The sequence below is a fragment of the Lygodium microphyllum genome, chromosome 5 (genome assembly GCF_053477565.2).
Source record: "Lygodium microphyllum isolate KBCC chromosome 5, Lygodium_microphyllum_v1.1.10, whole genome shotgun sequence".
NCBI lineage: Eukaryota > Viridiplantae > Streptophyta > Polypodiopsida > Schizaeales > Lygodiaceae > Lygodium > Lygodium microphyllum.
In genome coordinates, this window is record NC_141139.1 from 106,828,521 (window position 1) to 106,900,609 (window position 72,089).

At 40.1% G+C, this 72,089-nt stretch overlaps 1 protein-coding gene and 2 pseudogenes across 3 annotated transcripts; 2 read left to right on the forward strand and 1 right to left on the reverse strand.

Moving 5' to 3' along the window:
• Positions 1 to 12,556: 12,556 nt before the first annotated feature.
• FIO1 (methyltransferase) lies at positions 12,557 to 50,364 on the forward strand. 3 transcript variants are annotated; one of them, XR_015690922.1, is made up of 9 exons: positions 12,557 to 12,964; positions 13,400 to 13,605; positions 46,922 to 47,489; positions 47,565 to 47,769; positions 48,518 to 48,622; positions 48,731 to 48,814; positions 48,892 to 48,961; positions 49,156 to 49,451; positions 49,567 to 50,363. XR_015690922.1 is itself a non-coding variant. In XM_087678282.1 (8 exons), the coding sequence occupies exons 1-8, from the start codon at positions 12,696 to 12,698 to the stop codon at positions 49,233 to 49,235; spliced, it is 1,587 nt and encodes a 528-aa protein (XP_087534408.1). In that variant the 5' UTR covers positions 12,557 to 12,695; the 3' UTR covers positions 49,236 to 50,363. The 3 variants fall into 3 exon arrangements, 2 of the variants coding, with proteins under 2 accessions (XP_087534408.1, XP_087534409.1); XM_087678282.1 differs by having other exon boundaries at positions 49,156 to 50,363; XM_087678283.1 differs by lacking the exon at positions 12,557 to 12,964 and adding an exon at positions 13,119 to 13,275 and having other exon boundaries at positions 49,156 to 50,364.
• On the forward strand, positions 15,972 to 24,567 carry LOC148036256 (uncharacterized; annotated as a pseudogene).
• On the reverse strand, positions 32,518 to 34,624 carry LOC148036257 (uncharacterized; annotated as a pseudogene).
• Positions 50,365 to 72,089: the final 21,725 nt, after the last annotated feature.

Consider the following 72,089-nt stretch of genomic DNA (forward strand, 5'->3'; position numbering starts at 1 on the left):
TACATGTGTATATATGTTTATGTGTGTTTTTATAGTATATGTATATTTGTGAGTGCTTTCAGAATATGCATAAATTACATGCATATATTCAACCATTAAAATATCATTTCATTAAGAAAATCTATCACACAAGGAATACTAGGTTGCTTCGTGACATATTCGCACTATTGCACATGAAATTGCCATGAAGTAGCACTATGAGGGAAGTGAAGCAACACACATCAATTTCACTTCCCTTGCTTCTTCCTCTCCCAATTCTTCAAGACTAGAACCTTCGAAATTCTTCTCCATTTTCTCTCTCCCACTCTCTTGTGTGTTTAAAGAGAGAGAGAGAGCCATCTCTCTAGCTTCTGTGTAGGAAGATTTGAATAGATATGATGTGATGAGAGAGAGAGAGAGAGAGAGGGAGAGATGGAGATGGAGCCAATCTTTGACCGCCAAGGGCCTATTCCATGCCTCTCATGCTTCTCTCACGTCACAATGCTCACCCTCTTACCCCGCTACTATGCCACTTGTGTTCTCTCCCTATGCCACTACCTGCGATTACAAACCACAAAGACAGATAGAGAGAGAGAGAGAGAGAGAGAGAGAGAATCTCTCTCTCTCTCTAGCTATAGGAGCTCAAGTGTAGGTGGAGGTGTTAAAGCTCAAGCGAAGTGGAGCTATCAAAGCTTACATAAGAGCATAGCAATGGAAGGAGATGAGGATGAAGGGAGGGACTCGAGAGATGGGAAGCATAGTAGGAATAAAGAGAGTGTGTGGATAGCAAAATAGAGCTTAGGCTCCCAAGAGAGACAGGGGAAGGAGAGAGAGAGTTTTCTTCTTACCTCTTGAAATAACAACTCCTTCAAAGTTGAGATCTTTATGAAATTTTTGTCTTGCCAATTTAGCTTTAAGAAGATGGGAGATTCTTTAGGTTTAGGAAAGCTTTTGGTGCTTCAAAAAAAAGAGGTTTGGTAAACATTTTGTTAATGTATAGAATAGATGAATATGGTCTTGTGGAAAGGCCTACAACAACAAACATTGATTTGTCTTTCACGCCATTGCTTGTATCGAGAATCGACACTACCAAGTTGATAATTGTGTCCTATCCAAAGAGCTCATTCATCAAGTCAAATATATCTTTGTCAAAATTAGTAACTAAACTTGTCTTTCTTTATTCACTCTACCACATGATCATGGTCTAATAGCTATCCTTATCACAAGGCATGTTCCATTCCCAGTCAGTAATCTCTCTATAGCATAAGGACAAGTGCTTGAATTTTTTGTATGCCTGCTTTTCATCAACCACAAGAACATTTTTTGCACATATTGCTATAACATCAATCCATAGATCATGTGTCACCTTAATCCTTTGGTACAAGTCCCCCAACATTTGTTTCTCATCATATCATTTCTTGCAATGCATTAAAGTCACCATGCTACACACATCCCAATGGAAGTGCCCCCACTTCCCTTCTTTTCCTAATTTTTAGTAGCATTATCTACTTTTTTCATGTCCTTTCAAGTTGGGTTTCTTCCTCCACACTGCTAGAAGGGGGAAATGAATGATGCAGAGTGCCATCATTGGATGGGATGGGTTGAGATGGATCTAGCGATGAAGGGTGAGGAGTGTGAACATAAGATGAGATGGTTTGGGATAGATCATTGGTCAATGAGCAATAATTCCCTTGCTCTAGATACATAGGTGTGTGAATAATCAATGCCTGCATGTCAAAGGTAATGCTCAAATCTAAGGATGGAAATTGAGAGCTCATCAAACCAGCAAGGTATGGTGGAAGTCCTACTATGGAATATGATGAATGAACTTGACTCTATCATAGAACACCTCATCCTCTTGTGAATCAATGTAAGGTCCACATCTGTGTGAGGAAGAGGGGTGTTGGAAGTGTTGAAGATACTATCCTTATAGGTAGTTCTAGATAGAAGAATAAGTACCTATGCAAGGTAGTTCTAGATAGTGGATAATGATTGATAAGAAATAGTACATATGCAAGGTATTTCTAGATAAATTTTGACAGAAAACAAAGCACCAATGCACATAAACAAAGTGCCTATGTAACATTAATCTCTATATTGATTGTAGTACTTAACTTGAATCAATACATTATCTTCTTAAGTTTGTCCAATCATTTCTATTGCACATTCTTTGATTCCACTATAGTCTACTTCATTGTAGCTCATTCAATCAACCTTCCATAATGCCTTCTTATCATCTACTTTCGAGCTAAGTCATTTAATGTATTAGGCACCTCATTTTTAAAATTTTACCATGGTATCAAATCTTTGTCACCTTAAGTCTTCTTTTTAGAATTATTACTCTCTTTGTTTCACTCAAAACCAATAAGAGACCAACGGCATTCTTCCTAAATCTTTGTTAGACATTATTCTTAGCATATTTCCTCCACATCCCTTCAAAAAGTATTATCCTTAAGATTCCTTGTCATCTAAAAATTTTCCAAGTGCTATCTCCTTGCTAGATGATGCAACCAAGTTGGATAAAGATAATTACAACATATGGAAATTCAAGATACACACTCTACTAATATGATTGGGATAGAAGATTAATCGAGACTTTATCAATATCAATGTAAGTGATAGCACAGTTGGCTACATTCAGAATGCAACAAGCACATAAGAGCCATGGGATATCTTAGCAAAGATGTTGAAGAGTGAGAGTACCATTAAAGTAACACATTTGAAGTCTAAGCTAAATGAAACAACTAAAATAGTCAAATGAAAGTGTACATGATTACTTGCTGAAGATTAAAGACATTGAAGTGAGCTAACTGCATTGGGTAAGATCATTAAAGAGGAAGAGATCTCACAGCTTATTCTAAAGGTATGGAAGAAGAGTACAAGTGCTTTTTCACTTCCATTGCTATAAAGGAAAATTTTCCTTCACTTGAAGACCTCAAAGCCCTTCTTATTCAAGGAGAAGAAAGGTTCAAGGAGACAAACCTACTTGCAACAAAAAAGATTCATCCCTGGCAATGAGAAGAGGAGGAAAAGTAGCCACAAAAGGAAGATATAGAAGAGGAAGAGGAACCCACTTCAACAACAACTCAAGATTTTAGAACCAAGTCAACACACATCTATTATCAACTACCTACAAATAGGACAAGGCAACTATATGCAACCAAGAGGAAAAGGATATCCACCAAGAAGAAAAGGCTAATGCAACTATTGTGGCTACGAATGCCATTGGAAAAGAGATTGTAGAAAGAAGTTTGCTAATCAACAACAAGGAAGAAGATCCCTACTTCAAAATGAACCACCCACCAATGGAAGAGTTTCATATAACAACTACATGGCATCACCTCATATCAGCCCCACAATGATCATGAGCAAGTAGTCATATCCACTTGCACGAGTCACTAAAATCAACAACTTCAAGATGAATTGTACATGGACTTTGGAGCATCTAATCACATGACTTGTCACTCAAAATTGTTTAGTTTAGTTCAACCCCTCAATACAACACAAACAATTAGCGTAGGAGATAATTCACAATATTCTATTAAAGGACAAGGCACTATTCCCATTCAAATGTCCTCATGTAAAGTAAAAGACTTGTCTAATGTTCACTTAGTTCCTAGTTCAATTGGTCAGATTATTGAGCAAGGACATGAAGGTAGATTCAATCCAAATCGATGTTTTGTACAAGTGTTTAAAGAGTATGGAAAACTTGTTGCACAAGGAGAGAAGATTAGAAGGCTATTCAAAATGGGGACATTTACCCCTCATCAAGCAAACTACTCCATCAAGACTGTCGCTAGCTCAATGACATTATGGCATAGAAGATTGGGACACATGAACAACAAAAGCCTCATGCATTTAAAGAGAGAGAAGCTAGTTGAAGGGTTGCTCATACTCCGGTTCAATGAAGGCAACCATACATGTTTTGTGTGCTACTTTGGGAAGCAATAAAGAGCAAGGGTCAAGAAAAGTAACTATAGAGCAATAGACATATGAGGGCTAGCCCAAACAATATCTTTAAGAGGCTGTAAGTAGTGTACCACTTTCGTTGATGATTTATCAAGATAGATATAAATTTATCCCATCAAGTTAAAATATGAAGCATTTTCTTAATTTCAAGAGTTCAAAGCAATGTTAGAGAAGGAATGCAATGGATATATCAAGGTTTTAAGATCAAATGGAGGAGGGGAGTTCATCTCAAATGAATTTGAAAATTTTTGTTAGAAATATGACATAAGGCAACACACCTCTTACCAAAATGGGGTTGTAGAGAGAAAGAATAGAACCAATGTTGAGAGCATGTGATAGGCCTATATTAGATTATGATAATCTTCTAAATGCTTACTTGAATGAGGCTATAAATACTTTTTTGTATCTTGTGAAGAATAAAAGTTCTAAAAGCACTTATTAATCTCACTCTAGAAGAGGCATATTCAAGTAGAAAACCAAATGTATCTCATCTTAGAGTGTTTGCTTGCATTGCATACATACATATTGATGATGAATTGAGAAGAAAACTGGATTATAAATCTCAAAGATGCATTTTTACGCATTGCTTAGTTCAATCCAAAGGTTACAAACTATTTGGTCCTAGCTCTATTTTTATTTTTTTCTTGAGATATATTGCTTTGGATGAAGTTGATAGGCGATATTCAATCCCACCTAGTTTCTATTACAAGATAAATCACATGGCACCCATATTTCCAAAAATACAATCTCTACTTTAGCTCGTGAAAATGTTGATGTCTGGTCAAATGAAGAACCATAGAATACATTTAAAAATTCAGCATAACCATCCCTCAAAAGATTTACAAGAGTCTCTTGTGCTCTAAATAGACTTATCTACACTGCCAATCTCGGTACTACACATGTAGCATTTATGTCAAAATTCTCCTCCATCATTGAACCTTAATCATACAATGAAACATTTATAAAGGAAGAATGGAGTTCAGCCATGGATAAAGAATACAAAGCTCTTGACAATGATACATGGAAACTTGCTGATCTACCAGAGGATAAGAAGCCTAATGGGTGTAATTAGCAAGGTTATGTGCTAAAGGGTTTTCTCAAATATATGGTGAAGATTATGATGAAACCTTTTCTCTAGTCGTAAAAATGACGTGTTAGACTTGTTTTTACTTTTACTGGTTAATATGGATGGCCCATACACCAAATGGATGTAAAAAATACTTTCTTGAATGGAGATTTGTAGAACAAAATGCAACAACCATTGTGATAATTAGATGCCAACTATCCACACAAGATATGTAGGCTAAAATGGTCTCTAAATGGGTTGAAGCAAACTCCTAGATCTTGGTACACTAAGATAAACACCTTTTTGTAAAAACAAAATGTTGAATCATAATCTCCACATAAAGTAGAAAGCCAAGTAGATACTCAAATATGCCAAAGACACTTCAGATTTTGGATTGCATTATGACTCTACTTCAACCTTGAAGTTAGGAAATAAGTATCTATGCCAAGTATTTTTAGATAATTTTTTATAAAAAAACAAGTACATATGCTTAGGAACAAAGTATATATGTAACGAGAACAAAGTATGTATACTGATACTTTTACATAGAATAGGTACTTCTGGATCAAAAAGATTGACTTACACCTAGAGATAAAATCATCATAGGATTATGTGGAACTAAATATATTCCATCTTAGATTTACCACTTTACATTTGTATGGTCAAGAACTCTAATATTCTAGGCTTAACTTTTCTCAACAACTCGACTATCTACTTTTGCTACATTTTAGGTTGTAGGATATACCTAACGTCCAAGGAAAATCTAGAATAGTACACTAGTGAATCAAGTTAATGTCTTATAAGAAGTTGTTTTCCTACTCATAATCTACATCATCACCACTCAGATTGACTAGATATTTCATCTAATACAAAATACACATCTATTGATTTGCAGATTTTAAAACAACAAAGTAGTTTGAGACATCCACTATGATATAAAGAGTGTCTCAAAAACTATATGTATGGGGATTGAATGAGGGGTTATATGAGTATTGTATGAGAGTGGGAAGGGTAATAAGACCAATTTCATCTTTGTATTTATTATAGTACTTACCTTGAATCAATACATTATCTTCTTCAATATGTCCACTCATTTCTACTACACATTCTTTGCTTCCACTCTAGTCTACTTGATTGTGAGCTCATTTCAATCAAATCTTTGTGTTATCTTCTTATTATCTACTTTCAAGTGGGTCGATTTAAGTATTGGGCACCTCAATTTCAAAATTTTATAAGGGATCTCTTGCAATAGCATTGGCCCTAAAAGAAGGAGGACTAAAAAGTGCAAATGGAATCCTATGGAATATTTTGTTTCTTGCCAAGGCATTAAATGTAGAAAATGGCTTTGATCTATTAACTAAAAGGCAACACTCATGCGTAGTGCAAGTTCTTCATGTTTTTCAAAGGTGCTATTGAACATGAGAGCATGAGAAAAGGCTTTCATAACAATTTCGTAAGCACAAATTGTTTCAATGTTTATAAGAAAACATGTGAATGCTCTTTACAGTAAATAACTTGTTGCAAACAATGAATGGACAATGCATTCAAATAAATGAGTGTGATCCATTAAATAAGGTTGCAATCATTTCCTTTAAACCCAAAATAGGGGAGGATGAAATGTGAAAGATTTAAATAAACGTATGTATGCCTAAGACTTTAAACTTAATATTGAAAGAAGGATTTTAACCTAATCCTAACCCCATTATGGAAAGAGAGATGTTCTAGTTTATGATCCATGTCATTATGTTGCCCCAATAGCAAGGTGGAGAAGAATGACAAGATAACAATCAAGTCACATTGAAGCACCTATACTTTATTTTAGCTAGTTCACCATAAAGTACCACTAAAGTCACTTACACATCTCAAGATAACTTTCAATACAAATGGAAATAAGTAACGGACCACCCAAATATTACTAATAAAAGAAAGTATTATCACTAATTTTTAGATACATGAAGGTGGTTGCTACCAAAATCACAGCCACCATGAGTCTTGATAACAAGTAACTAATATCAACATAAAAAGACTTGGTAGAAGTATTACATACATAAAAAATTCAATTATCAAATAGAGCCACTTCAAAGTTACTAACATACATGTAATAACACAAAAGTAACCTTGGAAGTTAGCCAAATCACTAATATCTACTCTTATATATGGGTCATGTATAAGAATGAAAAGCAATTAAAGAGAAGCTAGCAACACAACTTTATGAAGAGTTGAAATACATATATCTACAACATAAGAGAATAGCTTTAGTATCACTCACATTATTTTAAGAATTTTGACCAATCCCATATTAGTGAGTAAGCTAGAAAGAAAAAAAGGGGTCCTAAATCTCAGCTTACAGCATAAGCATGATAATGGAGACAAAGGCCAAGATAATCATCTCGAGCAAACCAATCTAATCAAAGCAACATTCATTCTCATAGCTCATTAGATGGAAGATTTTCAATGTGATCATGAACCAAATGGAGAATTCAAAATACTGAAAGGTAATGCATAGCAATTTCTTAGAGGCCATTTCTTAGCCCTGATTTTTTAAAGTAATATCTAACTATTAGAGAAATTTTTAGTCCCCCTTTCTTAATAGTCATTGTTGGGGTTAAAGGCACTTGTGATTACCTTGCCTTGCATTTACTTCACATACTATGACTTCACACCTCTACACTACAGGTGGTAGGCACCCATCACCATCACTTTATTCTTTATTCTTTCAGTGGCTATTGAATAAGGTCACACATTGTAACTATTGGAGCCCCCACATATGATGTCTCTCTCTCTTGATCTCTTCCTCCATCCGACATAGCTCTTACTTTGCTCTTGCTTCCTCTTATGTGCTTTCACTTGTGCTCTATCTTTCATATGGTATTTGAACCAACCATTCAAGGAGCTTCCTCATTCTTTGCTTCAGCTTGGATTCAAAGCTTTAGCTCAAGGTTTCATGGTAGCCATTATTTCTTCCTCCCAAGATATCCATCAAGTCTTCCCTTCTATTAGCTTGTTCAAACTTGCTCCCAACTTGTTGAGGAGCTTCCCAAGGCTTAGCTAAGCCTTGTTAGGTGCTTATTGAGTTGAGCTGCAACCATTCTATCCATTTTGAGGGGATAAAGAGTATGTTGTAGAAGTCGTGGTGGACAACTATGATAGCTTGATAGCACTTTTATAATTTGACCATAACTTTTGCATACGATATTGGATTTATGAGTTATATAGCTAGAAACAAAGTCTATGATGAGTACTATAGTCTGAATACTCATAGAGCTGATTTTGTGCAAGTTTTAGTTCTATGTTTTACATAGAACAAAATGGATTTAGTTTTGAAAGCAAAAAGTAAATTCCATAATGCATGTTTGATGCTTCTTGGATGCTATTTTGGTGCCCGGATAGAATGGTTATGCTTGGGATGCTACTTGGATTGTTTAGAGCTTCATTAGGTCAGTTTTGCAAAAGGTTTATTATTGTCATAATAGTTTGGATAGCAAGCATACAATAGTGATCTTCATGCACTTTAAGTGTGACAATCTTTGGTATTGATGGTCTATGCTTAGTCATTGCTAGTTGCATTCTTTATATTTTGGTTGCTACTCAAATATCCCTAGTAGTGGGAGCTTTCTTTCTTAGCTATGTGTCCATAGTTGGATTAACATGTAGTGCTATCTTTATTTTAGTGTTGCTATAGTTATAGTTTTTAGAATTCTTTATGAGAGCAGATACTTGGATTTGGACTGGCTGTTATGTGCAATTAGTAGATACCTCTCTATTACGATTATCCCTCTTGTTTTGCCCTTGCTTTGGCTAAGTTTTGGGGCTATTTTGCAATCATTTACAGTAGCATGTACACTTGAGTTTTGCATTGGTTTTGTCCTTATTGCTGATTCTTTGAATGATAGTGCTATTTTCAATATTGAAAAGCTTGATGGGACTAATTTCACCTATTGGAAGGCATCAATATGACATGTACTAGTTCAAAAGAAGCAAGTTTGGCCTTTGAATAACAAGAGTGTAAAGCACGAAGGCATTGATCAAGATACTCAAGATGAGTTGGATGAGCTTTGTAAATCCAGTCTTATGTTATTATTGTCAAAACATGTTTATTTCAATGTGGTGGCACCTGAGGATAATGGTTGGTAGTTATGGGAAAAGATATGTGATCTTTATGAACAAAGTCCTACTTTACAGATATATTGGTTGAAACAGCTCATGGACCTTTGTATGAAGGAAGAGACTAGTGTGTCCATGCATTTGAACAAGTTTCATTTTATTTTCAACCAATTGACTTTGCAAGGCATTGATCTCTTTCCCTTGTTCTTGCTTGTGATACTTCTTGAGTCATGGGATGTGTGCTAATATAACTAAGGATGGTTTGAAACTTTAGGTTGTTGAGGGTGCCTTACTTGCAAAGGAGATAAACATAAGAAGTATGGATATATCCCATGCTTCTTATGGATTGATTGTTCGGGGCAAACATGATGGTAAGAGTGGTAATGACTGTCATGATAGAGACTCACAAAGGCCTCAATCTCGTGGGCAGTCTCACAATAAGTCCCAGGGTTGTAAGGCCTGTCTTACATGTCATTACTATGAGAAGCAAGGTCATATTTAGCCACAATGTCATAAGATGCACAATGATAAGCACAAAGAGAAAGGGATACATGATAAGTACATCTTGCTAGCTTCTTCTCTTGATGCTAGTCAATTGACTGATGCCTCGTCCACTTTTTCTTAGTGTTGGCTGCTTGATTTAGGGGCTTCTTGCCATGTTACCCCACATAGGGATTGGTTTCATTCCATCAAAACATGATAGGTTCTATTAAATTGAGAAATGACTTGGCATTGGATATCATTGGCATTGGGGATGTACGGCTATAATTTGCTTCAAGCAGAACTTTTGTTTTGCATTATGTATGCCATGTTTTGACTTTGACCAAAAGCCTTCTATCTATTGGACATCCTGGGATGTAGGCTATTATGTATCTTTTGGTGATTTCTCATGGAAGATTACTGTGGAAATCTTTTTTTTGCTTGAGGTGCCAAGGTTGATAGCCTCTATCCTTTATTTCTATGTGGATAGCCTCTATCCTTCATGGAAGATTACTGTGGAAATCTTTTCTTTGCTTGAGGTGCCAAGGTTGATAGCCTCTATCCTTTATTTTTATGTGGATTCTTGGACAATTTGTTGGTTGGGGAGTTGACATACCACACATATCTTTATGGTATCATCACCTTGGACACAAAGGAAATGAAAATGCTTACTCTTTTGTAGTATCTTCCGTCTCCTGATGATAAATATTTTGATTATTGTGATCATTGTCTTTATGGTAGGTAGACACACAATTCTCATAAGAAGTCTGGCATTACATGCATGGGTGAGTCTCTGGCTCTTGTTCATTCTCGTGTATATGGTCCTATGCCTTTCCAGTTATCACTAGGAGGTGTGAAGTATTTTGTGACTTTCATTGATGATTATTTGCATGAGGTCTAGTCACATCTTATTAATAAGTAGAAATCAGAAGTCTTATCAACCTTTGAGCATTGATTTGCTCTTGTTAAGAATGAGTCTAGGTAGAGGCTGAAATGCCTAAGGTCTTATAATGGGGCGAAATATGTTTCCAAGGCATTTGAGCAATTTCGTGATAAGAGGGGTATTAAGTGTTAGTTGGCTGCTTCCTACACCAAGCCTTAGAATGGTGTTGCAAAACGCATGAATGGGACGATTTAGAATAAAGTCAGTAGTATACTTAGTTAGGTAGGTTTATCATAGCATTTTTGGGCTAAGGCAGTTACTAGTACCATACATTTGATAAGGAGATCCCCATCCACTACTATTGGATGTCAAGTTGCAAATGAGGTAGGGTTTGAAAAAACTTCCTTATATACATATTAGAGTCTTTAGATATGAGCCTTTTTGCCATGTTTCCAAGGACAAACACAATAAGCTAGATTCTAAATCAGTGAAATGAATCTTTCTTGGTTATGGGAATATAGATGAGATGGGATATCACCTATGGGATTTGTAGGTCCAGAAGGTCATCCGTAGCCATGATGTTGTTTTCCATAAGGAGAAGACGCATAAGCAACCTGAGCAAATAGTTGAGATACATAGGGTGATCTTTCCTGAGGAGCCTCTTATTACTATATAGCCAGCTAGACATTCTACAGCTAATGCTCTAGTGAGCCATGATCATGATGTTAGATAAGATGTACATGTCCCACAACCTATTTTGCAGCAATCTACTAGAGATAGACATCAGCCTGTGGTTTGCACCCTACACGAAGTATATTATGATGAAAGATTTTGGTGAGCCTCTTACTTATGAGGAGGCCATGCATAGAGGTGATAGTCACTCTTAGGAGAGGGCCATGTAGTTAAAGCATGACTCATTGTAAAAAAATCATACATGGGATTTGGTTCCTTTGCCCAATGGAAAACATGCATTGCCTTGCAAGTGGGTTTACAAGTTGGGTTGTTGCCATTTGCTTACAACAATGATTTAATCCTAGCTCATCATAATTCTCATTTGTGTTTTAGAATTTAGTGCAAGGGACTAGGGAGCTAGCACAACATCTAGGATTAGAGCTCTTGTTCCCTCCTCCCTTTAGAATAGACTATAGTGTTGTTTGAGCTACATAGAAAATAAACTATTTGGTTGCAAGAAGTGCTATATAGAATTAAAGAGGGTTGGCCTACCTGCCCTTGCATGAATAGCCATGCTCTTTTCAACTACTTGGCTAAGTCACATGATAAATCACTCCTAGCTGCAAGAGGAAGGTTTGATTTTAGAGAGCCTGATGCTTGGTGGGGTTGACATGGATCATGGAGTCTTGGAGGAAAGAGGATCCAAGAGGTGGGTTTAGGACATGGAAGAAACACCTTAAGAAGGCATGGAGGGCAACCCTATCACTCAAAATTAATGTATTGCTTTGGTTGATAGTAGCCAACAAGTTGGTGATTAGGGAGATGATTGTTAAGTTCCAACAGATATCCCCTCTATGTGTTTTTTTACAAGAGAAAGGATGAGATAGTTAAGCATGTCTTATAGGAACGTCAGCAAACTTGGGCTTTGTGGAAAAAACTCAAGGTAGTCATGAAATGGATAAATCTGCATCATGTAGTAGGGTGGAAGCAGATGGTGGAAATAGTTCTTACTTGGAGATTGTGGCAACTTAAACGAAGTCTTCGAGAAGGTGTGGAATGTCTTTAGAGGGATCGCTATGTTGAGTCTATGGTGTCTCAAGAACAATATTGCTTTTGGCAGTCATAAAATGATGCATGTATCCCTATTCCGCCTTTGTAATTAGCATTTTTGTGAATGTTACCTGTATGTCAAAGAAGATGTCTACCATTGATGATGCTCTGCTAAGCCCTTTAAAGGGCTGAAATTTTAAAGTCCCCACCATATTTGATATGGGAAAATGTAAATATTTCACCTTCTTATATATCATTACGCTGGCACTAAGAAAAAAAGGTTAGGGGAAAAGACAAAAGGGTGCAAAAAAATTGCACGGGAGGTGACACTCGGTTAATCCCATATGTATTCTTTTAGAAAGTGGGTTTTTCGTCGAGAATAGCAGCCTTCGAGAGTTACGCTAACCGCAGTATCGTGCGACCACGACCACCTCGTGCGACCCAGCTCTTCAGACTAAAGCGTACGGCTTGTCAGAATACACAGAGACAGGTATGGTCTTCATGGCTCCTCATGGCGAACCGAGATCCATGGCTATTGAAAGGGCTTCGTCGAAGAAGAGAAAAAGAGACAGGGCTATGCACCCGCAGAACAAGTACGCCGAGAGACCTCCGGATTTCGCTCTCCTGGCGTCAACTTATCCCAGCTTTAAAGACTACGTGTCGTACACACAGAACGGGAAAGCAAGGATCGATTGGACCGACTTCAACGCCACTCGAGAACTGACTAGAGTTCTTCTGAAGCACGACTATGGCATAGACTGGTAATGCTTCACTGCCATTGCACCTACGTAAGCTCTTCTACACTTAAATTCAACGTATAAAGAGATTCGATGCGTGTAACAGGAAGAGATTAACGTTAAGCTGTTGTTTTCTTATCTGCCTCGCTCTTGGTTTCTTCTTCTTTTGCAAGAGAGGAAAATGATCATGTCTGTTTGCATGAGATGCTGCTTGGCATAAGTTTGGTACTGATTGACATGCCATGGCATCTCTTATACCTTTGTTTGGAGAAGAGAAGAGCTTATTAACAAGATATCTTGCTCTCTCGCCTTTTATATTCTCTTGAAGTTTTCATGTAAGAGGTCTTGCTCTTTCCTCATACTTAGTTTGAGATTCTCTGTAGAAATAAGATGTGTTCATATAAATATGCTGCTGTAAGTACCTGTCATACAGCTGAAGCCCTTGTTTATTTTTTGCAGGTGGATACCAGATGGACATCTCTGCCCAACTGTTCCCAATAGAGCTAATTACATTCACTGGATAGAAGATCTTCTGATGGACTTTCCGGCTTCTTGGCATAGCACAAATGATGACGTTATTTGGGGACTTGATATTGGAACAGGGGCGAGTTGTATATATCCTCTTCTTGGTGCTGCCTTACATGGTTGGAACTTTATTGGCACAGGTCAGCATGCCTTTGCGACTATTCACAAATATCATGTTTGAATATTTAACATTTCAGTTTGAGAGGAGTCCGTGTATAAGAAAACCAGCAAGTTTGCTAGATTGTGCACCATATATCTATTTAGATATCTTGGTGTTAGCACCATCAAGTACTATTATCTGAGCTTGCTAAGTATATATCAAAGTAATAGTCTACAAGAGGCAACTATGGGCCATCCTTCAAGAAATGCTAAGAACCTTGACAGTTAAAATTGGAGAACAAACAATCTAGTGTCATGTATATTCCGAGAGAATCGTGTGCCTTATGAAATGTGAATACACAAATTTGTACATAAAATTCTTTGCATTATGTTTTATCAGAAAAGAAAGTTGCAAATTTCTCTCCGAGTAAAATCTTGTGTTGTATTGATTGTGGAAAAAAATTTTGACAATATTTTGTAATATGTATTGTGATCAAATGAGATAGACCGATGACAAGAAAATGATAGTCTTGTGTACCCTAGTGCAAGTTAGATTTTTGACTTGTTAGATGTAAGCAACTTTGCAAGTACTTTGATATCCAGTTTGCGTTCAATTTTTTGATGTGAGATGGACTGAGTGGTTGCAAATGGGAATTGAAGTTAGCTTTTTATTATCAATACTTCTTCATCAACTACAAGACAGAAACACAAGGATGGTATAGAGTGTTTGGAAGGATGTTAAGCACATTGATGCAACCATTCTTCTCAACTTGAATTTATTGAGGTTTGTGAGTTCTTTGGAGTCATGCATTGGTTGCCTACTTGCCTGCTACTTGATGAACCTGCCCGCCTGCCTGAAACACTGCCTGCCTGCTTGCCCGCGCTACCTGGATTTGTCACAAGACTGTGGCAACTATTACCTTTTTGTTGATTTCCTTATTACATATTTTATTTGGTTTTTCTTTTTGGAAGGATCCCTCTTGAAATCTAAACGCCTGAGTTGCATGGCCAGTATGTGAAACGGACAGGAATGTCCAGTGAGTCAAGACTGGACAGTTAAGGTCCAGTACAAGTCTGGAAGAGACCGATGGCACTGTAGATTGACAAGCCTGGAAGAGACTTGTGAAAGTGTATATGGACAAGTGTGCTAAAGAACTAGCCTGGAAGAGACTAGTTTAAGGTGAAGATGGACAAATCTCTAAGAGATTAGTTCATATGGGGTCATCAGTGGAAATTCACTTTCAGTTGAGCTACATTACAAATTTGGATGTAGCCATAGTCTGCAAAGACGGTCAGAAGACTAGTGGGATGCAATGGAAGCAACTCCTAAAATTTAGGGAGTTACTATTTTTGGACCCCAGAATCTGTTCGCGTCATTATCTTCGTTTTTGCACGAGGATCAATCCTCTGGTTTGTGCTGAGGTCAAATTCTGCACCGAGCATGGAGAATTTTAGACCGGAAGGCTGGAACGGGAAATATCTTCCAGTGCTGCCATTTGGCACAAATTGGTGCACTTACCTCTTTAAAGAGGGCTGGCGTGCAGTTTTTGGGTTGAAAGGGGGCTCATTTGTGAAAGAAGAGGGATAGCTGCAGATGGAGAGCTCTTGAGAGCTTGCCTACCTTGTCCATGATGCACAGAGGCTTGAGTTTGCTCTCTACTCTCTCTCTTTTTCTCCATGATAGTTATGGATATGCCTTAGTTGAGGGCTTTTATACTGATTCATTGTACAGTTGTGTGGGAATATGCTGTTTTTGCATGAGGCAAGAGCCTCCTTTCTCGAGGAACAGGAGCAATTGTTTGCTGTTCCCAAGCAAGAATAGGTGAGGGTGGTAATCTCACCAAGCAGGTGTCTGAAACAACACTAAATCAGTACAGATTTTGGACTGTTCAGACGTTATTTCAGAGCCTAGTTGATGTCAGAATCAAGGGGCACTTGGCACAGATGATGCAGATCAGTACAGGGAACAATATGAGCTGAAAATAGGTTTCAGAACAGGTCTGAACCAGTAATTACAGTGGGCTGAACAGTATGAGTTGAAAACAGGTTTCAGAACAGGTCTGAACCAGTAATTACAGCAGGCTGAAATGGTCAATTCTGCACTCCAGCCAGAAGTTTCAGTTTTGGGGCAGAGTTTCCCCTCTTAATTAACTTGATTTGGGTTAGTAATTGTACTGTTATGTTGCCAAATTTCACCCAGAATAGGTGAAAGACAGCCCATTGTACTTTCTCTCTTTAAAAATAAAGAAATACCGCAAGGGGCGCCTGACTTAGGGGCCAACAGGGTGTCTGTGTGGCAACAGGAGCATTCTAGCTTCCTGTTTTTCTTTTTGATTCTGTGTCTTTAGGTTCAGGTAAAGTGGGCGACTGTGAATTGGGTGAAAGCATTTATATATTTTGGTTGTACACTACTGCTCTTCCCAGTGAACAGGCCGGTTATATGGTTCCATTGTTGGGATCGAATCACTTTTTCCCTAAAGAGTGAGCCAGGGTTTGTTTGGGTGTAAGACACAGAATTGTGCATTATGGCTGATAGAAAGGAAGACACCAGAGAGGAAGCGTCTTCATCATAGGAGATCCCTGTTGTTCATGAGGTGGGAGAGTTTTCTAGACCTCCACAGTTTGTTACTCCTCTTGTTATGGTTGAGCCACAAGTTCTTACGGCTTCTTCTATGGATGAAGACATTTTTAAGACTCAGTTAGTTGCTGCTGTGAGTATGTTTACTCAAGTGATGCAAAATCCAAGGTTTTTGGCATTTTTGCAACCCTCCCTTCCTTTACAGCAAGTTGGGCAATCTGCAAAGATTTTGGATCCAGTAGAGGTCCAGGATAAGGGTAAGCATGTTGCAGATTCAGTGGAAACACCAAGGCAGCTTGCGGAGTCAATGGAGACTCCAAGATTAGTTCCGACTGTCCAAGAACAGGTGGCGGAAACGCTAGTTACACAGGCATTGCCAGTTCAGCTTGCCACTTTACAGCAGCCAAATGTTGGTTTAAATGGACAGGGAAGCAATTTTCAGGCTTTACCACAGGTTTTCCCATCGACCTCTGTACATCCTGGGTACTTTGGAGGTGGATCTGTATTTCAGAGTATGGCTGGTTATGCGCCTGGAAACCAGATTTATGTACCAGGAACAGTGTTTGGGGGTACACAGGGTTTTATGCCAAACCCCATGTATGGTAATATAGGCATGTAGCCTGGATTTCAGGGAGTTCAGGGTAGTTTTGGCATGCCACAGGGCACTTTTGGTATGGCTGGTTATCAAAATCAGCAAGCAAGTATTGTGTCTACAAGCCCTGTAGTCAGTGGTCCGGCAACTTCCATGCCACCTGTTAGTGTTCCTATGTTACAGGCATATCCTACGGATCCTTTGATGGCTCATGAGAAGCCAAAGCCATACAAGGAAGGTGGTGCAGCCGTACAATTTGACATCTTTCGAGGATTTGAAGATAGGACTAAGGTTTTCTCTTTCTTACAGCAGTTTGATGCCGCATTTGCAGGAGGGAACTTTACAGAGCCTTCTAAGGTCCGGAAAGCTGCCACCTTTCTTAAAGATAATGCTAGTCAATGGTGGAGTACGCTGTTGATGCAAGGACAAGCTCCTGCCACTTGGACTTACTTTAAGCAAGTATCTTCTGCTTGGTTGACCAATGAATTTGAGATCAATGTTATGTCAGCTTGGCACAATTTGGATGCATCTAAATGCAAGGATCTGGAAGACTATAACAAGAAGTTTTGGGAGGCTTTACTTCCGGTCACTTCTTACAGGGTTGTGCCATTGACAGAGCAGATAGAGAAATATTGTTGTGGGCTGCCCAAGGAACTCCGGAATTATTGTACAAAGACAAAGGTCACCACTTTGACTCAGTTAATTGAGAATGCCACCACAGGAAATGCATTATTGTTGGGACAGTCAAGTGGTTTTGGGGGCAGCATTAAACAGGACAAAACCTGATAAATTTTCAGCAAAGAAGCCATTTGGTAAACAGGTTTATCAGATTTCTCAAAGCACAGGTAAACCTTGGCAGTTCAAGAAGAAGCCAGCCAAGTCCTTTGGACAGCAGTCAAAGGACCAGAAGAAAGCTTTTGTGCGCAAGTCTCTTGAAGAGAGAAAGGCTTTAATGGCTGAGAGGAAGTGCTTTATCTGTGAGCAGATTGGTCATATTGCGTCTAATTGTCCGGACAAGAATAAGAGACCAGCTGATGATGATAAAGAGGACAGGAAAGGAAAGAAGCCCAAACCTTCAGCAGGTTTAGTGCCAGATATGTTGGGAGACGAGCCACACTTAGATGCTAATGAGCTTTGCAGAGCTTGGGGTAAAGTTCAACATGTACTCATTTTCTTTGATCCTGGAGCTAAGGCAAACTTTATCTCACCAGAGTTGGCTTCTACTTGTTAGAGATCATAGCCTGACTGGAGGGCAGGCAGCTGCATAGTCGGACTGTGCAGTCGGACTGCCACGTGGCAGTCCGACTGCCTGCAGCCCAGTCGGCTGCATTTGATGCAGCCGACTTATTCAGGCTGCGCCCTATTTTTCTGGCGCCCCAGTTCGTGGCAGTTTTCGGCTATAAATACCCGACGTTTCCAGCAGTCTGGCCACTCTTCTCTGTCGCAGATTACAGATCGGTGCCGTGCAGATTTCTGTCTCTGTTCACAGATTTCAGACAGCAGACAGTGCAGACTGCAGCAGACTTCGAGGTGGACAGCAGGTCGCATCGTCGAGGTGGAGACACGCAGTCCAGCGCACTGTGCCCGTGTATATCTTTGTATTCAGCATTCTTTATACAGCAGATCTTCATTGTCCACTGTCTCTTTCTCTCCCTTCTCTCTGCGTTCTCTCTCTCTCAGTCTTACGCTTCCGCACCGCTGCACTCTGACATGGTATCAGAGCAGTGTTTGAGGGCTGACTGAGCACAGAATCAACCTCAAGAGGAGTTTCCATCGCGACACAAATTTGCGTTTTTTGCGTTTAAGGGCAGACAGGAGGGCTGCGCCTTGGAACAAGGCTGAAACGAGTGTGGGCGCACAGGAAAGGAGTATAGGTGGTGGATTTGCTGCTGTTTACTGCTGTTTGACGCGGAGAAAGTTTGAGTTTTCAACCTAAAAGTGCAGGTTTTGCTTTTTCATCGCCTCCGGCGGGTGAAGAAGCTTCGGGACGCGGAAGAGCCTTAGCAGGCTGAGTTTACCCAGTCAGAGGGGGCTGCTTTTGCGTCTGAGAAGGCATTGCAGGTGAAGATGTCTACAGAGATGGACTTGGAGTTCCAGGCGATTATGGACCGGAAGGTGCCTGTCCTATCGGCTCTTCCTACAGATCAGAAGCTCGATGGCGACAACTACCGCATTTGGCGCGTTATGATGTTGTTCATCCTTGAGTCCTATGATTTGGCGGAGTTGGTATAGGAAGATATTGACCGGCCTTCGGTAAGAGATGAGTCCAAACTCTCTTCCGATTCTCGTGCGGAGTTGGCCAGGGCCCAGTCTCATTGGGACAAACTGAATGCCAGGATTCGATCCTTTCTCTTTCTATCATGTACTACAGCCGTGACGCTCACATCGAGCACTTGACGGTGGCTCGTGAGATATGACTGGAGCTTGATCAAATGTACAATCGGATGACCCTGATGAAGAGGGTTTCTTTGGAGGTACAGATGCGGACCTTGTCTGTCAATAAGTCTTCTTCGCTACGGGAATACATTAACAAGCTAAGGCAGCTACAGATGCAGGTTCAGAATGCGGGGAAGCCGATTTCCTCCGAAGACATGGCGATCACACTATTGTCCCAGTTGCCGCCACGTTTCGGTACATTTTACTCTGCCCTTATTGCTTCGGGGCGAGAGTCTACTCTTCGGTGGGAAGAGTTGGTTCCTATGGTCTTGGACCAAGAGAAACAGTTAAAGGGACAGAATGCTTCCAAGACGGAGGCGTTGACAGGTCAAGCCTCTCAGAAGAAGGGGAAGGACCAAAAGAAGAAGAAGGGGGATAACAAGTCCAAGAAGGACAAGGAGAAGGACAAGGACAAAGACTCCACATGTCATATTTGTGAAAAGACTGGCCATTGGAAGAAGGATTGCCCTGACAAAGACACGAAGGACACCAAGAAGAAGGATACCAAGGATTCTGGAGCGGTGGCTGCACCCTCATCAGCTGCATTTCTACATCTAGTTGTCATTGAGGACGCTTCACCGAATGCTTCTGATGCTGCGATGACGGCTCCCCAAGCTCGAGAGTGGATTGTTGATAGTGGTGCCTCATGGCACATGACTCCTTCATTAGATGGTGTTGCCCAGCTGCGACCTTCGCGTGGGCAGGTTCTCATTGGAGACAGCTCTTCAGTTTCTATTGCAGGTCGGGGTAAGATGCAGCTTATTCCGGATGGACGAGGTGGCACCCATACCTCAGAGGTTTTGCATGTACCAGGATTAGGGTACCATCTCCTTTCAGTTCATAAGATTTGCTCCCTTGGTCTATTGGTGGAGTTTGACAGTTCTACTGTGCGAGTCCTTGATCGTGAATCGAGGAAGGTTCTATCATCTGGATATGAGGAGAACGGCATTTACAAACTGAAGTCTTCCACTGCCCTCTCTACTCTTCTTCTTACCTCACAGTCAGTCTGAATTATGGCATGCTCGGTTTGGTCACCTGAACTATGACTATCTTCGGAGGGCGTCACGTGGACAGCTTGTTCGAGGGTTGCCGGATATAGTGGTGAGCCAGCAGCCATGTGTCTCCTGCATACGGGGGAAGCAGCATAGGGATGCCATTCCCCACACAGCTTCGCGGCGGTCTACTTCACCGATGGAGCTAGTATCTACGGATCTATGCGGCCCTATGAGAAATGAGTCCCTGCGTGGGAGCTCGTACTTCATGCTGATCGTGGATGATTATAGCAGGATGACATGGGCCTACTTTTTGGCACTAAAGTCAGAAGCTTTCTCGCACTTCAAGGATTGGCTTCTCTTTGAGGAGAACCGATCAGGCCAGAAGTTGAAGACCTTGCGATCCGACAAGGGAGGTGAATTTGTGTCTAATGAATTTGCTCGGTTTTGTGCAGATAGAGGAATTCACCAGGAGTTTGCCAATACCAATACTCCTCAAGAAAATGGTATTCTAGAACGGAAGAACCGCAGTGTGATCGAGATGGTGCGCACCATGATGGAGCACCGACAGACCCCCCAGGTTCTGTGGGCCGAGGCTGTGGCTACTGCAGTCCACATTCTTAATCGATCCCCTACTTCGGCCGTGGAAGGGATGACTCCATTTGAGGCTTATTTTGGGACGAAGCCAGATGTTTCTTACTTTCGAGTCTTTGGGTGTGATGCCTATGTTCACATTCCCAAGGCTCACCGTGATAAATTTGAAGCGGCTTCCCGAAAACAGGTATTTGTTGGCTACAGCTCCCAGTCCCAAGGCTACCAATTGTATGATCCCGTCAAGCGGGATGTGTACACTAGCCGTGATGTGCGGTTTGTGGAGGTTCCGGCTTCTTCAACGGGTGATGAGCATCCCGTTCTTGGAGATCCAGGGGAGAGTTGGGCTCCTTCTACAGTTCCACTGGAGCCCGTGCCTTTTGATTATGATTCTGTTTCTGACACAGAGTCTATTGTTCCACCGGACTCTTCTACGGAGTTACCCCCGGTGGACATTCCAGAGTCTTCTGCTGATGGAGAACGACGAGGGGAGGTTCGGCCTCCTTCTCGCTGGGCCCGTGATACACTACGTGATTCAGGGATCGAGGGGGTTCCTGAGGAGTGGGGACCGCAGGATGGTCCGCGGCGGTCACGGAGGCACTAGGCGCATTCTTCGGAGCTTGTTTGCTCCAATTATTGTTTGATGTCCCGTGTTATGCAGGATCGAGAGCCCACCTCCGTGAAGGAGGCTTTACAGTCCGCCCCATGGAAGAAAGCTATGGAAGCTGAGTTGGAGGCTATTGAGAGGAATGGCACTTGGTCACTTGTGCCACGCCCCCCGAAGAAGAAGGTGATTGGATTCAAGTGGGTCTTCAAGACCAAATATCTCAGTGATGGTACTTTGGATAAGCACAAGGCTCGCCTTGTTGCTAAGGGTTTTGCCCAGCGCCCAGGGATTGACTGTCATGACACCTTTGCCCCCACAGCTCGTATGGCAACCATTAGAGCTGTTCTGGCTTTGGCTAGCCATAGGAGATGGCCTGTTTATCAGCTGGATGTGAAGTCGGCCTTCCTGAATGGTGATTTGAAGGAGGAGATCTACGTTGAGCAGCCTCCTGGCTTTGGTTCTTCAGATGGGAAAGTCTACAGGTTGAAGAAGGCCTTGTATGGCCTCAAGCAGGCCCCGCGAGCTTGGAACGAGAAGATTGATTCGTCCTCCAGTCTCAGTTGGGATATCGGCGGTCCAAGGCCGATCCACAGCTGTATGTTCACACTTTCGAGGATGGTTGTGTGTTGTTTGTATTATATGTTGATGATTTGATTGTCACAGGTGATGATGCACAGCAGGTCCAGGAGACAAAGGATCGGACGTTCGAGATGACGGATTTGGGGCTACTTCATTTCTTTTTAGGCCATGAGATTTATCAGTCTCAGAGGGGGATCTTTCTCTCCCAACAGAGATATGTACAGGAGCTCTTGGTGTCTTTTGAGATGGAAGATTGTCGGGCCCTCTCTACTCCTATGGATCCGAACTGGAAGGCCACTTCCCATTCAGCTTCTCCTTTGGCGGATGCGTCCCGCTATCGACAGTTGATAGGGTCCTTGATTTGGCTTCTCAACACCAGGGTTGATCTATGTTTTGCTGTTGGGCTCTTGGCAGGGTTCATGAGTGAACCTAAGACGGTGCATTGGCAGGCTGCTCAGAGGATACTTCGGTATCTGAGGGGGACGTCTGATTTGGGGATTCATTACCCCGCAGGGACAGATGGGTTAGATCTTGTACTTGCAGGTTGGAGTGACTCGGATTGGGCCGGTGATGTGGACCACAGGCGGTCTACAACAGGTTACTGCTTTACTTTGGGTGCAGGTGTTATTTCTTGGAGTAGCAAGAAGCAGCCCACAGTAGCCCTTTCGTCTACTGAGGCGGAGTATCGGGCCGCGTCTTCCACCACATGCGAGGTTGTGTGGCTTCGGAGATTGTTGGAGGAGCTTGGGTGCCCCCAGACTCGTCCTACATTGCTGCGATGTGACAATGAGAGTTGCATTGCTTTGGCACGGAACCCTGTTTTTCATGCCCGGACGAAGCATATTGAGATTCAGTACCACTTCATCCTAGAAAAGCTTCTGGATGAGACCATCACTGTGGAGTATTGCAAGACGGAGGACAATCTTGCGGATTTGTTTACGAAGGCGCTTCCTCAGGCTCTCCTTCGGCAACATTCCAGATCCCTCAGGCTTCTGCCCTGTCCAGGCTCTGAGAGGGGGTGTTAGAGATCATAGCTTGACTGGAGGGCAGGCAGCTGCACAGTCGGACTGCCACGTGGCAGTCCGACTGCCTGCAGCCCAGTCGGCTGCATTTAATGCAGCCGACTTATTCAGGCTGCGCCCTATTTTTCTGGCACCCCAGTTCGTGGCAGTTTTCGGCTATAAATACCCGACGTTTCCAGCAGTCTGGTCACTCTTCTCTGTCGCAGATTACAGACCGGTGCCGTGCAGATTTCTGTCTCTGTTCACAGATTTCAGACAGCAGACAGTGCAGACTGCAGCAGACTTCGAGGTGGACAGCAGGTCGCATCGTCGAGGTGGAGACACGCAGTCCAGTGCACTGCGCCCGTGCATATCTTTGTATTCAGCATTCTTTATACAGCAGATCTTCATTGTCCACTGTCTCTTTCTCTCCCTTCTCTCTGCGTTCTCTCTCTCTCAGTCTTACGCTTCCGCACCGCTACACTCTGACACTACTTTGGGCATCAGAGCAGATGAGATGGGCTACACAGCAGAGGCAAGGTTGGCATGTCTTGGCCACTCAAAGTCTGTGACACCCATTCTTGGAAAGCTGCGTCTTCATATATAGTCTTATGTTGATGCAGAAGAATTTTATATCATGCCACTTGAAGGCTGTGATGTCTTGTTGAGAATGCCATGGATGTTTAGAAAGCATGGTGTGTTGGATGCCTTTAACAAGACACTGACTTTGGAACATAGGGGAAAGACTCATGTGCTTGATGTGAAGCTTAAAGGAGAGTCTGTACCTGTTGTATCGGCTTCTGCCATTACATCTGTAATAAAGAATTATCTTTTTGCGTACTTGATTTTTGCACGTGATGTCAAGGATAATGATGAGTCAAATTTTTCTATGTTAAATAGAGACAGGTCTGCTTTCTTGTCTCAGTTCAGTGATTGTTTTTCTGACTCATTACCATCACAGTTGCCACCAGAGAGGTCTGAGGATCATGCTATAGATTTGGTGCCAGGCAGTAGCCCACCAAATAGACCTCTGTATAGGGTTGGTGCAGCCCAACAGAAAGAGATATTGAGCCAGGTGAATGAGCTGTTAGAAAAAGGGCTGATTCAGCCAAGTTCATCTCCCTTTCGCTCACCAGTGCTCTTAGTGCAGAAGAAGGATGGCTCTTGGCGCATGTGCATAGATTATCGTGCGTTGAACAAGAGTACCATCAAGAACAGGTTCCCCATTCCAAGAATTGACGACATCTTTGACCGTTTGGAAGGAGCGTCAATTTTCAGCATGATAGATTTGAAGAGTGGATACCATCAGATTAGGATTAAGCAAGAGGATGTGCATAAGACTGCATTTAGGACCATGTTTGGTCTCTATGAGTTCTTGGTAATGCCATTTGGACTTACTAATGCTCCTGCTACGTTTAATCGAATGATGGACAGGATTTTTCGTCCATACAGGCAGTTTGTTGGTACATTCTTTGATGACATGATTGTCTTTTCAAAGAATGAACAGGAGCATAGAGAACACTTGAAAGCAGTCTTTGATGAGCTTTGCAGTAATAGGTTGCTTATCAATGGCAAGAAGAGTGAGTTCTTCTTGGAAGAAATCCAGTTCCTAGGGCACATAGTGTGAAAGGATGGTGTCGGAATGGATCCTGCTAAGGTTAAGCAATTAGAACATGGCCAGATTTGAAGACTGTCCATGATGTTAGAAGCTTCTTGGGTTTGTGTTCTTATTATAGGAGGTTCATTCGCAATTTTGCAGAGATTGCTTCACCTTTACATGCTTTACAGAAGAAAGGAGTCTCTTTCCAGTGGACACAGAAGGAGATTTCAGCTTTTAATCTTCTTAAAGAAAAGATGACTTCTAGTCCAGTGATCATTCTGCCAGATCTTAGGAAGTCATTTGTTGTCCAGTGTGATGCCTGTGGCAATAGCATTGGTGCAGTGCTAATGCAAGATGGCCGGGTAGTGGCTTATGAAAGCAGAATCTTGCGAGGGCCAGAGAAGACTATGCAGGTCTATGAGAAATAATTGCTGGCTGTGATTCATGCGCTTTCTTGTTGGAAACACTACCTACTTGGGGTAGATTTTGTTGTCCAGACAGATCATCAAACATTGCGTTATTTCTTAACTCAGACTAAGTTGTCAGAAAAGCATATGCGTTGGGCAAACTTTTTGTCAATGTTCCATTTTCAGATTGTGCATGTGGAAGGCAAAAAGAACGTTGTGGCTGATGCTTTGTCAAGAAAGCCACAAATTTCAGTTGTGTCAATTCCTTATCATCATGAGCTTGATGATATGAAGGAACAGTATGCTGATGATGAAGATTTTGCAAGAATCTTTGATCAGCTTGTCAATGGACAACATCATGAGCATTATCTTCTCAAGGATGGTTTCATGTTGATGCATGGTAGACTATGTGTGACTATGCCATTGAGACGGAAAGTTATGACAGAGAGTCATTCTCCACCGTATGCAGGGCATCGTGGTATTGATGCAATAGTCAAAGCAGTAGAGACATTCTTTTATTGGCCTACTTTGAGAAGAGACGTGGATGCTTTTGTGCGGCAGTGTTTGATTTGCCAGAAGGTCAAGTTTGACAGGCAAAAAGCACCAAGGCTTTTACAGCCATTGCCTATTCCAGATAAACCATGGGAAAGCATAGCTATGGATTTTATCTTTGATCTTCCAAGGACACATACAAGAAATGATGGAATATGGACTATTATTTGCAGGTTTAGCAAACAGGCTCATTTCATTCATGTCAGGAAGAAGATAAAACCAGATCAGATGGCACGTTTGTTTATGTGCAATGTCTTTAAGTATCATGGTATGCCACAGTCTATTATCAGTGACCGTGATCCACGGATGATAAGTCTATTTTGGAGAGGCATATTTGAGAACATGGGCACAACGCTTAAGTTCTCATCGTTATTTCATCCACAGACTAATGGACAGTCAGAAGAGGCAAATTCTATTGTCTTGGATCTGCTTAAGTGCTATGTGTCAGAGCACAAGTCAAAGTGGGAGCAGTATTTGCCTTTGGTCGAGTATGCATACAATAATACGGTGCATTCGTCAACAGGCAAAGCCCCTTTTGAAATTGTTGAAGGTGGTAAAAAGGTTCCTCCCATTTTGCATACAAAGGATAAGATCTTTCAGGCAGATCAGTATGTGCAGAGTATGGGTGAAATATATCAGAAAGTTAAGCATGCCCTTGAAAGGACTCGGGCAAAGCAAAAGAAAGCTGTTGATCATCATCGTCGTGAATTGATATTTTCACTTGGTGATTGGGTACTGTTGCGGTTTGAAAAGGCACGCTTAAAGAAGCGGAAAGGCAAGGAAAGTATTTTCACTAAGCTTAGTATGCGATACTATGGGCCTTTTCAAGTAATAGAGAAGATTAGTGATGTCAGTTATAGGCTGAAATTGCTTGACAATTGGAAGATTCATAATGCTTTCCATGTAAGTCTTCTTAGACCTTATGTGGGTGATGTGCCAGAAGATATGCCAGTTGAGGAATAGCCCGAAGTTGAGGAACTTGATGAAATTCTTGTTCCAGAACAGGTATTGGCACACAAGGAAAGGAAAGTGAAAGGCAAGGTTGCTAGAAGGTATTTGGTTAAGTTCAAGAACTATCCAGCTATAGATGCTAAGTGGATGGACGAAGGTGAACTTGCAGAGTCACCTAATGTGTTGGAATTTTACCTTGAAGCATTTCGCTTGCAACCTACCTTGACCCCTTGTATCTCTAAGCTGAAATAGATTGTCAAAGTGACAATTGCTTAAGAAAGAAATTATGTACAGAAATAGATTTTGTACAGGTTAACACTTATTGTGTCCATATGGTTTTCTCAGTGCTAAAGAAGTAAGTATTGCTTGCAAGAATACAATTTTTACTTCTATTGAATGGAATACATGTTGTAACAATGGTTACTTGATCGGGCAAGTTTTTTGTGAATTGACTCGGTGGGGATATCATTTTGATGTACCGGCCACTAGATCTCTAGTTAGGGTGATGTGGAGTCATCAAATGAGAATCTGCCACTATGGAGATATCATTGTGGTGTACCGGCCACTATATCTGGAAACAGTGATGTGGAGTCACATGATGATAGTCTGCCATGTTTCACAGTTAGAACATACATGTGTTAACAGTGTGTTTAGTACACAATGTTGACTGATAGCATGTATGTGTTGTACATGTGTTGCCAAGTGTAAGTTCACTGGGTTAGCTGGAAGCTTGTATGACATTCATGCAAACGAGGACGTTTGCGATTTCGAGAGGGAGGTATGTCACAAGACTGTGGCAACTATTACCTTTTTGTTGATTTCTTTATTACATATTTTATTTAGTTTTTCTTTTTGGAAGGATCCCTCTTGAAATCTAAACGCCTGAGTTGCATGGCCAGTATGTGAAAGGGACAGTAATGTCCAGTGAGTCAAGACTGGACAGTTAAGGTCCAGTACAAGTCTGGAAGAGACTGATGGCCCTGTAGATTGACAAGCTTGGAAGAGACTTGTGAAAGTGTATATGGACAAGTGTGCTGAAGAACTAGCCTGGAAGAGACTAGTTCAAGGTGAAGATGGACAAATCTCTAAGAGATTAGTCTATGTGGGGTCATCAGTGGAAATTCACTTTCAGTTGAGCTACATTACAAATTTGGATGTAGCCATAGTCTGCAAAGACGGTCAGAAGACTAGTGGGATGCAATGGAAGCAACTCCTAAAATTTAGGGAGTTACTATTTTTGGACCCCAGAATCTGTTCGCGTCATTATCTTTGTTTTTGCACGAGGATCAATCTCTGGTTTGTGCCGAGGTCAAATTCTGCACCGAGCATGGAGAATTTTAGACCGGAAGGCTGGAACGGGAAATATCTTCCAGTGCTGCCATTTGGCACAAATTGGTGCACTTACCTCTTTAAAGAGGGTTGGCGTGCAGTTTTTGGGTTGAAAGGGGGCTCATTTGTGAAAGAAGAGGGATAGCTGCAGATGGAGAGCTCTTGAGAGCTTGCCTACCTTGTCCATGATGCACAGAGGCTTGAGCTTGCTCCCTACTTTCTCTCTTTCTCTCCATGATAGTTATGGATATGCCTCAGTTGAGGGCTTTTATACTGATTCATGTACAGTTGTGTGGGAATATGCTGTTTTTGCATGAGGCAAGAGCCTCCTTTCTCGAGGAACAGGAGCAATTGTTTGCTGTTCCCAAGCAGGAATAGGTGAGGGTGGTAATCTCACCAAGCAGGTGTCTGAAACAGCACTAAATCAGTACAGATTTTGGACTGTTCAGACGTTATTTCAGAGCCCAATTGATGTCAGAATCAAGGGGCACTTGGCACACATGATGCAGATCAGTACAGGGAACAATATGAGCTGAAAATAGGCTTCAGAACAGGTCTGAACCAGTAATTACAGTGGGCTGAACAGTACAGGGAACAGTATGAGTTGAAAACAGGTTTCAGGAGAGGTCTGAACCAGTAATTACAGCAGGCTGAAATGGTCAATTCTGCACTCCAGCCAGAAGTTTCAGTTTTGGGGCAGAGTTTCCCCTCTTAGTTAACTTGATTTGGGTTAGTAATTGTACTGTTTTTGTTGCCAAATTTCACCCAGAATAGGTGAAAGACAGCCCATTGTACTTTCTCTCTTTAAAAATAAAGAAATACCGCAAGGGGCGCCTGACTTAGGGGCCAACAGGGTGTCTGTGTGGCAACAGGAACATTCTAGCTTCCTGTTTTTCTTTTTGATTCTGTGTCTTTAGGTTCAGGTAAAGTGGGCGACTGTGAATTGGGTGAAAGCATTTATATATTTTGGTTGTACACTACTACTCTTCCCAGTGAACAGGCCGGTTATAGGATCCTCTGCCTGGATCCTGCCCATCTGCTGGTACCTGGCTGCACTGCCTGGCCTGGCTACTTGGCCTGCCTTGACCGTTGAAGAGGTGACTGCTAACAACTGTAAGGAAATGCTAGGGCAAACAGAGAGACATGGAGTGTATGGCATATGATGAACACAATCTGATGAATTCCTAATGAAGAGGAGGATGCATAGAAACAAGGGACCTCGAGCTTCCGTCTCTGGAGGAATGGGAAATAGGTGAGCTGAGGGTTTGCGAGGGTCATTGAGAACAGCTCCAAGAGTATGTTGTACCTGAGATGGATCCTGAATGCTGCAACAGCAGTCAACCAAGAGCTGAAAATGTGGCAAACTTGAGAGAGCAGCAAACAGCAGCCAACTGATTTTGGCTGCTGTTTGCAATAGGTTTCTGATAGCAGCGATTTTCCATAGGGAGACAATAGGGAAATGATGACAAAGATTAGGTGATGATGATAGTAGTTCCACTAGGAGACAATAGGGAAATTATGGTGAAGATCAAGCTGATGGTCATTGAGCAGGGGCAGCAGCTGTCGAAAGTGGGTGCAACGACGGAAGCAAATAGAAAAGAAAAGAACATTGCAAAGGGAGAACTCAAGGATATGCTTGGGAAATGGAATCCATGTATTAAACATGAGACACTTGCATACAACAATGAGTCATTGGCTGTGTGGGCACTGGCACCAGCTTCCTCTCTCCAATAGAATTTGCACTGGAAGTCTACAAGTGAATGATGATTGAGGAGGGAGCTCCCAAATAAATAGGCATATAATAATGCCCCAAATGCATCAGGTTGGCTAGCATGATAATGGCCTAAAAATGCGGTCAACCAACAAAGAAATGCCAAAAACCATAAAAATGAGCACTAAAAAGATGCCTAACATTACTTTTGTGCTTGCCTAGCCCACAAACACACATGCATAGACTCACTCATGAGTTGACTAATTTGCTAACACCCTCTCTCAAATCATGGGTGATTTGATACAATGATAATGACTCATCATAGTCCATATAACAAGGACCATTAGAATAGGACCATGGAAACCCAAGTAGTGGGCGATCAATCCATCACCAAGGTGCCTTGGAGAGAACCTAATATTAATATCAATCGTACCAATTTTTGAAAATAGAGAAGAATTTGTTAGCCCGCCTATTTTAGGGTTTGTTAGACTGTCATCTCTTGGTTGTGAGCTCCAATTAGAGTTTGACGGAGACATTTGAGCTTTGATGGTTTGTGTATATTTCTCAGTTTGTGCACACCTTAGTGTGTGTTTCTTGTGTTTGCCAGTCAGATATTAGTTAGTGTTGCCTTGCCAGTGGTCTCCCTTGCTTCAGGATGCTATGATTTCGCCTAGACAGCCACGACAACATTTTTTGCTTTGTTTATGGCCGTCGATTGCTTTTATTGCAGGTTGGACAGCCTTTGAGGCCATGTGGACAGTAATAAGCCTGATTTGGGGCTTTTCGGCTATTTATAGTTTGTTAGATTTATTTATCATCGTGTGTGAACACACATTATTGTGTAAAAGTGTGTTTTTAGGTGTGAAGACCTTTTACACCACTTAGCATTAAATAAGGGTCAAAAGGTTAGCTACATAGCTTAGCCTATATATTTGGGCTCTATCACTTATACTTTCAACACACCATATATCTCATCTATCATTATCAATCTATCTTTTAGTTTGTGTGTACTTGCAAGAGCGCTCTCTCTCTCTCTCTCTCTCACACACACACACACACACACACACACACACACACACACACTCCATGGAGTTCCATCCACCATAGCTTGCTAGTCACGCATGCGAGCTCCATACCCAACAATGGTATTTAGAGCAGAAAGGTACCTATGGTCACTCTCTCCATTGCTTGTGTTGCTATTGCCTCTACCAACCTGTCTATGCAGCAGAGCTAAGAAGGAGAAAGGAGGCAATACTGCCCCAGCCAAAACGTTAGTCTGTAACCGATTAGATCTATTCTCGATACCCCTAGTCGACACCCTTCTTTTATCCGTTTGCTCCAAATTTGGTGATAGTGTGCTCCAACTGCACCGACCTTCCAAATCTGGCGACAGTGTGTTCCAATTGCATTGACCTGGTCTTCAATTGCAGCCTACCATGCGTCAAATTTAATGTGTCGCTTGATGCGTTGACTTGCCGTGATGCGTTGCTGAGCTGGAAACATTAGTCGCTTGTGCCATGTCAATATGCTATACACCATACTGCTCGTTGACCGGTGGACTTGACCTGACATGGTACTTGACACCCGTTGCGGCCACGTCTCCAATCTGTTGCTTTGACTCATTACATCAGAGTATTCGATATCTACAAATCCAGAGATAAGGTTTTTTAAAACCCTCATGAATAAAAATTAAGACCTTTATTAGGGATTGTTCACATGCAAATTGGGATATTTGAGTTTCTATTGAAATTTCATAAAATTTCATGAACAAAAATTTGGGCCTTTTCAATTTGAGCTTGAATTCTCAAAATTTCTTCTCCAAACATTGGGATTTTTCACATTGGCACCTATCTACATCAAATTGGGGGCTTTGATGACATGTTGAAGACCTCTTAAGCGCTCGTGCCTTCAACATTGGGCAAAAAATGACCTGCCAAGCATTCAATGTTGGTTATGCCATTGCAAGCGATTGATATTGATTGCGATATTCTGAAGATCAACATCGAGAGGAGATTTTTGTCTTGATAAAAATATAAAAAATATAAAAAAGATTAAATATTGAAAAACATAAAAATTCAAAAAAATATAAAAATGTAGTTGGAATTAGATACTGGCACATGCTTATGCATATGCTAAGACCTTTCTATCACTTATTAAATAATTGTGTGGGGTTCTCTACTTGAATTTTAACCCAAAATAACTTGTATTTCTTTGGATTTTCTTTCCTTCTAATTCACAAAGGAGTTATGTTTCAGGGGGGATTCTAACCACTTTGTGCATGACCTTTGAGTTGATCTCAAAAGTTATACCCATGTAATTGGCCTTTGGTCACGTGTCCAATGCCACAGTGGCTTTTGATAAGCCTCTAAGCCATGCAAACACACCTCTGAACCATATCTTACATCGGGTCCCTGAGCTTGTCAGTAGACCATGTCATGATCTATCTCATGTTGTATCTCCCTTACATATGTATCTCCTTTTCTAGAATCATTGTACGGGACTAGACACTACCTCTTCGAGGTAAGACCTTCCCTTTTTCCTTTTTCGTATGTTTCATGTCATGAGTTCATTCACCCATGACTCCACAGGTTAGCAAACTTTCTCTTTATCATCCAAAGATGATTCTTTCTCCTCCTTAAGGATAGGGGTAGCTCTTGGAACCATAGTAGCAATGGAACGGGAATGGGAATGCGGGGTCCTAAGGGAACAAGAATGAAGCCCCAAGGGAAACGACTTGTCCTATATACATGATTTATATATTTTAAACTATTCATTTATATATTTCATAAAAGCTCTTTGAAAAACACATGCACAATTTGCAAAACATGATAGTCTTTTTCATAGATGAAAGAATGGTTACATTGATGAAAGGATGGTTACATTGAAATGGCACTTAACTTATAAGATCCAAAATAGATGATAATCTAGGATTATACTCATAAAAGAGTCAAGAAGCATCAAGTAACAAGTATAGTTGACAAAATATGGCAAATTGGAATTTGAAAGTCTCTCAAAGTAACCATTGGATCATACATGGCTGCCACTAGCAACAAGACTATCCAAAAGACTATTATCCACATTGTCTAAGAAAGCCATATCATCATCAAAATCAGCATTTGCCAAAGCATCTTGATTATAGGCCATATGTGTAGGCATAGGTGTCTCCCCATCCTCATCATCAGAGGACTCTTCTTCATCAAGAGCTATAAACTTTTTTGCCTTGAGGGAAGCCACATCTACAAGCAAGCGCAAGTTTGCACTGAGAAATATCAAGTCATTCACTTGTTTTGTCCCAAACCTATTTCACTTTTTAGATGCAACATGCCCAAATACACTCCATAGTTTCTCAATGGGAGAGGAGCTTGCATCTTGAGACAAAATTCACACTGCCAATGTTTGAAGCTCAGGTGTACGTGCGCCATAATCTTCCCACCACAAGGCAGCCCCAATCTTAAACCGATCTATTTGTGCATTAGCTGATCCAAACCTTCCTAACTTGTTTCTATAAAAACCAAGCTGATCTTTCACCAATCTTCTCTTAGTATCAATGGGAAGCAACCTAGAAAGCACTATGTCCCAACCATGCATTACCTCTTCATCCTTCTCTTGACCACACCCTTGGAACTCTGGATCTAATACATATGCTGCTGCATGCATAGGTGAGTGATAAGCATTCCATCTTGCCTCACATAAATCTCGGACTTCTTGATACTTTGCATCATCCAAACCAAGCTATCCTAGCTTCTCAATCATGTGATCTGCCCCCTCATAGACCTTTCCAATGCATGGCTCTCATCCATTTGCAATTCGCATCAAGCACATGATTGGCTTCATAACAATATTGATGCTTTTCAATTCATTCCAAAATACATGATCTTGTATGATGTTCTCCACTGCTATACCAGCCCTTGATCTAGAAGTAGCCCATCCCATCCACTCATTACTTATCACCAATTGCATTAGGGGTAAGCTTACCTTCTCAAGTCTCTTTGTCATAAGAAAGTTATAGCCAAAGCGCGTCTCAGAGTACTTTAAGAGATCTTTTTTAGGTGATCTCGTGCGGAACTCACTAAGAATGAACTGATGGCTTTGGATGAAACTGATTATATCCTTGCCCTTTTGGATGAAGGGATCAATCCATGACAAGCTACCAATGTCTTTCAACAAATTGCTCAAACAATGAGCAAAGCATGGGCTGAATGTGATGTGCAGATATCTCTCCTCAAGTCTCATACTTGCTGCCCTATTTGTTGCCTCACCATCAGCAATAAACTGGATTACATTTTCAGCCCCAACTTTTTCAACACCTTCAGTCCCATTCCTGCACAACCTGATCTGCACTTTTTCTTGTACTTGAGGCATCAATGTGAGGAAATGAATTACATCTTTCCTTGGGAATAAGCAACCATCCCATGGATGGACCGTTTTCGAGTATCACTCCATCCAGCTACTATCAAAGAGACACCATTCTTTACCCAACTTTCTTGCACAGTTGCCAAAGCACATTCAATTGCATCCTTTTCCTTTTGCAACAAAGCGGTACGCAATGTCTCATATGATGGAGGCTTATAGGTTGGACTATACTTTGCAATCTCTTGAACTATCTCAAGGAAGTAGGGAGATCTTATAATATTGAATGCAACATGATCATGGTAGAAAAACCTTGCCATAGCTGCATCCACCCTGTTCTTTTTATGAGGATCCCAAGCTGTTCCCAAGGTTTGTTGCTTGCTGCATTTTACATGATGGGATTGTGAGAATGCAAAAGTTCCAAGTCCCCCATGCATGGCTCCATCACCCATGACTATATCATCAGCTTGTCCACTAAAAAAAGATGCATCAATTGCTTGCTTTTTCCTTGCACATGTGTCTTCTTCACTTGGGTACTTTGCCAAGTGTTGCCTTTGCATTTCGGGTGTGGTATTTGGCCAGAAATTTATTTGGGTTCCGATGTCAACATGACATAAGTGTTGCTTCACACGATTGGATCCTCTTGTTTTCAATTGCTCACACCTTTTGCATTTCCATTTCTTTGCACCTCCCTTGGATGCATAATGGTTCACTTTCTAACCTCGTCCCAGCAACTAGGCTGAGATCGGTTATTTCCCGAACGCTTTGATCTCGAGGAAGCCATGACTTCTACAAATTCAGGAATCAAAAGCATTAGTCCACCCTCCATGAGACTCGACCTGTTTTCTGAGAGAGAAAGAGACTACTGTGAAAATAGAGCTATTTGTGTGTGTAAGAGAGAGAGAGAGAGAGAGAGAGAGAGAGAGAGAGAGAGAGAGAGAGAGAGAGAGCTGTAATTAGTAAAAGAAAAGGTTGATAGATGTAAACAATAAAATCTGAGGCTCTAAGCTTGTTTTGAGAGAGAGAGAGAGAGAGAGAGGGAGAGAGGGAGAGGGGAGGAGACAGCAGTCCAAAGTGGATAGTTTTCTCTTACCTAGAGGTTGAAACGAATGCGTGCGAGTCACAGCATACAGTGCCCTGTCCGCGACAGTCTGACAGTTTGCACGCCAATTGCCATAATCCAAACACCTTGTGGGTCACTTTTGGTAGTCCCAACAGCACCCGTTACTTTTTCAATGTTCCCCTTGGGGGAACGACAGTATCCACGTTCCCCTTCGGGGAACGGCAAAATCCACGTTTCCCCAGGCGTTCCCTCTTCACAGGTGTTCCCCATAGTGTTTCCCCACGTTCCCCCACGTTTCCCCTTCCGTTCCCCCTTCATAAGTGTTTCCCCGTTTCTTTGGCATTTTTTTGGTGTGGAACGCGTTTCCATGTTCCCAAGGGGGTGGAACGACATTTCCTTGTTACTATGCTTGGGACAGGTTCATAGTGGACTACTTCTTCATTTCATGATAAAGTGAAAGAACTTGCCTTCTCCTCCTCCACTGTATACGGCTGCTTCTTGAATACCACATCACGGCTCGCTATGATCTTCTTTGCCTCTTGGTCATACAATTTGTGAGCCTTTTGCTCATCACTATAACCCAAGAGGATACATTTTCTGCTTTTTGGTTTTAACTTGTTTCTTTTCTCATTAGAGACATGTGCATAGCATTCACATCCAAAAGTTAGAAATGTGAGATAGATGGTTTCTTACTAGTGTAAACCTCATGAGGTGTTTTTTCCTTGAGAGCTTTGTGTAGCTCTGATTGAGAATGTAGACTGCAGTATTTATAGCTTCTGTCCAAAAATGATTTGGTAATCCCTTGCCTTTTAGCATGCACCTTGCCATCTCCACAATGGTGCGATTTTTGCGTTTCACAATACCGTTCTGTTGAGGTGTATGAGGCGTCGTCAATTGACGCTTGATCCCTTTGCTCTTGCAAAAGTCTTCAAACTCCTTTGAGTTGAACTCACCACCACTATCTGTTCTAAATTTCTTCACACTTTTCCCTATTTCATTCTTAACAAGTTTTAGCCATTTTTTAAACTTACCCATATCTTCCTACTGTAGTCGTTGACGATCAACATGAATAAGAAGATCCTCCCAAGGCTTGTGTAGACATCTTACCGCACAAGTCAATATGTATCAACTCTAGAGGAGCATTTTGCTCTATTCTTGCTTTCTTGTGGAAATGTCTTTCTTTGTTGTTTGCCTATTATACAAGCCTCACATGGTTCCTTCAATTCAGTAATTGCAGGTAGGTGAGTAACCATACCTTGCTTATGCATCTCCTTCAAAACTGCAAATCCAATGTGTCTAAACTTTTCATGCCAAAGTCTACTTGTGCCCACTCCAGCGGTGGCTGTAAAAGCACTTAGTTCATATAAGTTGTTCATTCTTTCTCCTTTGCCAACAACTTTGTCAATATTGTCAAGAATTTTTGCACCTGTCTTGTTAAATCTCACTTCATTACCAAGATCAATTATGGCAGCAACTGATAACATATTTCTCCTAATTTCTAGAACATACAACACATTTGAAAGCTTTTTGACTTCACCATTTGCAGCAACAAAGGAAATAATACCTTAGGGCATTTTGCATCGTTTCCAACCGTCACAGTGATGGAGTTGCAGAGATAGGGTACCAACAATTTGCAAAACAAGATTAAGGTTGAGTGGCGGGTAGCTTGTCTATTTATAGATGGATGGGTGCTCCCAAATTAGGTTTTGCCTTATGGGACATAAACATTCTTTAGGATCGTATTTGCTTTTAATAAAAGTTTGGTAATTTCCATTTTTGGGGTTGTAATTAAGAGCTAATTAAGTAGTAATGCATTTTTTTAGCTCAACATCTCCTCTTAGGCCCAAAATTGGAGCCATATAGAGATTGTCAAGATAGTTTAAGTCCAATTTTTTCTTTTACCCCAAGATATCCCACCCCAAAGTAGCTAGGGAATAGGGCAAGGGGTGCTCATTAGTTGTCTATTAACCTACTAAGGCTATAGAGGCGATGGTTATCTCACAAAAGGAGCCCAAGTGATCACCCTAGAGAGGCTAAGGCATTGGACAAAGGGTGCTCATCGGTTACCCAATGTGGCCTACTAGGACTTGCAAAGATGGATGAGACACCTTTTTTTTGGTGAGTATTTTGAATGATAGTTTTCGACCTATTGAGTAATTTATGCATTTACGGGGAGAATAGAAAAGATAGTTAGACCCAACAGAGTACAAAACAAACAAGCTATCCCAACCACCCTTGCATTTCGATGAAGAAGGAAGCTACGTGGAATATATAGTATGGAGGGAAAGCAAGGAGATTGCCCTACGAGACTACTATGGGAGCTGTTAAGAATATGGTGGATCTAGAGCCAACTACTATTTGAAGGGATAAATGCACATAGATGCATGATTACAAGAACTAAATGCTTGTGCATGGGGTAATGCAAAGGGCAATTCAAAACATCATGCTCATGCAAAATGCTACGTAGCTAGATGATGAGAATGCACATGTAGCAAGGTCCGACTTGAAAAGTGTCCCTCGTGGGGAAATTGCTCACTTGTCCAAGCACCCTTTTACAAAGATAATGATGATTATGCGATGCAAAGGGTTGATACAACAAGGAATGGAGGCCGATGTCGAAGACAAACACTTGAAACTTGTAGATATGAAGTGAAGGATAGAAACCCCCTCTCACCATGGATATTGATATTGAAGATGGAGGAGATTGTGTGTGGTGATGAGAACCAAAATGATGGAGTTGGACGATGAGGGTAGACTTGACATTCTTTAGCAAGAAGAGCCAAATGAGAATCAACCATTTGGGATATGTGGAACATACTCGTGCTCCCTCTTGAGAGAGGGCTCTTGTGCTTATCAAGTGTCGGCAAGCTTAGATCTCAACCTTGGAGATGGCTTCTTGCTAGTTGAGAAGTGCTAGGATAGCAGTCCACTATGCAAATGAATGAAGAAGGAAGATTTGACGCTGACCAATCGGAAGAGCAAGGGAAGAGTCAGACTCTAAGGAAGTTGGGATGTGAGATGGCTCCAATGTTGACCAAGTATTGGAGGCACAACCACCAAAGTAGCAGTCTGCCTAACATGAAAAAGAAATAAACTAGTGGAGACTTAAATGATGTTAAATTATAAAAATATACCTTGGTTGAAATGAAAGAAAAATGAATGGCAAGATAAGGAAAAAGAATGCTCAATCTTGAGAGAAGATACTATCTCTGTCTCCATGTTGATGGAGGCAATACTTGTTGGGATAAAGGCTCGGTTTAACCTCTGTGTATAGTACACACACATTATTTAGCTGTACATGTGAATGCACCCTTACTTGCCCTAACTATAAATACATTTTATTCTTTGTGTATCAACACATGGTTGGTACACTCATATCGCATCGTACTTTCACTCTGCTCTAACTCTCTCTAGCTGTCACACTCTCACGCTCACTCTTCTCGAACTTTTGTCACTCTCAGCTAAGCTCCACAACAACTGGTATCAGAGCCAAGGTTTTGCACGTTTCCCAAGACCAATGCGTAGCTGACTGACAACTAATAGAAGACACGCAGCTTACACTCACAGGCGAACAGCCTAGGTGACAAACAGGCAGCCTGCGGGGCAGGTTCAGTGGGGACCATCGACAGGCCACAGGCAGACTGGCTGATGATCAGCAGGACAGACGGACTGCTCGCGATCAGGACCAGTCATTTGGGGTCCATGGGTCCAGTGGGGCACTGACGCAGTGCACAGCTGACAGGTGGTGCGTGACGAGGCAGCAGGCGCACAGGGGGGGGGGGCAGGCAGCAGTTGCACGCGTCAAGGAGCAGTGACGGCCGGGTCGCCAGCAGACAGGCCACGTGACCCACCTGACGGGTCAACGGACCCCCCACGTCAGGTTTTTTCTTAAAATCAAAATTTTTCTTTAAATCTTTTCATTTACCACTTACGCTTGGTAGGAGTTCATGCACCGAAGGCACATGTCACAGATCTGTGCAAATCTGGCCTGAAAATTTGGGGCTTCTCCCAGATTTGACATTGTTTATGCTTGTTAGTGATTTTCGGGTCAGAGATTGTAGACATTGCGTGTGGTGACCTCAATTAATTTGGGAATTTTGCCAAGTTAGTCAGAATTTTACTCTTTTGAGTCAAATTTCTTGACATTGGATTCCAAAAATTTTGGGGCTTTTCATGTATTGGCAAAATTTTGCTCAGCTAGGTTAGATTGGCTGACATTTATGCAATTTTGGACTTGAAATTTTGGGGATTTGCGCAGAATTTGGTAAATTTCTGCATTTCTGCCCGTGTGGTGGCTGATTCATGTACAAATAATAGAGATTTATTCCTGGTTGAGAAAGAACAGCAGTGTATTTTGTTGGTTCAGCTTGTGCTTCTGCAGTTTAGTGCATTTACTCTTGTGTTCGTAATAAAATGGCTATAACTTCTTCCAGTTTAGATATCAAGAGTTTGATGGAAATCAAACGGTTTGATGGTCATGGCTTTGACCTTTGGAAAGATTGTATACAGGGCATTTTGTTTCTAAAGGATTGTGAGGATGCTTTGCAGGAAGATAAACCCACACTAATGTCTGATGGAGATTGGGCCAGAGTAAACAAAAAGGCTGTGGCTTATATTAAGATGGGTGTCACTGATGACATCTTGACTAACATTAAGGGTTTAGATATAGGTTATGCAATATGGGAGAAGCTGAAAACTACCTATGAGATGACCACACCTAAATCAGAAGGTGCATTTAATGCGCAAGTTGGTGAATATGCGATTGGATGAATCAAAGCCTGCAGTTGAGCACTTGAGTGCATTACAGGGATTCTAAATCAGCTCAAAGATGCAAATTTGGACTTTGATGATAAGTTGAGGGCGATCTTTTTGATCATGACACTGCCTGACTCTTGGGAGACCTTCGTGGTTTCACTCAACAATAACCCCAATCTCTCATATGATGGGGTGAGGGGTTCTATCTTGAATGAATAAATTAGACGTATGTCTAGTGGGGAAGGCAGCAACTCAGCTTATAATGTAAGAGGCAGGGTTGAAAAGAAAAATGCAAGTGCAGGACAGATAAATAGGAGCAAGAGCAGGAAAAGAAAAGAGTGACATTAATTGCTATCATCGTGGTTGGAAGGGCCACAAGAAAGTTGATTGCAGGTATTACAAGAAGGAACAAGAGAGAAAGAAGAATGCAGGAGATAAAAAGAAGTAGAAAGATAAGACAGATGCATCAGAGGCAACCAAATGCAAAGAAAAGGCAAATGTGGCCTCTAGTGTGGTCATAGAGGATCTTTCAGATATAGAGGCTGATGTATTATGTGCAGTTGATTATGATGCCCTTGTATGCCACATGCAAGATATGCAGATTACCAAGGTTGATGTGATTGATGCACTTTTGTCAGTTGATGATGATGTCACTCAGACTTGGATTGTAGACTCTGGTGCCTCTTTCCATGTAACTTCTTGCTTGGAGTGTTTTGCTATGTTCAATGTAGGCAGCTATGGAAAGGTGTATCTTGGAAATCACCATACTTGTAGCATTGATGGGATTGACATTGTACACTTGTCTTTAGACAATGGTCAAGAGCTTGTGTTGAAAGATGCCAGATATGTGCCTGGCATTAAAAAGAGTTTACTATCTGTTGGTCAACATGACTAGCATGGCTACACCACATTGTTTGGTGGTGGTTTGTGGAAAATGAAAAAGGGTTCCATGCTGATTGCAAAAGGAACCAAGAAGGGCACCTTGTATTGTTTGCACTGTAAAGCCTTGAATGGCAAGTTTCTTGCAGTTATTGAAATTTGCAGCCACTTGGAGTTATGGCATAAGAGATTAGGTCATATGAGCCAAAAAGGACTTGATGCTCTTACCTCTCTGAAGAGGGTTGATGGAAAAGGCTCTAAACTTGACTTTTATAATGAGTGTCAGTTTGGAAAGCAAATAAGAAATTCCTTTTTACTCTGGTGTCTCTCTTAATTTCAATGTCTTGGACTTAGTGTATTCTGATGTATGTAGTATGCCCATGAAATTGTTGGGTGGTGATGCATATTTTGTCTCCTTTATTGATGACTGTTCCAAGAAGATTTGGGTATACCTGTTGAAAAAGAAAATTGAAGTGTTTGTTGTTTTTTAAACTTTTTATGCATTTGTGACCACTTAGACAGGTAGAAAGCTGAAATGCTTGAGAATTGATAATGGGGGTGAGTTCACATTAACTGAATTTAAGTCCTTTTGTGACTTGCATGGTATTAAGAGGGAGCTTACATCCCCTTACAATCCTTTTTCAAATGGGGTGGCTGAAAGATATAATAGGACTTTATGTGGAAGAGTGCGATGCATGCTGTCCACTGCTAATCTCCCTCATGAATTTTGGGGAGAGGCACTCAAAAGCGCGGTTCACATTTGGAACCGCTCTCCAAACAGGTCCTTAAATAATGTCATCCGTGAGGAGGTTTGGTTTGGCAAATCGGCCTCATATAACCATTTACGCATATTTGGCTGTGATGCTTTTGTGCATGTTAGGGATGAGCTGAGGAACAAACTTGACCCAAAATCCACCAAAGGCATCTTCATGGGCTATGGTGATGAGGGTGAATTCGGCTACAGAGTGTGGTTACCTCAGTCTAAGAAAATTATTCGCAGCCATAATGTTGTGTTTAATGAGGCAAAATTGCTGAAAGGTACTTTAGCCTCTAATGAAGATATGAAAAAGGTCAAATTTCAGAGTTGCAGCCACCTATTACTTCAGAAAATGAGCCTGATGGTGTTGTACCACAGGCTGAAACTGATGATCAGGCGGTTGTTTTTGAGCCAGATGATGATGGACAGCAAATAGGAGCACAAGGAGGTCATGGACAACAAGATAGGCTTGCTGATTACAAAAATGCAGGTGTTGGTAATGAAAATGAAGGTGCTGTATAGCATGAACAACATGTTGAAAATGGCTTGGAAAAGAGCAAATGGTGTGTAAACTAAAACGCAGCTTGTATGGGCTGAAGCAAGCACCACGGTAGTGGTACAAAAAGTATGACACCTTTATGCTATCTCATGAGTTTACACGCAGCCATGCAGATCATTGCTTGTACATGAAAAAAGATACGGATGGCACCCCCATCGTACTTGTTTTGTATGTGGATGTGGATGATATGTTGCTAGCTGGGAAAAAAAGAGTAGCTTGGATGCTCTAAAAAATCAGCTGAAATCAACCTTCTCCATGCAAGATTTGGGGAATGTAGAGCATATTTTGGGCATGAGGATTCGTAGAGATAGAATATAGAAATTACTTTTTTTATCTCAAGAAAAGTACATTGAAAAGATATTGGATAGATATAATATGGCTGAAGCTAAGCCTTTTGGGGGTACCCTTACCTCCTTATCTTAAGCTTAGCAAAGCCAACGGCCCAAAAGATGATGTGGAAGCAAATGCTATGAAGGGAGTCCCTTATGCATTAGCTTGTGGCTCTCTTATGTATGCTATGGTCGCTACTCGTCTAGACATTGCTCATACAGTGGGAGTTGTTAGCAGGTTTATGTCAAATCCTAGCAAAACACATTGGGAGGCTGTTAGGTGTATTTTTCGATACCTCAAGGGTACACAAATAAAGTGTATTTGCTATGGGCTTAGTTTGCAGGGTTATTGTGATGCAGACATGGCAGGTGACTTGGAGACTCGTAGGTCCATCAGCGGGTATGTCTTTACAGTTGTTGGTGGGGTTGTTTCTTGGTATTCCAGGTTGCAGAACATTGTTGCACTGAGTATCACTGAAGCTGAATACATATAAGCTATTGAAGCTTCTAATGAAGCTATATGGTTGAGCAGACTTGTAGAGGATCTTGGCATGTCTATGGGTACTGCAATTTTGGGATGTGATAGCCAGAGTGTTGTGTATCTGGCTAAGAATGCCATGTATCACTCATGCACAAAGCATATAGATGTGCGATATCACTTCATCAGACAGATTTTGGAAGATGGCCAAATCACATTGACCAAGATCAAAACATAAGACAACCGTGTAGATGATGGTCAAATCACATTGACCAAGATCAAAACATAAGACAACCCTGCAGATGTTCTCACTAAAAGTCTAAGCAAAGCTCAGCATGAGCATTGCATCTGACGAGTGGGAGTTGGTTAGAGGTTCACTTCGAACCTTTAAGTGGGAGGTTGTTGGGATAAAGGCCCGGTTTAATCTCCATGTATAATACATGCATATTATTTAGCTGTACATGTGAATGCATCCTTACGTGCCCTAACTATAAATACATTTTATTCTTTGTGTACCAACACATGGTTGGTACACTCATATCGCATTGTACTTTCACTCTGCTCTCACTCTCTCTAGCCATCACACTCTCACACACTTCTCGAACTTCTGTCACTCTCAGCTGAGCTCCACAACAATACTTACCAAGGCAAGAAAAGAAAAATCAAACTTTCACCTCAGTTAGGACGTGTAAATACTTGCAATGTTAGTCTTGAAATAAAATACAAAGCCTAGCATGAAAGGATAAAAAACGAAACCTGCATACTAGATATTTCATATTGAGATGCTTTGGATACTGTGCTAACTAAAAAAGAAAGTTGAGTGAGTGTTAGATGCAACAAAAGTGAATGAAAGATAGGTGTTTAGGTGTGCAATAGAAGACTTGAAAAGTAAAAGTATGACTAAGCTAAGCTTAAAGGAAAGGGAGTCTAATTAGCCGAAGGTTTGTAAGGGTGACCTAGGACTTCTAAGAGACTAGCCTAATTGGAGGTAATGATTGAACTAGTCAAAGATGCCATAAGGCACTAGTTGAGGGGCAGATCCAAGATTCACTGGACCAATGGCTAGCCACTAATGAACACGGTCCACGGATACCAGGAGGTAAAGAAACTGGGCCATCTCCTTGGGGAAAGACCCCCTCACAATCTCCTTGGGGTGGCACTACCATTGTCAGAAGGGGTTGATGTTGGCTTGGAAATAGGAATTGGATTCAACTTTGGTGTGGATAAAATATCCTTAGATGTGGAGGGTGTGATTTTTGGTGTAGATCTAATACCCTTGGTCTTCGAGCAACCATTGTCATCAACATGGCCAGGTTTTTGGTAAATTGTACAAAATCTATTCTTTATAGGCAAGTGATGCCAAAAGGGTCTTTTTGATGATTGGACTTTACCACTCCTTTTTTCCTTCAAAGGAGATTGAGCATTAGTATTGGAATGTGGTCTGTGTTTAGGATCAATCAGGGAGGGTGGGATAGGGTCTACATGTGCATGTGATTTCTTTCCACTCCTTGAGTCCCTTAATGAAAGAGATGGCTCATGAACACCGAAAGAGAGTTTGAGCAATTGGGGAGGGTGGTATATCGTGCAAGAGGGGGATCCTCCACACAATTGTATTGGAGGACAGAGGGTGATGCACTTGCGTATATTGAGGAGGTGCATAGTGTGTAGGTAGCATTCTCGGCAACAAAGCACCTGGCTACAAAGTGGTATATCCTTGAGTGTCTAATGATGGTCTACAACCTAAATGTGCATCAAAGACAATGTGAACTAAGATAGCATAACCTATGGTAGGTTTAAAATAGGATTTTAGATTGAAAGTGGAGGAATCTAAATGTGAAGTGAAAGTGGGAGGAGAGGGTGGGTAATGTGAAGGTAAATGGGAAGCACCAAACTCAAAATCAAATGAAACAGAAGATAAAGGATTACCTTATGGAACATGTCTAATTGTAGAGTTTTCTTCTAATCCATACTAGTACAAAACTAGGTCTCCTAGGTGACTTACAATTGGTCCTTGTATAACTAAAGGAGAAACATAGACATAGTTAGACTCACACAAAAATGGATTGTATGAACTTGCTACTGGGATTGTTTGTGAAGAACTTGAACTTTCGATTGTGTCCCAAGTGGAAAGTCATTTCTCAACTAAGAGGTGATCAATCTCATCAGCAAGTATTCCAATTGAGATGCATATTGTGAAGGATTATGAGACGAGGAAGAGTTGGTGGGCCTAAGTGAATGATTCCTAAAAGAAAGGTTAGTAGATTGAGTTTTATTCTTCAAATCAAGACCATAATGCCTCAATAGAGTCGCCATTGTTTTAGTTATTTGAGAAAACATTAGAGGATCCGAAGATGGAGTGGTTTGAGTCATTGTGAATCAGCTTGTGTCGTATAGTCTAATCAAGAACAAACCAAGTAATCCATGATGGCCTCAAATAACTCTTTAGAAGAGCACTTTCTTTAATATCACGTGGAGATATGCTAGGGTTTGCAAGAGAAAACATTGAGTGTATGACCGTAACTAAACCACAAAGAACTCTAAACACAAACGCAAAAATGCAAAACGCAAAACACAAAAACACAAATAGAGAAGAAAGAGGACTTTGATGCGAATAAATGAATGCTATACATGATGGAAAGAGTGTACAAGATGCTCAAAGGCAGAGTTGTTCAACAGCCAATGACACTTGTGGAAGTGGGCCGAGGGAATAGTCAGAGAGCGATGTCCACCGGAGACGGATTGTGAGTGCTGTTAACCACTTGTCGGAGCTGAGATGATACTGAAAATGGACGGGAAGTATGCTAGAAACCAAAACACAACAATCTCTAGGGTTGGTATGCTGAAAAAAGGAAGTTTACTAGGCCTAAGATAAACCAATGGAAATGCTTTCCAACAAAGAAGGCACATTAATGATTAACTTTCAAAAATAATGCTAAAATGACTAACTTTCAAAAAAGAAAAAAAAACCAATTAACAAGGCACCAGCCAAAAAAGTTCCAGAGATTCTATGAAGGTTAAATAAGATCAAAGTAAGCTATATGCAGCAGTGTAACCGTTGGAAGATGATGGCATCTGATCACCAGAAACTATAGGGTGTTGAGTGACGATAGAAGGCGTGTTTGATGTTGAATGGGCTTGCACTGCACAAAATGCAAGCTGCAAGCTGCATTGGAAGTGGTTGGACAGCAGGGTGGCCTGCTCAAACTGTAAGGGCAGCTGTCAAGGGGATCAGGAACTGGTCACCAGCAGCTGGAGGCAGTAGGTGGCAGTAGTGGATGGAGTGTGCCAAGCAGCCTCCTATTTATAGATGTGGATCCTCCCAAAGTTTGGGTGTTTGTTTAAGGGATGTAGAAACTTGGGTAATCTTCGAGTGTTGGGCTGGTTATCTAAACTGCTATCATAAACCAATACCCAATCCCCATCTTGGTCTCAGTCTATGTCTTTTGTCAAACCGTTTCTTATTTTGTATCCTTGCTGCCCTTAACTTTGTAGTTGCTGTCTCTATGTCTTCTGACTTTCTTTCCAACTGTCTAATGCGTAAGGCCAACAACTCCTCTCGATTCAACTCCTCCTCCCAAGGTAACACACTCCATGTGACAGTCATCTCTTCTATCGGCATGATAGGTTTTTGACTATACATCAATTCTGTAGGCATATATCCTGTAACAGCACTATGAGTTGTTCTTTCAGCCCACAAAGCATAAGGGAGCAATCGTGGCCACTCTTTTATCTTCTCTCCACATGCTTTTGCCAATGCCTTTACAATAGGTGGATGACCTCTTTCACTTTTGCCATTTCCTTCAGGGTTATAGGCTGAAGTTAAAGCAAGATAATGCATATTTTTTAGCTTAACATTTTCCTAGAGGTCTATATATACTCCACTCCTCCCATCATTGTATCATCGGATCACATCCACTTAGAGCGGGAGACTGGAGACATTGCTGGTTATTACACATGCTGATACTTGTGTGATATTGTACTATACATCTCATGCTTCTGTTTATGGATTCCATGCCTGTTCTTCATTCATTCTTTGAGTTCTTGTGTTCTTTGTCATTGTTCATTGTGTGTGTTCATGCTTTGTGCTTTCTTGCTTCTTTCCATCTGCACATTTTCACAAGAGAGACCAAACAGTTGTAGCTCAGTTGGTAGGTTTAATTCGTGTTGAATTGTAGTTCTTGAGTTCAATTCCTACACTGCATGATGAGAGAGAGAGAGAGAGAGAGAGCGAGAGAGAGCCTTTATGCCATTTAATTTGCAGATATAACTGAAACTGCTATCCAATGGGCTGAAAGGAATCTCAAACAAAATCCACATCTGACTCATCTTATATTAGTAAGGAGTATCAAAGATTCTACTCATCAAGATAACCAAACATGCGAGAAATGTACAGGAGCTGATGCACATGTTCATGCATCCAGTAATATGCCTCCAGATAAAGGTGAAACAGCAAATGAAGCTACAACAGAAGGCATAGACAATCAGGCACAAGATTATACATCTATTTCACATATTAATAGCAGTTGTGAAGGCATGGGCATCTATCACGAATCTTCAAAAAGTGGGAGGAACTTCCCAAAGGAGAGCTTGGCAGCAGAGCACTCTTGCAAATATGAGGGTCCCCCTGTTCTTTTGGGAGTTGTAAATAGTACAGAAAAGTTTGATTTTTGCATGTGCAATCCTCCATTTTTTGAGAGTATTGAACAAGCAGGCGCTAATCCTCATACAGCTTGTGGAGGAACAGTTGAGGAAATGGTTTGTCCTGGAGGAGAAGAGGGATTTATTTCTAGAATCATAGAGGATAGTACACAGCTGAAAGAACAAATCCAGTAATGTTGCTCACCTGTTTTGCCTTTGCTGCTTGTTGATTACTTGAATGCAGTCTAACAAAGCCCATTTTGCAGTTGGTTTACAACCATGGTAGGGAGAAAAGTAAGTTTAAAAGGGTTGATTCCAAAACTTCGAAAGCATGGAGTAAAAGTCCTACGCACCACAGAGTTTGTTCAAGGTCGGACTTCTCGCTGGGGTCTTGCTTGGTCATTCAGGCAGCCTCATGAAAAACCCTATACTGGACTTTTCACATCCAACAAAAGACAATTTTTGCTGGAAGTAATGTCCAAACTTTGCTTTCTTTCATACTTTGTAATGGTGGATAGGTAGCTTGTTTGATATATTATTGTTAGTGCAGACACAGAGCAAGGAAAGGGGGTACTTGGAAGCGATATTTGTGCTTTTAGAGGGTTGCACAATGTTGGAATGTTTTGCAACAATTATTGCTGTGGTGAATTGATTATTAAAATTGTAGCAAACATTTGAGTGCAATGTTATATGCTGCAGGAGTGATTTGGAAGGTGGTTCTTTGAGCATAGCAACAACATGATTTCAACAAGCATCTAGAATTGCTATCTTCCTGTATGAACTTGATGGCCAATGTGTAGAGCTTAGACTAGAGCAGCACACAGGCCTTCCTTTCAGAGCTAATACTAGACTGGTAGTTTGAAGCCACAGGGCTGTAGCAATGGTGCATACTCGAGGAGCACAAAAACATCCATTTTGACCAAACTCAAGTTACCGTGCTATATCATGCTGTGCCTGGGGAACCTAGAGTTGGTAAACTGACCAAAATTATGCTATGACCTTGTCTGAGATTTATGAGATTGCTGATTGTACAATGGTTGACTTCTTATCCTACTTCATTGTCTTAGCTTCCTGGACCTGCGAGTGCAGACCAGCTGTAATTTAATGGTCTTGGAAAGCCTTTCATTTTGTAGTGTAGGTTTCAATGTGCAATTCATGTAGTACCTTACAGTTGCAGCAAATAAATTGATCTAATTCTGTCTGTGATGTGACAAAGCAGGGACTTGTAAACTGCAAAGCCTATGATATTCTACAGGCAATGGCACATCATATACAAGAATTGGGTATAGCTTGTGAAGTTGACACATCAAATTTTTCAATTAAGGTGAGGCATTTGCATTCATAGATTCAAAGGTATTTTGCCTAGTCACGCCTAACCTGTATCCAGAACTTTGGGGATTTCTAAGTCCTCTCTTCATATGATTTTTCGCAGGGTTTTTTCTCTTCTGAGATGCAACAAAAAGGCTTTACTGAAGAGAATAGCCTAAGTTCAAATAATTCAGGCTTCTCAATATCAGTATGGAAAAAGACAGTATCCTTCTAATAGTCATCTTCATATTATGTGCCCACTCTAAATATGCTCATTGCTTGTAGGTCTTTGAGCAAGCACCTGGAGCATTACTAATCAAAGGAATTCTGTTGGATAATAAAAGTGGTGATGCAGGTCTGCTTAAAACAAGAGTTGATGATAAATTTGCTTGGCCTAAATTAATCTCGTTGATGATGAAATTTTCTTGGCCTAAAATGATTGCATCGCATGGAGACATCTTGCTGCCACGATCTTAAGCCTAAATTAATCTCATTGATGATAAATTTGCTCAGCCTAGAATGACATTGCATGGCAACATCTTGCTGCAGGTATCTTTTCCACTCTGGTGAACTCTACTGAGCAGCATCTGAAGCAGCATTTTGGTAACAAGTTGCAAGTTAAAGGCTGATATATCAGTATTTCCACACAAGCAAAATTATCAGAATGTGGAAAGCTGAGGATAGTCTGAGATTAAGGATTGCTTCAGATGAGGTGGATGTATGAGGGTGAATGAGCAGTGGACAATACTGCACATATCAAGCATTGAGGATCTAGGATTTGGCTTCTGCCAAATGGTGTCCATTCGTGATATTTCACACAGACAGCCAACTAACCAAACATCTGGGTAATGTGTGCTCTAATTGCTTCATTTGTTCACGCAAGTTTGTGAGGAGGGATGATTATAAGGCCAGATATGAGCTATGTGGTGGACACCTAAATGTGCCCGTGTAACAAAATAGGTTTCTGATGGCTGTCTGGATCCGAAAGGCTACATTGCTCAAACGTAGGGGACACATTCAATCTCAATCCTCATTAAAACAAACAGCACCTGGGTGCATCAAGAGAGGCGGCCATGCTCAAGTTATGCCTGGCATTTGGAGGATGGGGCCAGCATATGCTATCTTCAAATGCCTTCATCTACAAACTGCTCACGTTGAACATACTCATAATCATACTCTTGCATTAGAGCTGATCATTTGTGTGCCTGAATCCATGTGGCTTGTTTAGCCTTATTTAATATCAAATAGCCAACTTAGGTGATCGCTTGTGCTTACATCCAGATGGCTTATGTGGTATTTGGGTATGTATTGTAGCATCAAGAAAACAGATATCCATTAAATGTGCTTAGGCATTTATGTATGTGTTGTACCTTATTTATCGTTAATTTTTATGTGCAGTATCCACTAGACATGCTTGTGTTATAGCCAACTTAGGTGGTGTTCTTGTTTGCTATCTCCACAAAATATTGTGTTGAGTCTTTGTATGTGCAGGGGTTAAAGAGCACTGGTCCTTGATATTTCTTTGTCGAGTTTTGCCAAGATTGGTAACTCTTCAAATAGACAAAATATATCCATGCTTGGATATACTTATGAAACATTATTTCATTATAGGTTTGGATAAAGTACCAAATAATCCCTCATTCATATGCAATTTTTTTTTTCTACAATTAGCCAAATCAAGGATTAATGGGCCACATTTTGCCTATTTTACATCTATCCAAAAGACTTCATAGACTTGTACTACTTCAATGACCAATTCGTAATGATACAAGGCAGTCATTGCATCTCATTATATACATCTTTTCTCAACCTGGAAATTATGGTCTCCAATGACCAACATTTACTAAAAAGATTTATCAAAATAAACCTTCTCCTTTCGAACCAATAAGGTTAATTTATAGAGGCATCAATGGACCTTCTAAATGCGCACACAAAGTCATTCTATCTCAAATTTACTTCTCTATACGACTAACTTAGTGTGGGAGGCTTAATCGTGTATTAATACTACAATGAAACATTTATCTAATGACGACGTTGAAAAAGTAATGACGTAGATTGGCTATGTCCATTCCTAGGGCCTAAGTTTGACATCTATTATCTTTGAGCTCTTTAATTGTGTACATAGGAGGGATCTAGCCACTAGCTAGGTTTCTCTATGTGACACCTATCCATTCCTTAAGGTCCCTTGCTATGTGGATCAAGGTGGGTATCTTATGCGCCCCCCCCCCCCCCCCCTCTCTCTCTCTCTCTCTCTCTCTCTCTCTCTCTCTCTCTCTCTCTCTCTGTGTGGCTAACATAGTCTCTCATTTATATCTTTTACAAATTTTATGGGTAGGGTTGAAGCATTGTCTCATACGACTACAAGGAGTTGCCAACTCAATATTCCTTAACAAAGATGATGGCAATTATTTAAAAAAGATTTCAAAGAGGTCTCCTTTAGTCCTACACATATGAGGTTACACCATGAATATCAAAGTTAGCTAGGGATAAACATTGTAATTTGTATGTTTAAAACCTTCAAGCATTTCATTCGCATGAGGCCTTTATATAGCCCCAACGTAGATTGAGAAGTCGGAGACTTCATTAATGTGACACCCATATATAGGCCTAAAGTATATAAAAGGTTAAAATCTTGACCCTTCCATAAGTTTGTTGAATATGAAAATCTTGATACTTAAATACTATTCTTCATTCAAGAACATTTACAAGTATGCTATCTAAGCACAACTATTCTCTAACAGTGATGGTATATCAAGGTAGGTGTGGTTGGGCAAGGGGCCATTGATTGGGTGTGGGTGAGTGGTGCCCTATCTCCAATGAAACCTACCTAGATTTATGATACCTCCCTTGCAAAACTTCTATGGGGAAAAACAAGGGAAAAGAGCTATTTTTTTCATTTATCCCACATGGGAAACTATCAAAAACGACTTTTGATAATGGACTAAATTGTGATATATGACGTGGAAAAATGTAAAATGCTACTTGTGATAGTGGGCTAAACCTCTCTCTCTCTCTCTCTCTCTCTCTCTCTCTCTCTCTCTCTCTCTCTCTCTCTCTCTCTCTCTCTCTCTCTCTCTCTCTCTCCGCCCCCCCCCTAAAGACTTCCATATGCAAATCTTTAGCAAAATCATATTGAGTGCATTTTAGACTTAGCTTGCTTGAGACCAACTTCATACTAATATAAAGTAAGGTTTTTGATTTGGTATAGTTATGTTGCATGCAAGTAATGATAGTTGGTGATGGTAAAGGAATCTTCAAAATTCCCTCATTGGTGATAACAAATAAGCCCTAAACATTGCCTTTGATGATGGTGGGTGAAGCTTCACACATTCACAAATAGATGGGAAGCCAATATGCTATTGAGCCTACATGGAATTTTTAAACTCTATGCAAATTTTTATGTTCTTTGTAATAAATCCTCACCCTAACAAGTGATGTGGATGCAAGTTTTGAAGACACTAAAATAATGCATGATACCACCCTTAGGGTTTCTAATGGTTCAAATATGGCTTCCATTTTAACTAGTTTTGGGAATAGAGGAAACATATGAATATATAAAATGTGATATTTTAACAATCTTCATGAAATATGAAAAATGTATTTGATATAAGAAAATGTTATTTTGAGGGCGTTTTGCATGTGTGTTGGTATGAGATACAAGGGTTTTGTATGCTAAAAAAAGACATAAGTTCAACTATCTTTGTTGCCTTTGTTGGCCATTTCATAGTGGTGTCTAGCTTCCATTCAAAGAAGAAGATATGGTTCAAGAAATTACTATATATGGGTCTTTAGAGAGCCAAAAGTTGCGTTGGTTTTCTCTAGTAGAACGGTGGGAGTGAAGTTTCCAAGTCTTAGGGAGTCTTTGAGCCTTCATGATGGTTCTCTTATTAAATCCAATCAACTTATGTTATGAGGATGTGAAATTGGAACCCTTGTTGGTGAACATGGTTATCTTCTTAGTAATGATTTGCACTAGTTCTACAAGGTGTTTATCAATTCTAGTAGTTAACGTGAGAAAGTGGACATTGACACTTGTTTTGGTCACGGTTATACTAGTGCCTTTGATTGCATCAAATCCTTGCCTTTTCACAATAGCTGCATGCTACATTCCAAAGCATCAAGTTCTTTAAGTAGGTTATTGAACTATGAAACTATGTTGAATTTGAGCTATGATTTTATATTGCTAAATGATGGATGTATGTAATAGAGCAAACCACTCACAACCATGGATAAAGTATGTGACTTTTGAGTATGCATTCTTTCTCGATGTGGCTTTCTTTGATAGAGGCTATGGGTATTTGAGATGTATTAGTGTGGATTGCTCTTTTTGTGCAAGAATGCACCATTGAAAATGAGACATAGTGGAAGGGAAGGTCGAAACACTCATGTCTTGTAGGCTTGATTTGTTGTCATTATGGTTCACTAGCATGTTGGTATTTTGAGCAAGAAGGCCCACAATGTTCAAGTTAATCAAGGTTGACTCTTTCTATGTGCACGTAATATAAAATTAGCTTATGTAGAGGGAAGGTTTGATATCATTGTTAGAGTACTCGTTAGAGGTTTGATTTTGGGTAATTATAGATATATTAGAACAATATCAATAGTATGTGTCGCCTATAGGAATGAAATAGAAGATCTATGTCAAAACAATAGAGTGATCAATCATAAATAATTTGCCCACCTGTTGAAATTATAGAAAGGAGTCACAACAGTGCATGGCTGTAATTTTAAATGAAGCAACAATTGTAATAGTAGCAAAGTTTATTGCATGCTTTCTAGATCTAATTGCAAATAGTGCATAGATCTATCATAGTAGATGTGAGTTGATTTAGACTAAAGTAGGTCTAGGAAGGTTTATCATAGCATATCTAAGTTGATGTAAAGTAAAGTGGGACGCAGAGGATCTAAGTTGATCTATCATAGCAAATCTGAGTTGATGTAAACTAAACTAGGTCTAGGAGGATCTAAGTTGATGTATTGTAGAATGATACAATAGTTTATAGCATCAAGAATTTTTTATTCAAGAAGAGTCTAATCAGTATTGTTCAATGCTACAAAATAAGCTTGAGTGTTTCTAGCTTCTTTACTTGGTGAAGGAGCTACATGTATTGTTTTTTGACATTTAGATTCATCTCCCCATCTGTTTGGTGGAGATAGAGCACGTAGAGTTTGTAAGCCCTAGATGGTTGTTTTGGGTCAAGAGATTTATCGGAATGTTCAAGGGATTAGTGTGTTAGAGATAAAGGCCCAAGAGTTTCACGAAGAAGGGATGACTACTTGAAGAGTATATATACTACCACTTAGAGTAGCTTGAGCACATGGATGAGGAAGCTCCTTACAGATTGGGATTTGCATAGTCCTCTAAGATACCAGATGTGCAAAAGGGACATTGCATTGCATCTTAAATAGGATTTGTGTGTTTTGTTGCTATGTATAATTGTATCTCAAACGATCATGAAAGAATAACTAGATGTGCTTTGCAACTTGGGAATTATTATCATCCTTATGAGGTAGATGATAGTGGATTGAATGTGGAGATACTTGAGGAGAAGGTGATATGTAAAGAAAAAATTACCCTACACTAGAGTGAAGCAATTGAAAATGAGTGTGACGAGTGAATGATTTTTGAGATGCTGGTAGTAGATATGTACAGTCCCCATTACTTAGTTTATTTTAGTAAACAATGTGCATATACATTCCAAAAATTGATAAATGTTGAAAACAAAATGGTGAAGATTACACATTTGAAGATAATTGATGATGTATTATATGCAGTTCATGAAAGGAAGGCTTGGGAAACCCTCCCAAGGCAAGCTTATTAAAACTATGTTTGTAGTATAGAACGGCAAAAGAACTAGCTTAGTGGATAGTCACTTCGCAGTTAAGTGCACTTGGGTGACGACACTACCGGGATGGGTGACCTCCTAGGAAGCTTTTCCTACATGCTAGTGGGAGCTTCTCGCACACAGCCAACAGCGCCAACAACGAAGACTTCATAGCCCGTTGCCAAGTATGCCAAGGCCAAGATGCCAAAAACAGAGCCCCCCTCTGACATAATTGATGATGTTATCGAAAATGCTAAAAGCAAGCGTTTTCTCCTTACCTCCCCCCCTGAGTACTATATAAACATGGATAAAGTGTCATGTCAGAAAAACAACCCTTGCAGAAGTCTCTTTGCTGTTGACATGACGAAGCTCAGCTGCAATTGACCGAGCCTCTCTCTCTCCTCACCTATGCGGAAGCAATGCTCAAATCCATCATGCTTCTTCCATGACTCCCAAGAGATGTCGAGATGTTGAGTGAGGTATGCCCTCGGAGAGCTTCCCAACGTGAGGAAGCGTAAGTGGGAGTTACCCTGAATCCATTCAACTTGAAGGATCGGTTATTCCACAATAAACCAAGGTTGCGGTCATGCCCCGTAATCATCATGATGGATGGCCAAATGGAGATAATCATGTTTAGTACATAAGAAAAGGATTGATTTTAAGCTATTAACTCTACAACTTCCTAATTTTTCTATTTTATGTTATTTCTTTTTTGTATCTTACGATAAAATGAGGGTTAAGTTAGTAATGTTAGAAAAGACTATAGGATAAGTCAGTTACATAGTTTACGGTTAGTTAGAATGTACTTAAACTTACAAAAAAATGTTAGTATTACTCACATGTGGGTGGGGGTCCTATGCTCCCAAGGGAAGGGCAAAGGGCTGAGTGATAAGTCCCCTTGCCATGTAGGACGGCTTCTGAGGCTCAAGGAAGCTTAGAAGGGCTCTGACCCAGTAAATTCCCTATTGACCACATGGATGGAGTGCAATCACATACAACCCAATCCCGAGGGATTGGAAGGTCCTATCCTAGGCTGGACAATGTCTTTCTGTGGAAAGATGGTTTTATACAACTCTGCAGAGTGATGGTTTTTCTTGTTATTATGAAATAAAGTATTTGATTTTGGAATTGTTTATTATGTGCTAAAGATTGAGTTTAATGAACCCAGTTTAACTGAGTAATAAAAGCTATTTTTTATATGTCTAAACATAGTGGTATTATGCTTTGCTAATTAGAAAACTAAAGCAAACCCAATCGAGGAAAGTGGGAGGCTTTGATCCTGACGATCGAACGCCTATGGTTGGGTGGACCCGATAAGTCGAGTAACTTTCTAACACTAGATAGATTTGATTAAATCGTGACCCTCCCAATATCGGTAGGATTAATTACTAGGTTTAACATCGTTTTAGGGGGACGGAGCTGAGATTTTACCTTATGGGTAGGGGGATCGAGTTATACTCTCCTCCATCTCTCTCTCTTTGAACCAAGTGCAGTGTTTACCTCACTCCTGCCTTTCATTGATTACAAAGTGGTCTTTCTTAGGTGGGCATTAGATTGCTGTTAGGGGTGACTTGTCCGCGCTTCCCCTCTGAAGTAGAATTGAGATTCCTATGTTCAACTAAATCCTAGGTTTCCCATGGGGAGACTAGATGGTGATGTGCATGGATATGAATTTTGGTCGACTACTAAGAGGAATACTCCGAGTCTATTGGAGGAGGCACCTCACAAGATAATAGTGCAAAAGTAACAATATTGAAGATTGTGAGCTTGTAGAGTTCCTTGAATAATGTGCTACACACTTTTTTGATAACAAAGAATGTACAAATCATCAGTTCAAAAGGCTTGGTGGCAAGTGCAAATAGCCATTCATCCATAGCCTATTGTCCTCATGTATTTAAATTGTTAAAAAAGGAAGTGGACTAGAGCTTCTAACTATTGTGGCTTGTGAATTCAAACTAGAGGATAAGTTTTCTTATATTAAATTCTAGCAAATGGTCAATGTAATGGTAGAAAATAAAGGTTTCCAAGGCCCAAATTTTAAGAGTTCACGGAAAATAAAGCCAAAGAAAATTGGATTTTTTAAAAAGAAATATGAGTAGACATGTCTTTAGTATTGTCACAAGGTGTTAAGTATAATGCATAATAAAGGGCAATAGATTTGGCAATGGATGCTGGTAATGGACCAGTAGCAAAATATTGGTTTACCATTGGGAAAGCGGCTAGTTGATTTAGTTTATGCATCCATGGAGAGGATGGGTGTAGTCTCATGTGAAATGGAGCAAACAAGTATAGGTATACAGAGAGTTCACAAAAAGCATTTGATGCAAGTGGATCCTATTGTGATTTTGGAAGATGATAGCCATTTGTATGTCACCATGATACCACAATAGTGAATAAGCATAATAATATGGAGAATAATTTAAGATTGGACTATGGAATCACCATCAAAGAGACAAAGTTGTTGAAAAAAGTGGGAAATTTGCAAGATTGAGTTGAATAGGAAAATGACATATTTTGGAAGATTGTCTGGTTAGTGATGTGGAAAACTTTTACGTACTAAGGATGTGAATGATGATTATGCCATAGTTGCACCTGGCTTTTGGGGGTTGCCTGGTGATATCATTGAAGGATTTATTTGTTTTTTGGTAATATCCAACATGTACTCATGGGTTCTTGATTATGGTCATGTTGTGGAGTCCATCTAGCCCTATACCATGGGTGTGGCTAGTAGAATGGTGTACACGTTTAGTGCTAGGAAAGGTGAAGATGCTTGAGATCAATGGATTTTTTTGCAAACTTAGATCTAGCTACCTAGCAAGATCCATCTAAATCAATTTCTATAAGTGTTCCTAGTGGGTATCGTACAAGGATGGTAAGCTAGTTAATTGGAGAACAAAATGGACAAAACAATTTCAACATAATATGCAAAAGGAAGTCATGTCAATGGAAAATTTAAAGAGATTTGAGAGGTCACTGTGCTATGCAATGAGGCACATGTGTTCCATGTTATCATTGAAGGGACTAACTCTAAGTGTTACTTACTTTGTGCCAATTTTAAAGTTTCCTTGATGTTTTGAGAAGGGTTTTAGAAGTGAGAAAGAAACCACCAAGTGCATGTTCCTTCTATGCATTTCTAAATACTTTGCACTTGGATTCTTTAGCCCATGAGTTCATTCATCAAGATTCTTTGACTGATTTTGAAGCATTCAAGCAGGGTGAAGGAACAATGTGCCAACTTAGAGAGACATATGGAAATTTGGTGCTACATATGCCTTATGATACCACAATGTGTTTCTTGAAGAATACTACCCATTTTTATACTTCAAATATTTGGATGCAAGATTAACTTTAGCGTCTTAGTGTTGCTTGTGAGCCATTTTCCATGCATTTTGATATTTCAAGTATTTCTTGTTTTGGGACTCTTTCTCATCTCTATGTTTTCCGCATTGATATAAACATTTTAAGGATTACATATTTGAGCTCCGCCCTGAAAATGGCACTCTTTCCTTTGCACTATATCCTTGTTATTCAACCATGGACAAACAATGCACGAAGTTAAGAACAATTGACTTGAGTCCAAGTGATGATTTTTTGCATTGTTCTTTTATGGCATTGGTTATTGTGTGGATCCCCCCAAGACAGAAAAATAATGATGTTGTGCTTAATGTGATAATTTGCTAAAAAATGCTTCTGATAGTATCTTCATTGTTCTAGGTTGTCTATGCTCAATGTTAGAAACACATCTATTGCAAGCGGTCGTAAACCTTCAAATCCATTGATTCTCTATTTTGAGGCCTTGATTGGTGGACACCTCGATTACAACATAATCTTACATACCTCCTTGATCAATAACTTAAGTACATAATACTTTAAGTCCCTACTAGCTCGAATACCTCAACTATCTTTAATTCCTTTATTCCATGAGCCACTAAAATTTACATGGAAAGCAAAGCACCTTCTATAGTTGTAATACCCCTCAACTTGAGGATGATGAACTATTATTTTCACTTTGCTTAGCTATTCTATGAATACTTCAATTGGCTATGGATACCTTCATTGTACCATACCATGTTGAATCCTCAACCCTCGAGCTCTAACCTTCAAATACATTGACTGTACCTTGCATGAGAATATGGGTCTCTAGCTTTAATACCTCAAGTGTTTTCCCCTCTCTCTGTCTCTGTCTCTGTCTCTGTCTCTCTCTCTCTCTCTCTCTCTCTCTCTCTCTCTCTCTCTCTCTCTCTCTCTCTCTCTCTCTCTCTCTCTCTCTCTCTCTCTCTCTTTTCAATATTCCAATTGGCTTGGACTCATGGACCCAAATCTCTCGTGTGGCGTCCATGATGGGAATGCTTGTAGAAATTATACGACACAATATAGACAAAATATGAGCAAGGAGTAGAGAATACACAACAAATATGAGAAGAATAGAGATTGCTTTAATTTCAAATGAACTGACACAAAGATGGATTTGTCCACCCATGTGCTTCCACTGGGAAGCTTAGATGGCGATCTAGACAGATGATATGCAAAGAGCTTAGGGTAGCTAGAAGAACTTTGGCTGGTTGAAAGATATATTGATGATGACTTTAGAGGGGGTTTCCTTTTATAGCCTGGGAAGGTGGTGTGGTTGACATGTCCGACCATATTATGAATCTTCCCTAGTTGGCAAGGGAATATTCCAAGGAATATTCCCTTTATTGTCGGGCTAGGGCTGCTACCCTGGTCAAGGGGGCTGTTGGCCTGCCTAAGACCCCCAGGCAAGGGTTGCTTTTGTGGGCCTTTGACCCCAAAATAGGGGCCAATGATAATTCCCACCCTTTCAACAATTGGATGCATTGTGCATTGACTAGTATAATTACTCTATCTAACCCAAAGGCTAGATCCACAAAGATCACATTTTTTCCATCCAATCACATAGACCTCATCTAACTTACAAGTTAGGACCCACCTAATGTCTATGCTTACACATGGCTTCTCCTCATAATGGGGGCCTTAGAACTTAGAGCACCATGGATCATGGTGGCACCTTACAAGGGTGGGACATTTAGCATATCTAACACCCCCCCTCAATGTCCACATTCTTGGCCCAATGTCAAGTCTCTGATGATGAATTAAAAGGAGATCCTTTGTAAGAGATTTGGTGAAAATATCTACTTCAGTCTTCTTCGTTGGACAGTAGACCACCAGCTCTACTATCCCATCCTTGATCAAGTCACACACATAGTGATACTGGATTTCAATGTGTTTGGTGAGTGTATGAAAAACTAGATTTTTGGCACTGGCGATGCAACGTTGATTGTCATATCTTAGCACTATTGGATCTTCATCATGTGCTCCCATATGCCATTCGATCTTAACCATATTGCTTCACACATGTAGCAAAGAAAGCTACCTTGTACTCTGCTTCGATAGAAGACAATGCCGCAATTGGTTGCTTCTTACTGATGCAAGAGAAGATTCCTAAACCTAAAGAGAAACAATATCTAGGAATGGATTTCTTGGAATCACTGTCACCTTCCCAATCCAAGTCATACTTCCCCATAAGAGCACTTTCAAAATTGTATGTGATACCATAGGCAAGAGTTCTCTTCAAGTATTTGAGCATCCATATCCTAGCTTTCCAATGACTCTCTCGTGGTTTGTTTGAGAACTTGCTCAAAACACCAACAACAAAATTGATATCTAGCCTAGTTTTACACAAGTAGATGAGGCTGCTAATTAATCTTTTATACCTCCCAATGTTTGCTAGTGTTGATGTATCCTCAATGCATAACTTCACATTGACCTCCATAGGTGTAGCTATCTCCTTACACTCGGTCATGCCAAATGCTTTTAAGATCTCCCATGCATACTTCTTTTGAGAGATGAAGATTTGCCAAAGGACTTCAATCCCCAAACAATAGTGCAACAAGCTCAAGTTTGACATTTCAAACTTAGAGCTCAAAGCCTTTCAAGTTTGATGAACACACTATTAGTGAATTTGAGAAATTTCTAGAAGTTTAGGACTCATGGTTGAAACTTTCTCTTTGCTATAACTTTCAAAAAGTTGCTCCAAATTTATTTTTGGATTTAACTAGTTTCTCTTATCCTTTGGAACATGTGCATAACATTCACATCCAAAAGTTCTAAAATGTGAGATAGATGGTTTCTTACCAGAATAGTCATCATGAGGAGTTTTTCCCTTAAGAGCTTTTGTGTAACTCTAATTGAGAATGTAGAATGCAGTAGTAACAACTTTTGTCCAAAACCGAATAGGCAATCCCTTGCCCTTAAGCATGCACCTTGCCATTTTCAGAATGGTGTGATTTTGGCATTTAACAATGCCATTTTGCTAAGGTGTATGAGGTGTTGTCAATTGATGCTTAATCCCTTTGCTCTTGCAAAAGTCTTCATACTCCTTTGAGTTGAACTCACCACCACCATATGTTCTAAACTGCTTCACACTTTAACTTGTTTTATTCTTAGCAAGTTTTAGCCATTCTTTAAACTTACCAAAAGCTTGAGCTTTATCATGAAGAAGAAGGAAGTACACATACATCTTTCCACTGCAGTCATCGACGATTAACATAAAATAAGAAGATCGTCCCAAGGATTTTGTAGAAATTTTATTGCACAAGTTAGCATGCACCAACTCTAGAGGAGCTTTCGATCTATTCTTTCTTTCTTGTGGAAATGCCTTTCTTTGTTGCTTGCTCATCATATAAGCTCCACATGGTTCCTTCATTTTAGTTTTACTATAGGTAGGTGAGCAACCATAGCTTGCTTTACCTTGCTTATGCATCTCCTTCAACATTGCAAAACTATTGTGACCAAATCTTTCATGCCAAAGTTTACTTGTGCCCACACTAGCGGGGGCTGTAAGAGCAATTAGCTCATACATGTTATTCCTTCTTTCTCCTTTGTCGACAACTTTGCCAGCATTGTCAATAAGTTTTGCACTTGTCTTAGTGAACCTCACCTCATGGCCTAGATTAGTTATAGAAGCAAATGATATCACATTTCTCTTAATCCTCAGAGCATACACCATATTTGAAAGATTTTTAAGTTCACCATTTGCAATAACAAAGGAAATAGTACATGTGTCCTCATAGGGCATTTTGCATCATTCCCAACCATCATAGTGATGAATTCTCGTAGAGGCTTCATAGAACTATGTAGATATTTCTTGTTGGTTGGGAGGCGCCACTATTCAACACTCATGAGTCAATGTTAGATATTTTTTGCACCGAGGAACACACTTCCTCATCAATGGTCGCCATGAATAACTCCAACTCTACTTTAGCTGTATTGGCTGTCTCCTTCCCTTTAGTATTTACAATGCCATTCTTTTCATCTGCCTTCTTGACACAACACTTTGCAATCACATGTTCTTTCTTCTTTCATTATAAGCACTCTCCTTGAAAATCTTTCTTACCACCCTTCTTCTTTTTTTCACCATTAATAGAGGAACCACCTTTGCCTTTTGCATTAGCAAAGAATGTAGCATCTGCGGTGCTGCTACCTTCTTGGGCTTTAAGCCTCAACTCCTCCTCCATTAGTAGTGCATAAAATTTCTCAAACATCAAAGCTTGGGTTCTCACCTGAGTGTTTAGGGGAGGTACCAATCCATCAAAATTTGGTGGACAAATTCAAAGTCACCTTCTAGCTAGCTCGTCACTAGTATTTTGTATCCTAGCGCCAACCATCTGGTTGCGCAGGTTCTTGATTTGAGTAATGAATGCTTCAACGATCTCTCCTTTAGCAAACTTCTCTAGTATGCTAGTTGATTCTTCAAGTTTTGAACCCTTACTTGATTTCACATTTTGTATTGATACTATGCTAGTTGATTCTTCAAGTTTTGAACCCTTACTTGATTTCACATTTTGTATTGACTCCTCAATACGTTTCAAGCCTCTGATGCCTTGGTTGTATGCCAAATCACAGTCAAAACACCGTTAGAACAGCTTGTAACTAAGGCACACACAGTGCATTTGCGTTCCTTCATTTCCAAGCTTATAGAATATATGCATTTGGAGGAGTCATAACACTCGAATTTGATGGGTTGGGGGTGGGTTGTGGTTTTAAGTCAGTCCCTAGAACCGTCTCCAAAAGCTCATAAGAATCAAGGATAGTTGTGATTTTAAACTTCCACAAAGTATAGTTTGTACCATCTAACTTGCCTTCACTGAAGGTTGGTGGATGAATCATCAGTGTTTGAATTGTTGGGACAACAACAACACCACTTGATGTGCCATCACTATTACTTGATGCAATGTATGATATTTCTTCTCTTCATTATTGAAGCCCTTGCCTCTAGTGTACTTTTCACTCCTCAAAGCCCCCTAGGCTCTGATACCATGTAGAATTACACAGCACAACGAACAAAATTTGAGCAAGGAGTAGAGAATGCACGACACATATGAGAAGAATAGAGGCTCCTTTAATTTCAAATGAACTAACACAAAGATGGCTCTGTCCACCCGTATGCTTCCACTTTGAAGATTAGATGGCGATCTAGATAGATAATAGGCAAAGCGCTCAGGGTAGCTGAAAGAACTTTGACTGGGTGAAATATCACACTCAAATTCATGTTAGACACCCCATGAGATATCCATACCTCAAGAATACCCCACAATTGACCTAAAAAAACTTGGAGAAACTTTGCTCAATAGTGTTGCCTTGCTTGGTAGGAGTACCATATACTTGACCCTTGTAGAGAGACGCCCTTGTTACACTTAAAGCAAGAATGATCAATGTGTACCATGGGATTTTATTCCCTATCTCTTATCTCCTAGAGCTCAAATATATAGAAAATTGGATTATTGTTGACCTAGAGTGTGTCTTACATTGCGTTGGTGGGATTTCACATGTCATGATTGGAAAATGCCATTGTCTTCTAACAATACCTTGAGGCAAGGAAATTTGAGCCATTGGACACTTATCAATCCATCAATTCGATTTTGGTAGGCTCCATAAGGAGTCAATGAGCTATAGTATCTAAAGAGACCACTAGTGCACTTTGAAGTAGCCCTAATACTTCTATCAAGGCCTCACAAGGATCATGAAACCCTTGTAGTAAGGCAACCTAATGCTCAAAAGTGAGATGTAGGCTAAAGGATGAGAGCTATGCTACCACAAAAAGGATGAGGGTTACACCACAAGAAGGAAGAGACATCACCTTAAGATCTCAAAGACCCAACCGAAGCTTCATTCCTTGTCTTCTTGTCGTGAGGTAAATATGAGGAGGGTTGACTTCCTAGTCACTTGCACACATTAAGCATAACCAAAGAACAACTAATACATGCCTTGCATTGAAGGGAGTGAGTCTTGCCTAGCACAATGAAGGAGTGCACACACACTTATTAGTAGTAGTTTACACCAATTTTGTCACTAAGGGAAAGTTGATTCTTGTCACATAAGCCACAAAGGTACCCATTCCTAGTCCATAGAGAGCATCAATATGCAACCATAAGTGGAGTGAAATATACTTTCATATATGGGGGGGGGGGAGACTAAATATGATTTATTTGAATTTAATGGTGAATGGGTGAGAGGAAAATTAAATATACTATCTTAGAATGTTAAGAGGATGCTATACTAAGAAGAGAAAGGCAATCTATTATGGTTTGTTGAGAGGACTCAGACATGGTATTAGAGGTTCATAAGGAGTTAAAGAAAGTGTTGAAGACATTGATCTGACATTTCAAAAAGGATATGATGGTTTCATGAAAGCAAGAGAAAGGGGAGGGGGGATACTATCATTTTCACTAGATTTAAGCTCATGCATGTGTATCTTAGTAGGATGGTTGAGGATCTACTATGGCTATCAAGTTTGTTTTCGATGGTGAATTGGTAGAGTTGGCATTGATATACACCTCAAATCCTTCTAATGAAAGGGTAGTGTTGTGGTCATGGATAAATTAAAAGTGGGATCCTCTATCATGCTTCTATTTGGTGATTGTTTTCTTGTGTGATGTCTTATTCCTTTGAATGGATGATAGTTGAGGAGAGGAACATGTGGGATTCACTTGTCTTGAATCACATGTTAAAGGAAATCTCCCAAATGGATGATGATGCCTAGCTTGATTACACATGGCATAATAAACTTCAACAACTCATATGGATGGTTGTTAGGCTCCAAGAGTCTATGCCGATGATAAAGGGTGATGGATTGGTCATAAAAGAAGGTGTAAATTGTTGATGGACTTATTGCATTTGGATCATTGCCCAACTTTTTTGTGTTGCAACATAGTGTGTAATGCTAGTTCAAGTTCACTCTCTCTTTTAGATTGAATGTATCTTTCTTGAAAGAGCATGACTATTACAATATTGTGAAAAGAATCAGGGGGGTGAAAGATCCTTGGATCCTATGAGTCTAGACACTAACTAGAATATTTCTATCAAAGCTAGAATTTCTTTTTCCAATGAAAATATGTCAAAAAAGTTAAAGATGAAAAGATTGGTTTGTGATTTGGCTACATCGTGATACAATTTAGCTTTGGATTCTTCAAGGTATTAAAGATTACATTTTTATTCAAGAACAAGATAGGGTTGATGATACAAGGTTGTTTCAATTGAGAGAAAAATGAAAGTCGAAATTGGGGATCCTAATCAATTCTACATCACAACTCAAAAGAGCAAACATAGAAAAGAGAAAGTATGGTGCATTGAAGTTGAGTATAGGTCTCTATATAGATTATTTAGAAATTATCGAGACAATTTGAAAAATATTTTTTAAGCATTATGGTAGCTCGTTAGATGAAAATGATGTAGTGGGAGCTAACATTGGGATGCTTCTTAGCTATGTGATCATGCAAATCCCCACCTAGGAAGCACTTATTATTGGAGTGGGAACTACCATTGGGATGCTTCTTAGCTATGTGATTATGAAAATAGATACCATTATCCAAAGCTAAATTGGGATTGATTGTGAGTAAGATGAATAGCATGAAATTTCAAAGTCCTAATAGATTGCCATTGCAGCATTTTCAAACTTTTTGGAGCACTATTCCAAGGAATCTCTACAAGCTTTCAAATCAATTTAGAGAGGTCAAAGAGTTTTTTGATTTTGTTGACTCTTGGACTTATTAAAATGATATGAAAAATCCATTAGAAGAGAAAGGCCAAGCTATTAGCATCCTTTGACAATGTTAAATATATCCTATAAACTTGTGACAAAAGATCTTTTTTGAGGGACTCTTGAACCTCATACACTTGATGAAATATGCATTAGGGGAGTATTGAGGTCTCAAAAATGCCCTATAAGCGATCCTAGAGAGAGAAAAAGTTTTAGGAAATAAAATTATTTTATAGTTTTTTAAAAATATTTATATTTCGATAAGTAAATATATAAAAAATTGTTAATAAGTCATTGTCATGATATTCTCGTGGTCACATCAAACCTAGAAATCTAGGCTGCCATAAAGGTGACAAAGATTATCATGATAAAGATCTTACTCATCCTCATTAAAGTGAAAACTAATATTCAATTTAAATTTTGTTCGACATTTTATTACTTCCCTCCATTCTCACTCCCTTCTTTCTTTCCCATCCTTATTAATTTCTTCTTCGTTTTCCTTTTTATTTCTAATTCACATAGTTTTTCAATCTAATCTTCTAATCACATCCTTAGCTATGAATCATTCATCCAATGATCTCTATAGCTCTAATAAAAGGCCTCTCTATCATCTTCATATGAGTTGGATAGTGAATATAAACCAATCACAAAGAGAACAAAACCCATTACTATTATAGAGTCTAAGAAACATATACTCAGGTTTGAAGGAAAGAAGAATCTTGATCTTTGGTTAGATGGCAGGCTATATCCTAGAGATCCTAGCAAAAATAGTACTGTGCCTTTCTATAATATCTCTTCATTGATGAGGTTCATTGGTTGATGGTTATAATGGGTTTTTGGGTTATACACTTAACTTGGTTGTAGAAAAGAATGTCCTAAGATTGGAGATCCATATTTTATCAAAACATAACGATGAGTTGTTGCAGAAGCTAGAGGGCTATCAACAGAGGATTCATTCGTTGGAGAAACACATCAAATCTTATCAACGAAAGCAAACTATTTTAGGCATTCGAAATCGACAAAAGGCTCTTAAAAATATTGAGAGTCCCAAATGAGGAGGAGGTGGTTGTAGTAAAAGAATCCAAGTAGTAAGGTACATTTCTTTTCACTTTAAAAATATTAAATATGTCATTGTTTATAATTAGTTGTATTGATTTGTGATGTTGATTTTGTTTATGTCTCTTCTTCAATCGAATGCAAGTGAAAGAGATTATTTAAAAGCATCTTAGTTTTATTGTCATCTTCTTCCTTCAGTAGTTTCAAAAGATATTTTGGAGAAGAAGACATTTAAAAAGGCAAAGAAACAATGCTTGGAGTCATTTATAAAAAAAAATGATTTGGATACTGAGTTAGTGCAGAAGACACTAGATAGTATTGCTATCAGTCGAGATGCTTATATACAAAATTTCTGGCTTTTACAATCAAATATGAAGCAAGGACAAGTACAAAATTGCATACTTCCAAGGCCATTTGTGGTTAGAACTATCAGACACAGAGTGAATAACAAAGTGATGGAGATTCTGGGTAAGCCATTCCATATCAAGGCTAGCTTCAAGGGCAATAAAATTGAAGTTATATTCAATGAATTTAACAATATTTTCCTTGACTTTCCCACTCTACAATGTAATGATTAGATTCTATGACTTGTCACTAGAAGAGGCACAAGGAGTGGCTAGATTTGTGGTTAAACTTGATGAAAGTGAGATTCTGAAATGCACAAAACTAGAGAGGGTCTCTATTACCATGATGAATAGTGCACTTTCATATGATCACTGCAATCACTCAATGTCATTTAGTGTTCAATCGGAACACAACATCTGGTGGCTAGGAGCATTCGGAGTAGATACAGAGGATTTTGATATATTGTATTGGGTTTTTCATCAAACACCAATACCTGATGTTATTAAGAGACAACAAGTGGGAGTCACAACAAGGATCCATAGTTTAAGACAGTCCTAGATATTCCTTTAGTGAATGCCCGTATCTATATACTTCATGCTCTTTGTAGGATAATTGAAAAGCTTGTTCATCTTTATATAGGATTTGCATGGAAGATGAAGCCATTATAGGCTAGAATAGATGCTATAACAAAGATTGAAAATGTCTTATATGCAATTGGTATGCATGGTGGTAATGTTGTTATTGAACCAGATCTTCAACAGTCTAAGGATGGAAATTGTATCCTCGAAAAGCCATCTATTGGTGGAGTGAAGGCTAGAAGGTTCCTAGGCTTTCATGGGAGACTTAAAATAAACTCTAGGAATGGTGGCTCAACTATTAGATCCAATCAATGTGGAAGTCCTTACATAATGCAGTTAAGGATCATGTTGATAATGGACAATCTCGGAATAAAAAAGCCAATGTTTGGGAAACACTAGAAAAAGTATTCTTTTATTGTGATAAAATTGAATGGAATGATGATGATCTCAAAGAAAAACCAATTGAATCTTTTTAAAAAGGCAATGACAAAAGCTTGGGATAATCAACACTTCACTCACTATATGGTAAGAAGTTTACATATGTATGTCTCTTTATTGTCTTATTTATATAAGGTTTTTTAATTGAATTTCTTTATTTGTTAATGATGTAGCATATTTTATACAACCATGCTCCATATTTTATTAAGAAATAAGGATCTCTATCTATTTGGTCAACCCAATATATGAAAAAATCACATTATCAAGCAAGAAAAAAATACTTTAGACACAAGACATGGAGGTGGAAGATGCAAGCAAATAGTTTATTAGAGATCTTCCAATGGTTCTACATACAAATTTGGCACAAATTCAAGCTCAAAGACACAACCACAGCATGTAATACATCATCTTTAGCAAAGACTATACAAACTGTCACCCAAAGAAGAAAAGAGGGATATTTAAACTCTTGTGTAAAGCAAAGATTTTTAGAATGGTTAAAACTAGACAAAGAGATGGAAGATGGGTTTCAAGAAACCCTTGACACCTTCTAGTCTGACTCTATTTGTAGAAGCGTCTCTAGTTTCAAGCAATTCATTAGGTTCTCTAGATGAATCTTTTGCTTCATCCCACTCAATATACCTCTACATTTCAGGAACTCTTATTTCCTATAGCCTAGAAGGAGCTTCAAATTCTCGGCATCTCCTACATGGGATCTTGGGGTAAATTCTCGTGTATAGTGACCACCCATATTCTTTATTCATATATATGAGAAAGTGCAATAAGGCTGTCATATATCATTCTTGATAGCACCTACATTGTGTGTGCTCTTCTCTCCCACATCTTCCTCTTCTCCTTCTCCACTGCCATTGCATCCCCTTCAACTGGTATCAGAGCTTTGGATCAGAGCTTGATCATGGAGCTTGGCCCAGCATTACTTCCAGCCTGAATTGAAGACCTAGAGCTTGGAGCTTCAATGCTAGCCATGGCTTCTTCCCCTTGAGGTAAGATTTCATTTCGTGCCTCCCCCCGGCCCTCATAGGCTCTTTGCAGGTATTCCTTGGCTTCATTGGGCATATGCCCCCATTTCCCCCCTATCCTCAGCATAAGCAGTAGGTTCCACAGTAGCACCTCATGTTTTTTTGCGCTTGTTTCAAAATGTGGCTCAAAAATCTCATTTTTTCTCATATCTCAAGCACTCGGAACCCGATTTAGGTAAGGTAAGAGTCTAACTTGGGTTTTGACATACTCCAGATGCAATGCCAATGTTAGATTTGCCAAATTCTGATCACAGAATGTTTTGCAACAGATCTGAGTTGATTTACAGTAACAAAATGTCATGTTCTTAGCTTATGTGATGCTCCCGAGGCTTGGTATTTGATGCCCAGATGCTTTGGGGATGTTTGCCCAATGTTTTTGAGATGCTTTGAGACTTGGTTTGAGCTTCCATAGCTTGATTTATGCAGGGATTTATTGATGTACATTGTTTGGACAACAAGGTTTTATCAGGGAGGACGGCTTATGCATAATGCTCTTTGTTGACATTTGGGCGTCCTATTGGATGTATTCATGCTTGGTCATCATTGTTTATGACCGGATATGCTATTTGAGAGCTATTGAGCCTTGATTTGGATGCGGACACTTTGTTGTTGGTTGGGATTTATGCTACCTTGGTTGATAGGTTATTTTATCTCCAATTTGGTTATGCCTATGGTCTACGGGTACTCCTGACTACTTGGGATGATATGCTGATATATTTGGATGATGCCACTTTGATGTTTATGCTCTCGGATGCTTCTTGAGAAAAAATTAGACCTCAATTCTTAGCTCACTGTCATTTTCTTTGCAGCTGGCATTTCACTTGACAAGGTTTATGCCCCGTGCTACTCATTATGGGACTGATGTCTGATGTGGATGCTTTTAGGTTCGTCGGTTGCACTATGGCAAATGTTTGGGCTTGAAGCGACTTGCATTTGAGAATTTTGTGGAGCAATTTGCATTTGGTTGGCTTATTTCTTATGCAGCTTGGATGCTTTTTGGCCATGAATGCCCTGATTATGGATCTTGGATTTACTTGGATGCAGATACATGTTTGAGAAGTGCTTGCTCCATTGTCTTGGCAGTTGGTTATTGAGATTCATTGCTCATTGATGCTTGGTTCTTTGTGGGTTACTCCTTGATCAATGGACTTCTTGACAGTGCTTAGGTTTAGCAGTTATGACTTTGTTGCTTCTGTGTTGCCTAGCTTCTATGCTAGTTGGGTTGGTTTTGCCCATATAGGTCAGAGAGCAGTTGCTCTTGATGCTTACCTGGCTATGCACTCTTTACTTGACTTAGATGTTCCTAGGTGGCATGATGTACTATAGAGCTATGCGTATGTGCATGGTTATGGGATGATTTCATGGCTGAATACCATATGCCCTTATGATAGATGTCTTATGCTTTACTGTACCGTGGTTGGTTATGTCATGCAGTTGGCTATATGACTCTTCTTCATGTGGGAGCTTTTGCATCCTTGGTTGATGCCTTTATGTCCTCTCATCCATTGAGGTTTCATGAGCATTTGCAACATGCTTCTACCACTGATGTACTTGCAAATGATTGTCTTTATGAGTAGGTTCCCGCCGTTGGGACAGCCCTCGACTCCTTGAGCTTCTTTGGATGCTATGGATAGCCCTATTCATGATGATTTGGATTCCTTGTCATCTTCTACAGGTTTTTCAGTTACAAATGTTGTATACTTCCATTGTGGAAAGCTTGGGCATGTTAAAAGAAAATGTTTTAGATGGATTAGAGAGCATCATGGACAGAGATGGACTTGACATGAGCAGAGAGACAGTGATGCAGCAGGTGTTACCACTCTTTCTAGTGGCGAGGTACATGCAACTACCCATGATGATGTAGTTGAGCATGTCCTCCTGTCATCTAGTTTCCCTATATCTTTCTTACTCAATGATCAGGCCTATGTCTTTGATTGGATGTTGGATTCTTCAGCCTCTTGTCATATTACCCCTCATAGAGCATAGTTCTCTTCTTATACGGAGGTTGACAGATGTATTGATTTGGGGCTTGAACAGACTTATGCTATTGTTGGTACAGGGGACATACACCTAGCTTTGCCTGATGGGAATTCTCTTGTGCTCCATGATGTATTACATGTTCCTATGCTTAGTAAAAGCTTGATGTCTATCCGTCAGTTGCATGATGTAGGTTACTCTATTTCTCTTTGATGCTTGGTTCTTTGTGGGTTACTCCTTGATCAATGGACTTCTTGACAGTGCTTAGGTTTAGTAGTTATAGCTTTGTTGCTTCTGTGTTGCCTAGCTTCTATGCTAGTTGGGTTGGTTTTGCCCATATAGGTCAGAGAGCAGTTGCTCTTGATGCTTACCCGGCTATGCACTCTTTACTTGACTTAGATGTTCCTAGGTGGCATGATGTACTACAGAGCTATGCATATGTGCATGGTTATGGGCTGATTTCATGGCTGAATACCATATGCCCTTATGATAGATGTCTTATGCTTTACTGTACCGTGGTTGGTTATGTCATGCAGTTGGCTATATGACTCTTCTTCATGTGGGAGCTTTTGCATCCTTGGTTGATGCCTTTATGTCCTCTCATCTGTTGAGGTTTCATGAGCATTTGCAACATGCTTCTACCACTGATGTACTTGCAAATGATTGTCTTTATGAGCAGCTTCCCGCCATTGGGACAACCCTCGACTCCTTGAGCTTCGTGGATGCTATGGATAGCCCTATTCATGATGATTTGGATTCCTTGTCATCTTCTACAGGTTCTTCAGTTATAGATGTTGTATAATTCCATTGTGGAAAGCTTGGGCATGTTAAAAGAAAATGTTTTAGATGGATTAGAGAGCATCAGGGACAGAGATGGACTTGACATGAGCAGAGAGATAGTGATGCAGCAGGTGTTACCACTCTTTCTAGTGGCGAGGTACATGCAGCTACCCATGATGATGCAGTTGAGCATGTCCTCTTGTCATCTAGTTTCCCTACAACTTTCTTGCTCAATGATCAGGCCTATGCCTTTGATTGGATGTTGGATTCTTCAGCCTCTTGTCATATTACCCCTCATAGAGCATAGTTCTCTTCTTATACGGAGGTTGACAGATGTATTGATTTGGGCCTTGAACAGACTTATGCTATTGTTGGTATAGGGGACATACAC

Coding starts and splice junctions, on each gene's coding strand:
- FIO1 (XM_087678282.1), top strand. CDS start 12,696: ATGGTCTTCATGGCTCCTCATGGCGAACCGAGATCCATGGCTATTGAA. Junction 12,965..13,399: donor CACGACTATGGCATAGACTG/GTAATGCTTCAC, acceptor TATTTTTTGCAG/GTGGATACCAGATGGACATC. Junction 48,962..49,155: donor TAATAAAAGTGGTGATGCAG/GTCTGCTTAAAA, acceptor ATCTTGCTGCAG/GTATCTTTTCCACTCTGGTG.